The 62,785-nt window shown below is 45.3% G+C and overlaps 2 protein-coding genes across 3 annotated transcripts; one reads left to right on the top strand and one right to left on the bottom strand.

The window, feature by feature from the left end:
- Window positions 1-4,311: 4,311 nt before the first annotated feature.
- On the top strand, window positions 4,312-57,811 carry ergic3 (ERGIC and golgi 3). Of its 2 annotated transcripts, XM_060836199.1 has the most exons (13): window positions 4,312-4,412; window positions 5,222-5,292; window positions 13,772-13,859; window positions 15,385-15,504; window positions 18,888-18,978; window positions 20,404-20,569; window positions 21,292-21,349; window positions 33,607-33,638; window positions 34,736-34,832; window positions 49,185-49,249; window positions 51,125-51,261; window positions 51,494-51,549; window positions 56,580-57,811. In XM_060836199.1, exons 1-13 carry the CDS (start codon window positions 4,325-4,327, stop codon window positions 56,657-56,659), a joined length of 1,149 nt encoding a protein of 382 aa, XP_060692182.1. In that variant the 5' UTR covers window positions 4,312-4,324; the 3' UTR covers window positions 56,660-57,811. The 2 variants fall into 2 exon arrangements, with proteins under 2 accessions (XP_060692182.1, XP_060692183.1); XM_060836200.1 differs by lacking the exons at window positions 5,222-5,292; window positions 13,772-13,859.
- romo1 (reactive oxygen species modulator 1) lies at window positions 35,347-42,182 on the bottom strand. Its single transcript, XM_060836198.1, has 3 exons — window positions 42,097-42,182; window positions 37,625-37,755; window positions 35,347-36,546 (listed from the first exon to the last, which is right to left on the bottom strand). Exons 2-3 carry the CDS (start codon window positions 37,753-37,755, stop codon window positions 36,438-36,440), a joined length of 240 nt encoding a protein of 79 aa, XP_060692181.1. The 5' UTR covers window positions 42,097-42,182; the 3' UTR covers window positions 35,347-36,437.
- Window positions 57,812-62,785: the final 4,974 nt, after the last annotated feature.

Below are 62,785 nucleotides of genomic sequence, written 5' to 3'. Positions count from 1 at the left end.
GTGTAACTTTGAATGAATTTGCCCTTCATTTTCCTCAGTTCTCCCCTATTCATCCGAGCCATTCATGCAGCTGGTAAATAGCTGAGGCTTAGTAATTGCAACAGTCACAGTCTGCTTTATGCTCTGATTTATACCTCTGCTTTGGGTTAATTATCCAATCCTTTAACCGTGCTAATACATTACCTCCAACTCCATGAGCCTTGACCATCTTTAGTAACTTTGTGTCACACCTCATCGAAAGGTATTTGAAAGTTCAGGTACATGATGTTGCTGGTGTCCATTATCTGCCCGACCAGTTTACATCATGAAAACTCAAGTTTTCTTTCATGATTTTCTAAGCACCTTCAGACTTCTTGCAAGGTATCTATCACTCTGCATTAAGTCATGTTACTTTGCTAAATTCTAGTCTGTAAGCACCATTGTAGAATCTGTGGGATTTTATGAAGTTGAGAATCAGTACATCCACTAACTGCAGCAGTATTTGAAAAAACCTTAGAGTGGAGGCTATCAGGTCATGGAAATTCCACTTCATCCTGACTGAGGATGAAACAGTTATTTCACCTAGCTGTAGTTATACAGGGGAGATTTTATTTTTTTCCCCCTCAATTTGACAGTAGGCTCAATCCCCTTCATAAATCCATGCTGTCTCTGTCCTATCCTGTTACTACTATCCAGATGTATCGTAATTTCATCCATTATAATAGACTCCAGCATCTTTCCCACCACTGAGGTCAGACTAACTGGTCTATAATTTCCTGCTTTCTCTCTCCCACCTTTCTTAAAGAGTCGTACAACATTAGTCACCCTCCAATCCGCAGGAACTGACCCCGAATCTATCGAACTCTGGAAAATAATCACCAACACATCCACGATTTCCCGAGCCACCTCCTTCAGTACCCTGGGATGTAGCCCATCAGGCCCCGGGGACTAATCAAATTCAAACCTAACAGTCTTTCCAACACCAATTCCTGGCAAATATAAATTATTTGAAGTTCAGGTCCATCAGCCACTGTCACCTCAGGGAGATTGCTTGTGTCTTCCCCACTGAACACAGATCTGAAGTACCAATTCAATTCTTCTGCCATTTCTTTGTTCCCTGTAATATATTCCCCTGTTTCTGTCTTCAAGGGCCCAATTTTAGTCTTAACCATTTTTTTGCCTTGCACATACCTAAAAAAAAGCTTTTACTATCCTTTATATTTTTGGCCAGTTTACCTTCGTACCTCATTTTTTTTCTCTGCGTATTTCCTTCTTAGTAATCCTCTGTTGTTCTTTAAAAGCTTCCCAGTGCTCCGTTTTCCCACTTATCTTTGTTATGTTATACTTTTTCTCTTAACTTTATATGTTTCTTAACTTCCCTCGTCAGCCACGGCCGCCCATGCCTCCTCCTAGGATCTTGCTTCCTTTTTGGAATGAACTGATCCTGCACCTTCTGCATTATACATGAAATATCCGCCATTGTTCCTCCACTGTCATCGCTGCTAAGGTATTGCACCATCGAACTTTGGCCAGCTCCTCCCTCATAGCTCCATAGTTCCGTATATTTAACGGAAATTTTGTCACTTCCGATTTGACCCCCGCCCCCCCTCCTCAAATTGCAGATTGAAGCTTATTGTATTATGGTCACTACTTCCCAATGGCTCCTTCACTTCGAGGTTCCTGCTCAATTCTGGTTCATTGCACAATACCAGATCCAGAATTGCCTTCTCCCTGGTCGGCTCCAGCACCAGCTGTTCTAAGAATCCATCTCAGAGGCACTCCACAAAGTCTCTCTCTTGAGGTCCAATACCATCATGATTCTCCCAGTCTACCTGCATGTTGAAATTCCCCCATAACAACTGTAGTAACATCTTTGCGACAGGCCAATTTTAGCTCCTGCTTCAACTTATATCTGACATCCAGACTACTGTTTGGGGGTCTGTAGATAACTCCCCAGAGGGTCTTTTTACCCTTAGTATGGATAGAGCTGAGAAATTCTGACTCTACGTCCCCGATTCTAGAACCCCCCATGCAAGGGACTGAATACCATCCTTTACCAACACGGCCACCCCACCCCCTCTGCCCGTCAGTCTATCCTTACGATAGCACGTGTAGCCTTGAATATTCATTTCCCAGGCCCTGTCCACTTGAAGCCACAAGTTTGATGTTTCAGGAAGAACAGAGAAGATGGTAAAAGAGGGGGTGGTGTGGCATTATTAGTCAAGGACACGATTACAGCTGAAGAAAGGACATTGAGGCCTTGTCAACTGAGGTAGTAATGGGCTGAGATTAGAAACAGGAAAGAAGAGGTCACCCTGTTGGGAGTTTTCTATAGGCCTCCACATAGTTCCAGAGATGTAGAGGAAAGGATAGCGAGGATGATTCTTGATAGGAGCAAGAGTGACAGGGTATATTGAGAAAATTTGTAGCTCAGGTTGAGCTTTTGGATGTAGGTTTGCTCGCTGAGCTGAAAGATTCATTTCCAGACGTTTTGTTACCATACTGGGTAACATCATCAGTGGACCTCATGCAAAGCAATGCTGAAAATTCCTGCTTTCCATTTATATGTTTGGGTTTCTTCGGGTTGGTGATGTTATTTCCTGTGGTGAAGTCATTTCATGTTCCTTTTCTCAAGGGGTGGTAGATAGGGTCTAACTCTGTGTTTATTGATAGATTTCCAGTTGGGATGCCATGCTTGTAAGAATTTTCATGCGTGTTTTTATTTGGCTTGTCCTAGGACGGATGTATTGTCCCAGCCGAAGTGATGTCCTTCCTCATCTGTATGTGAGGATACTAGTGAGAGAGAGTCATATCTTTTTTTGTGGCCAGTTGATGTTCATGTATCCTGGTGGCTAGTTTTCTTCCTGTTTGTCAATGTAGTGTTTGTTACAGTTCTTGCAAGGTATTTTGTAAATGACATTAATTTTGCTTGTTGTCTGTGTAGGGTCTTTCAAGTTCATTAGCTGGTGTTTTAGCGTGTTGGTGAGTTTGTGGGCTACCATGATGCCAAGGGGTCTGAGTAGTCTGCCAGTCATTTCTGAGATGTCTTTAATGTAGGGGAGAGTGGCTAGGGTTTCTGGACGTATTTTGGCTGCTTGTTTGGGTTTGTTGCTGAGAAATCGGCAGACTGTTCATTGGGTACCCATTCTTTTTGAGTATTGGGTGTAGTTTTGGTCACCACGTTATAGGAAGGATGTGGAAGCTTTGGAAAGGGTTTAAAGGAGCTTTACTAGGATGTTGCCTGGTATGGAGGGAAAGGGAAAGTCTTACAAGGAAAGGTTGTGGGACTTGAGGTTGTTTTCGTTAGAGAGAAGGTGGTTGAGAGGTGACTTAAATGAGACATATAAGATCATCAGAGGGTTAGATTGGGTGGACAGTGAGATCTATTTTCCTCCGATGGTAAGGGCTAGCACAAGGGGACATAGATTTAAACTGAGGAGTAAGAGATATAGGACAGATGGCAGAAGCAGTTTCTTTACTCAGTAATAGGGGCATGGGACACTGCCTGTAACAGGAGCAGACTCGCCAACTTTAAGGACATTTAAATGGTCATTGGATAAACATTTAGATGATAATGAAATAGTGTAGGTTAGACGGGCTTCAGGTTGATTTCACAGGTTGGTGCAGCATTGAGGGCCGAAGGGCCTGAACTGCGCTGGAATGTTCTATACTCTGCTTCAGAAACAAAAAGGACAACCACTGCATCAACCGCACTACTGTTATTATGGTGAAACCCCCTCAGCACCGACCCTCCGACAGTGCGGCACTCCCTCAGCACCGACCCTCCGACAGTGCGGCACTCCCTCAGCGCCGACCCTCCGACAGGGCGGCACTCCCTCAGCGCCGACCCTCCGACAGGGCGGCACTCCCTCAGCGCTGACCCTCCGACAGTGCGGCGCTCCCTCAGCACTGACCCTCCGACAGGGCGGCGCTCCCTCAGCGCCGACCCTCCGACAGTGCGGCGCTCCCTCAGCACCGACCCTCCGACAGGGCGGCGCTCCCTCAGCACTGACCCTCCGACAGGGCGGCGCTCCCTCAGCGCCGACCCTCCGACAGTGCGGCGCTCCCTCAGCGCCGACCCTCCGACAGTGCGGCGCTCCCTCAGCGCCGACCCTCCGACAGTGCGGCGCTCCCTCAGCTCCGACAGTGCGGCACTCCCTCAGCGCCGACCCTCCGACAGTGCGGCACTCCCTCAGCGCTGACATTGATGACAAACGGCTGTTGACCTCTGACCCGCTGTTGCCGGCCCCTGCCTCCTCCCCACGGGAACCCTGTCGCGGTGTGGCAGCCAATGGGAGGCGGTGCCGGTTCCCCCGGAAGTGCAGGTTCCGTTTCCGGGTCCAGGATGGAGGCGCTCCGGAGGCTGCGGCGGTTCGATGCTTATCCCAAAACCCTGGAGGACTTCCGGGTGAAAACCTGCGGAGGGGCCCTGGGTAAGGGGGAGGGAGACCCCGGGGTGAGCGGGGAGCCCGGGGTAAGGGGGGAGCCCGGAGCCCGGAGCCCGGAGCCCGGAGCCCGGGGTAAGGGGTAAGGGGGAAGGGGGGAGGGAGGAGCCCGGGGTGAGGGGGGAGCCCGGAGCCCGGAGCCCGGAGCCCGGAGCCCGGAGCCCGGGGTAAGGGGGAAGGGGGGAGGGAGGAGCCCGGGGTAAGGGGGGGAGCCAAGGGGAAGGGGGGGAGCCAGGGGGGAGCCAAGGGGGAGGGGGGAGCCCGGGGTAAGGAGGGAGACCCCGGGGAAAGGGGGAGGGAGAGAGACAGAGAGTCCCAGGCCCACGGTGGCGTTGGAGGGGGGGGGTGGGGAGAAGGGTGAAAAAGGGAGAGAGAGACCCCATCCCCCGGGGGATGAGAGAGAGAGAGAGAGAGAGAGAGACCCCAGCCTTGGGAGTGGGAAGAGACCCCTGCCCCGGGGGTGGGGTGGGGTGGGGAAGGGGTGCTGGGGGGGGGGGGGGGGGGGGAACAGAGAGAGACCCCAGCTGCCGGGGAGCGGGGGGTAGATTCAGGCCGGGGAACTGGTGGTGGGGAGGCGGCTGGGGTGGAGGGAAGAGAGAGAAAAGCTGGGGAGGGGGAGAGACAGGAGCAAAGATAGAATGGGGCAGAGGGGAGGTGGGGTTGGACAGTGGGGGGGAATGGGACATAGGGGGAGGGAGACTGTGGATGGGAATTGATCTGTCAGAGTTCTGATGGTGGTGGTCATTGGAGTGTCCCTGGCTGCAGCCTCTTGACCGTTTGCCTTTCCTGCTCCACAGTGACATTGGTCAGCAGTCTTATCATGTTGCTTCTGTTTTTCTCTGAGCTCCAGTATTACCTCACAAAGGAGGTGAGTGTCTCCTGTGAACATCTTCCCCAAATCAGCTACCTGCCTCTGTCTGATATTATCACCTTTAGTTACTGGATTCCTGAGTAGTGTTATTTTCAGAAATTTATTAATGATAAAAATATGATTTGGATATTTTCCATGGAAGTTCGATTTGAACCTGGGTCATTCTGTTAATTGTGGAGCTTCGCATGGAATGGTATCCAGTACCTGGTGAATCTGCTCCCAGGCTTGGGAGATGCTGAGATAGTGGCCCCTTTGATTACTGTTTTTGCAAGTTCGAGAAACATTTGGCTTTTAATCCTCCATATTTCACACCCTATTAGAGGTGTAAGGTCAATCCTTGTGGTACTTGAATGTGATTATACCAATGGTTTTCAGAAGAGACAGCAATGACTTGTTGGATTTTAAAGATTCTCGACCACAGTCACTTAATGTGGACAGTCGATCATTCATCAGGAGCTTTCGGATAGTTTGAAGAAAAGTAGTTTAGATATGATATGTCGGTTAATTAGACTGAAAAGTAAACAACCTGTGACAGATTGAAGTGGTGGAGGCAGCATTCTAGTCTTCATGTGAAGGACTTCTTGAGTTGTCTCCCTTTCTCCTGCCTCATTTTCACCTGAAGGAAGCAGCTGATGACTGGTCGATATCCCCTATTTCTAGGGGCTGGTAGAGTCATAGAGATGTTCAGCATGGACATCAGTCCAACTCGTCCATGCAAACCAGATATCCTAAAACCTTCACAAACCTTGCAAAAAAGATATCCTAAATTAATCTAGTCCCATTTGCCAACATTTGGCCCATGTCCCTCTAAACCCTCCTATTCGTATGTATAATGATGCCTTTGAAATGTTGTAATTGTACCAGTCCCCACCATTTCCTCTGGTAGCTCATTCTATACACGCACCACCCTCTGTGAAAAAGTTGCTCCTTAGCTATCTTTTAAATCTTTCCTCTCTCACCTTAAACCTATGCCCTCTAGTTTTCGACTTTTCTACCCTGGGGGAAAAGACCTTGCCTCTTCACCCTGTCTATGCCCCTCATGTTTTTAAAACTTTCTCTAAGGTTATCCCTCACCTGGTAATGCTCCAGGGAAAATAGCCCCAGCCTATTCAGCCTCTCCGTTTAGCTCAACCAGGCAACATCCTTCTAAATCTTTTTTGAACTCTTCTAAGTTTGACAATATCATTCCTATAGCAGGGAGACCAGAAGTGAATGCAGTATTCCAAAAGTGGCCTAACCAATATCCTGTACAACTGAAACATGACCTCTCGACTCCTATACTCAGTGCACTGACCAATAAAGGCAAGCATACCAAATGCCTCCTTCACTATCCTATCTACCTGTGACTCCACTTTCAAAAAACTATGAACCTGCACTCCAAGGTCTCTCATTTTGCCAACCTTCCTGAGGACCTTGCCATTAATTGTAGAAGTCCTGCTTTGATTTGCCTTTCCAAAATGCAGCGTTTTGCATTTATCTAAATTAAATTCCATCTGCCACTTCTTGGTCCATTGCCCATCTGATCAAGATCCCATTGTAATCTGAGGTAACCTTCTTTGTTGCCCACTACACCTCCGATTTTAGTGTCCTCTGCAAATTTACTAACCATGCCTCTTATGTTCACATCCAGATCATTTATATAAATAACAAGAATGCTTAAGACTTTCAATTTTCTCCCAAACTCTGCATCTACTCAGCTGATATGTTAATGCTCAAAGTATGATTAGAGAAGGATTGTACTTGAAACGTTGACTTCTCCACCTGCTGCTGCTTGCTGCGTTCCTCCAGCCTCCTGCTTACCTAACAATTCTGATTACAGCTGTTATAAACTGCAGTGAGTGTGGAAGTTGGGAAGGCAGGTCAACAAGGTCAACGTGAAACTCCAGTGCCCATTTGGTATTGGCAGGGTCAAAACTCAACAATTAACTTCCATGGAGAAAATGAGGACTGCAGATGTTGGAGAGTCAGAGTCAAAAAGGGTGGTGCTGGAAAAGCTCAGCAGGTCAGACAGCATCCAAGGAGCAGGAGTGTTGACGTTTCGGGCATAAGCCCCTCATCAGGACTGGCATTCCTGATGAAGGGCTTATGACCGAAAAGTCAACTGTCCTGCTCCTCGGATGCTGCCTGAACTGCTGTGCTTTTCCAGCACCATCTTTTTCGAATCCCAATTAGCTTCCATGCTTTTGTTCATGCTACCAGCTAACTGCCCCCTGAAACGACCAGGAACTGACAACTGGTCAATAGCAGCAGCGAAGATTTAGGTAATAGGTGATGCATTGCTTTCCCATTGTCTTTAAGTGGCAGGAAAACCACAACGGCTTCCCTGCGTAATTTGTAACAGGACCCGATAATGTCACAAATCCCAATTATCATTGTTAGGACAGGACCATGCCAATTAGATGCCCTTGTATTCTGCTTAGAACAGCTGATTAAAACTGAAGATGTAAGTACAGGGAAGAGGCACAGGATTGAACCTAAATGTCACAGGACTGAATTATTGGTAACAATGAGAAGAAATTGGATATTTCAAAAGTCTTGTATAAACATATAATAATAAATATTGCAGAAGAGTAGGATCTAGACCACTACTCCAAATTAAATTAAAATGGAAAGGCAAGGCACAAATTCAAATTGTGACATATAAAGTTATCAGAAAATTATGTATCGTATGAGTAATGAGCAGCAGGGTAATATTCGTTCCAAAAAGATTCATCTGTCTTGATAGGATTGTAGATTGTTTTTGGACAAGTGAACCAAGTTAGGCTAAATGACTATCTTAGGATCTGTACAAAATAAAGCCATTATTTTATCAGCTCATATGCTTTTTGCAAGACCAACTCCTCCTTATACTGTATTTTCTAAATGGCTTTTAACTTTATACTGTACTTCAGTACCATTACTACAAATCCAGTGTGTTGACACTGCCACTGTACCACATAAACTGAAGCAGTGTTAAATAGGGACTTGCATTCTCCTGCCCACCCTTGATTTGATTTTCAAAGAAGTTAATTGATTTTTGTCATAATTTAAAGTTTGACATATCAGACAGCCCGGGACATACACCTGAAAGATGAAGGCAACCGAGTATACAATCTGCTAGTCTCATCTAAAACAAAGCAAAATCAGTGAAGCGATGTACCTCCACACTAAAGGTTGGGATTTTAGCTGAGAGATATTGGAATACATTACTTTCTTATATCCAGAGTATTGTTATTTATAAAATTGACTACGAAGCAGTAGTAATAGTTTTTAGATGCAAGGGGATGGAAAATTCAGATAAACGTGGAAATTTTGAAAAGTAACAAAAGTATGCTAAGTCAGTTGCTGAAGTCTGCTATGCACAAAAACCAAGTTGAGTAGAGTAAGGATAAGAAGTGGGCCAGGGTTATGCCTTCGTTCCTTTTTCACGTGTAGTTGGAATATCATGCTTATAGTTTGTGCTTTTGGAGTGCCATGAGTGTGTCAACATTTACTTCATATCTTGTTTTTTTCTACCCTGAAGTGCTGTTACACATAACTGAGGGACCTTCCCACAACCAAAATCACTGCGACCTTTTTTGCTATTTTTTCCAACTCATAAACACCCAAACTAAAAAACTACCCATGTAGCCAATTCAATATTTACATGCAAAGGCAACAAGAGTGAGGGGGGAGATAGGTTGTCTTAATTTTTAATTTTTATGAAGAAGTAATCTATTTTCTAATCAACCTGTTCAGATGTGTTATTACAGACCTCTGGAGCATAGAGCATTATAATGCAGTGCAGGCCCTTTAGCCCTCGATGGTTCCATAGGTCAGCACAACAGTCTGAAGCTCTTCTAACCTACAGTATTCCATTCTTGTTCATATGTCTATTCAATAACCATTTAAATGCCCTTAAAGTTGGTGAGGCTACTACTGTTGCAGGCAGTGTGTTCCATGCCCCGACTACTCCCTGAGTAAAGAAGCTACCTCTAACATCTGTCCTATATCTATTACCCCTCAATTCAAAGCTATGTCCCTTCGTGCTCGCCATCGCCATCCGAGGAAAAAAGCTCTCCCTGTCCACCCTATCTAACCCTCCGATTATCTTGTATGTCTCAACTAGGTCACCTATCAACCTTCTTCTCTCTAACGAAAACAGCCTCAAGTCCCTCAGCCTTTCCTCATAAGACCTTCCCTTCATACAAGGCAACATACAAGTAAATCTCCTCTGAACCTTTTCCAAAGCTTCCACATCCTTCCTATAATGCGATGACCAGAACTGTACGCAATACACCAAGTGCGACCGCACCAGAGTTTTGTACAGCTGCAGCATGACCTCATGGCTCTGAAACTTCATTCCTGATGAAGGGCCCTGGCCCGAAACGTTGAATTTCCTGTTCCTTGGATGCTGCCTGACCTGCTGTGCTTTAACCAGCAACACATTTTCAGCTCTGATCTCCAGCATCTGCAGACCTCACTTTTTACTCTGAAACTCAATCCCTCTACCAATTAAAGTGAATACACCGTATACCTTCTTTACAACCCTTTCAACCTGGGTGACAACTTTCAGGGATATATGTACCTGGACACCGAAATCTCTTTGCACATTTATACTTCCAAGAATCTTGCCATTAGCCCAGTACTCTGTATTCCTGTTACTCCTTCCAAACTGAATCACCTCACACTTTTCCACATTAAACTCCCATTTGCCACGTCACAGCCCAGCTCTGCAGCTTATCTACGTCTCTCTGAAACCTACAATATCCTTCATCACTATCCACAACTCTACTGACCTTAGTGTCGTTCGCAAGTTTACTAAGCCATCCTTCTATGCTCTCATCCGGATCATTTATAAAAATGACAAACAACAGTGGACCCAGAACAGATCCTTGTGATACTCCACTAGTAACTGAACTCCAGGATGAATATTTCCTATCAACCACCACCTTCTGTCTTCTTTCAGCTAGCCAATTTCTGATCCAAACTGCTAAATCACCCTCAATCCCATACCTCTGTATTTTGTACAATAGCCTACTGTGGGGAACCTTATCAAATCCCTTACTGAAATCCATATACACCACATCAACCACTTTAACCTCATCCACCTGTTTGGTCACCTTCTCAAAGAACTCAATAAAGTTTGTGAGGTACAACCTATCCTTCTCAAAACCGTGTTGACTATCCCTAAGCAATTCATTCCTTCCTTGATAATTATAAATCCTATCTCTTATAACCTTTTCCAACACTTTGTAAGTAAGGCTTACAGGTCTCTAATTATCAGGGTTGTGTCTACTCCCCTTCTTTAACAAGGGAACAACATTTGCTATTCTCCAGTCTTTGAGCAGTTGGACTTGAACATGGGCTTCCCAATCCAGGGGTAAGGACACTGCCATTGTGCCACAAGGCCCCTATATCTTGTATTCCTTTTCCTTGAGAAAGTGTAGCATCCCATTGATAGCGAGGAAACACTGGCCCAAGGTTGCTGAAAGTAGGGGGACAACATTGGAAAACCTTGAATTTCATTGTTAATGGCAAATTGAACAGAAAACTGTCTTTAGAAAAAGGGCTACATAGCAACTCAGGCATTCCACCCTCCCATCCCCTCAATGATCATCTGCCCTACCTAGGACAGACACTGTAGGTCATGCATTTGACTCTTTAGTCACCTGAGAACTAATTGTGATGTGAAAGCAAATCATCCTCAAACTCGAGGACCTGCCTAACAAGGAGAAGGAAGAAATATCATCGAGGACATCATAGGAAAGGCATTCCCTTGCTCTGAAGAACCTCGTGGGATTTTATACCCCCCTGAACGGAGCCTTGGTTGAACATCTCATTCAAGAGACAGCACCTATGAAAGTAACACTCCATCAGAATTGTATCACAGAAGTCCTTTGGTCTTGAGCATGTAACCTTCTGACTAAGACACAAGAATTGCTACCAAACAATTCTGAACAAAGTAAGGAATGTTGCACATGTCTACCGCCAGCTACACAACTCATGAAAGTAATTGATTTATCGTGTCAGGGCCCTTCTTGGGTAATGTGTTTAGTGGTGGTTTTTTTAAAGACTAGCATGTAAATTGGTTGCTAATTTCATTGATAACCTTATTTATCACTGAAAAGTCCCAATAAGTGGACTGTTCTTTTAAGGAACAAACCTTCTTGATGTCCAGTTTGTATTTTGGAAATTTCAAATATCTCTTCTACAATGGAATTTTTTACTCAAAACCTGGAGCTGTCACAATCCTCCACCTACAGAGCAAAACTTTATGTTGTCTATGAAGTCTGAAGAGCCATAGAGTCTTACAGCACAGAGACAGACCCTTCGCTTCAACCAGTCCATGCCAACCATAATCCTAAACTAAACTAGTCCCAGCTGCCTGCTCCAGGCCCGTAGCCCTCCAAACATTTTATTCATGTACTTTTCTGAATGTCTTTTAAACATTGTAACTGTACCCTTACCCACGACGACATTTTACACACGAACCACAGTGTTTTAAAAAAAAATGCCCAACATCCTTTTGTAGATCTTTCTCCTCTGATTTTAAAATCAATGCCCCCCTAGTCTTGAACTCCCCATCCTATGGAAAAGACACCTGCTATATACCTTATCCATACTTCTCATGATTTACAAACCTGTATACTGTCACCTCCTATGCTTCAGTGAAAATAGTCCCAGACTACCTCTCCCTGTAACTCAAACCATCCATTCCTGGCAACATCCTAGTAAATCTCTTCTGAACTCTCCAGTTTCATAATCTCCTTAGCTTACACTGTGACAATCAGCCGTTTGTATCCCAGCCAATGGACATGGGACAACTGCTCGTGACAGCAGGATAACCACTGACCTTTTTCCTCCCTCACCTGAAGGTTCGGTCTCATTCCATTTGGGAACAAAACAATATTTTCATAAACTCTGCACTGATGATCGAACTGTCTGACATATACACTCTTTGACCTCTCATTATGGAATATTTTGGCCTGTTTGCCTTTGTCATTTTATTCTTGTTTACTAGAAATTATTTATGTTTTGGGAAAGGAAGTAGCACTATAACAGTCATTCCACGTAGTGGGTAAAATTGCAAGTAATCTCAAGATAGACACTAAAAGGTTCTTTAAATATACAGAAAGGAAGAGTGAATCTAAAGTGAGCATTGGTCACTTGTAGAAAGAGGCTGGGAAATGACAGAGGAGTTGAATAAATACTTTCCATCAATCTTCACAGGAGAGGACATTAATAACATAGTCATTGAGATGTATAGTACAGAAACAGACCCTTCAGTTCCACTGTCCATGCCAGCCAAATATCCTATATAAATCTAGTCCCATTTGCCAGCCCTTGGCCCATATTCCTCTAAACCTTTCCTATTCGCATACCCATCCAGATGTTTAAATGTTGTAATTGTACCAGCCTCCATCACTTCCTCTGGTAGCTCATTCCATACCCGTACCACCCTCTGTGTGGAGAAGGTTGGCCCTTAGGTTCATATTAACTCTTTTTCCTCTCACCATAAAGCCACACCCCTCTAGTTGTGGACTCTCCCACCCCAGCATCCCAAAATTGTCTCCTAACTATCCCTAAACATTCAAGGGGCAAAATGAGAAGAGGAAATAAATACAATAACAGTCACGAGGAAGAAAGTGCTCGGGAAACTAATAGAGCTAAGATCAATGCTTCTCCTGGACCTGATGGGACACACCCTTGGATAGTAAAAGAAGGTGGTAGCTGCAGAGACAGTGGATGCACAATCTTCCAGGAATCCTTCGATTCTGGAAACATCCTGAAGGAGTGGAAAACTATCAAACGAGCACCTTTACTTAAAAAGGGAAGGAGACAAAACATAGGTAGCTATTGGCCAGTTAGCTTCACATCTGTTATTGAGAAAGTCTTAGACACAGTTATAAAAGATGTAATAGGACAGCATTTAGAAACACATGAAACGTTCAAACACGCTCCACATGTAATTTATTGCCACATATACAGTTACAAAAAAACATTGAAAAGTGTTGGATAGTAACTCTCTGATGCCAACTTAAAACACAGAAAAATAAACCAAAGCATAGAATATTAAGGCAAAAGAATGAAGAAATAAATAAAAATAAAAGCATGGCATTGTGAAGGGGAATCATGCCTGGCACATTTACTAGCCCCCTTTAAGGCAGTAGCGAGCAGAATGGATAAAGGGCAAACTGTACATGTAATACATTTGGGATTTCAGAAGGTACTCAATAAGATGCCACACATTTGGCTGTTTAATAAGCTAAGAGCTCAAGGTGTTGTCAGTATACCAGGAATCCTTTCTCCTAAAACCTTGGGACCAACTGGTTTTCAAATAGTGTATTTTCGGTTTTTGAATACACTTACCATTGTGGTCAATTTTTTTTTCACCTTTCACTGTACAGAAATCAAACGCAGGTAATCTTGTTAAAAGGTGATGTATAATTTCCTTTTTCTGATTTTTTTCTCTCTCTCTCTCATGATGATGCTGACATTTTCCTTCCCTCTCCAGGTTCATCCAGAGCTCTATGTCGATACGTCACGAGGTGAAAAGCTAAAAATCAATATTGACACTATTTTCCCACACATGCCCTGTGCTTGTGAGTACTAATGCAACTTCTCAAATATGCTTTCTTTTCCTTGTCTTCTCTCTCACTGTCATTCAATCCCAATTCCCCCTGCTGTCTCCACTGTAAACTTTTTGATTTCACAGCTTTCCCTTGTGAAAATTAGTCCCATCCTTTTTGAATTATAGATTCCCTACAGTGTGGAAGCAGGTCATTTGTCACATCAAGTCCACATTCTTTATTGGTCAGAGTATTGAGTACAGGAGTTGGGAGGTCATGTTGCAGCTGTACAGGACATTGGTTAGGCCACTGTTGGAATATTGTGTTGAATCCTGGTCTCCTTCCTATCAGAAAGATGTTGTGAAACTTGATAGGGTTCAGAAAAGATTTACAAGGATGTTGCCAGGGTTGGAGGATTTGAGCTATGGGGAGAGGCTGAACAGGCTGGGGCTGTTTTCCCTGGAGCTTCAGAGGCTGAGGGATAATCTTAGAGGTTTACAAAATCATGAGGGGCATGGAAATGGTAAATAGGCAAAGTCTTTTTCCTGGGGTCGGGGAGTCCAGAACTAGAGGGCAGAGGTTTAGGGTGAGAGGGGAAAGATATAAAAGAGACCTAAGGGGCAGCTTTTTCACACAGAGGGTGGCACGTGTATGGAATGAGCTGCCAGAGGATGTGGTGGAGGCTGGTACAATTGCAACATTTAAAAGGCATCTGGATGGGTATATGAATAGGAAGGGTTTGGAGGGATATGGGCCGGGTGCTGGCAGGTGGGACTAGATTGGGTTGGGATATCTGGTCGGCATGGATGGGTTGGACTGAAGGGTCTGTTTCCGTGCTTTACATCTCTATGACCTACCCTCTAAATAGCATTCCATCCAGACCCAATCTACTGCTCTTGTCCTGTTCCTGAAACCCTGCATTTCACAAGGCCCACCCACCTAATCTGCACATCCCTGGACACGATGGGACAATTTAACATGGCCAGCCCACCTAATTTGCACATCTTTGGACTGTGGGAGGAAAACAAGCACCTGGACAAAAAACAGGCAGACAGTGCAAAGATGCAAACTCCACGTCGTTGCCTGAGGGTGGGGTTGAACCTGGATCCCTGCTCTGTGATGCAGCAGTGCGAACTGCTGAGCACAATGTCACTCTAAAATCCTTAATGTGGGTTCCTGTGCTTTCATCAGCTTTGGGTTCCTTCCTAAATCCCTGGCATGCCTGCAAGCTTTTGTCACTATCCCTCCCTCTCCTCTCTTTCTCTGGCTGCTGGTAGATCTGCTTTTGTGTTCCTTTGGGATCTTTCTGGAAACACTGAATTCAGCTGTTGTTCTGAGTTTGCTTTCTAATGTGTGATGGCAGCAGGCTGTATTGAGTCACAGCTAACTCCAGAAGTAATCTGTCATCTATTCCCCACCCCCCAACCCGCGACCAAAGACAGATTCCAACCTTGAGACGCATAAAAAAAGTCAAAATGAAAGAAAGATCCCTTAATGATGCTTGTGCTTTTGTGTGTATGTTTCAATGTTAATGATAAAGCTCCATGTTCACTGACAGATCTCAGTATCGATGCAATGGATGTGGCTGGGGAGCAGCAGCTTGATGTAGAGCACAATCTGTTCAAAAAGAGACTGGACCTGGTGGGCAATGCCGTCAGTCCAGAGGTGGAGAAGCACGGTAAGCAAAGACTGACAGGGAGCAGAGATGACCAACTCCTGTACACACAGCTTTTTAAACTGGAATTACAATGTAACTGTTCACGGGGACAGAATGGAACATAGAGATCGAACGTTAATCTCTGTTAAGGATTTGTGTAAATGTTGATGTCACTGGACAGCGTTCTAAAATAGGTTGTACTTTGAGAACAAAACTGCAGGTTTTTCTATCCATTTCCCACGGTCCAAGGTGCTTCCATGGGAGTCAGTGATGCACTGACTTCACATCAATGTTCCTTAAGAGAAACCAAACTTTGATTTTCCTCCAAATGATTTCTCTGCATTTGTGAAGCCTGTATATAATCCATCAGCTATTCATTGAAGTTTAAGGATAGCATTTGAGCCCAGTACTTTCTTCAGTTTGTGCTGATACACACTCCATAGAGGTATTGACTATTTTGGGGCTGGGTCCAATTTATAATTATAGATAATAGACAATAGGTGCAGGAGTAGGCCATTCTGCCCTTCGAGCCTGCACCACCATTCATAATGATCATGGCTGATCATCCTTAATCAGTATCCTGTTCCTGCCTTATCTCCATAACCCTTGATTCCAATATCCTTGAGAGCTCTATCCAACTTTTTCTTAAACGAATCCAGAGACTGGGCCTCCACTGCCCTCTGGGGCAGAGCATTCCACACACCCACCACACTCTGGGTGAAGAAATTTCTCCTCATCTCTGTCCTAAATGGCCTACCCCTTATTTTTAAGCTGTGTTCTCTGGTTCGGGACTCACCCATCAGTGGAAACATGTTTCCTGCCTCCAGAGTGTCCAATCCATTACTAATCTTATGCGTCTCAATCAGATCCTCTCTCAGTCTTCTAAACTCAAGGGTATACAAGCCCAGTCGCTCCAATCTTTCAACATAAGATAGTCCTTCCATTCCAGGAATTGACCTCGTGAACCTACGCTGCACTCTCTCAATAACCAGAATGTCTTTCCTCAAATTTGGAGACCAGAACTGCACACATATATTCCAGGTGTGGTCTCACCAGGGCCCTGTACAGCTGCAGAAGCACCTCTTTGCTTCTATATTCAATCCCTCTTGTTACGAAGGCCAGCATGCTATTAGCTTTCTTCCCTACCAGCTGTACCTGCATGTTTGCCTTCATTGACTGGTGCACAAGAACACCCAGATCTCTTTGTACTGCCCCTTTACCTAACTTGATTCCATTTAGGTAGTAATCTGCCTTCCTGTTCTTGCCATCAAAGTAGATAACCATACATTTATCCACATTAAACTGCATCTGCCATGCATCTGACCACTCACCTAACCTGTCCAGGTCGCCCTGTAATCTCCTAACATCCTCCTCACATTTCACCCTGCCACCCAGCTTTGCATCATCAGCAAATTTGCTAATGTTACTATTAATACCATCTTCTATATCATTAATATATATTGTAAAAAGCTGTGGTCCCAGCACTGATCCCTGCGGTACCCCACTGGTCACTTCCTGCCATTCCTAAAGGGAGCCATTTATCACTACTCTTTGTTTCCTGTCAGCCAACAAATTTTCAATCCAAGTCAGTACTTTACCCCAATACCATGCACCCTAATTTTGCTCACTATCTCCTATGTGGGACTTTATCAAAGGCTTTCTGAAGGTCAAGGTACACTACATCCACTGGATCTCACTTGTCCATCTTCAGAGTTACATCCTCAAAATATTCCAGAAGATTAGTCAAGCACGATTTCCCCTTCATAAATCCATGCTGACTCTGACCTATCATGTTCCTACTATCCAGATGTGACGTAATTTCATCCTTTATAATTGACTCCAGCATCTTTTCCACCACTGAGGTCAGACTAACTGGTCTATAATTTCCTGCTTTCTCTCTCGTTCCTTTCTTGAAAATTGGTACAACATTAGCCACCCTCCAATCTGCAGGAACTGATCCTGAATCTATCGAACTCTGGAAAATAATCACCAACGCATCCGTGATTTCTAGAGCCACCTCCTTCAGTACCCTGGGATGTAGACCATCAGGCCCCAGGGACTTATCAGCCTTCAGTCCTGACAGTCTCTCCAACACCAATTCCTGGCAAATATAAATTCCCTTCACTTCAGGTCCTTCAGCCACTGTTACCTCTGGGAGATTGCTTGATCCACTATTGCCCTGACTCTGGCCAATTAACTGAACTATGTATGAGCATGAATCAAAACTAGAGTCTACCTAAGGATAATTTGGCAATTACTCACTGAGCCACTGGAATCCAGGGTCAGTCTCCACCTTTTTCAAATTTTGGTAGAGTTCTGGTTCTAATCCATAGATTTCTGATTAATTTTCCGTGATGGCTGTCAGTGGTTAATCTGGGTGGGTCATTTTGCTTTGTTGACCAGTGGCACATCTCTGTATCATTCTGTTGTCTTCTCCGAGTGTTTCTCCTACTTGGTCCATGTCTCGTGTACTACTTTAGTATATTCAAGTCACAGACTGATATTGGATAGAAAGGAAGCAGGCGATAGGTGGACACGATCAAATAGAATAATTCAGATGGAAGATTTTATTGAATAGCAGATTAAGCCACTGGCCAGTTGCTGCTTCTATTTCTGATTCTGTTTGGGTCTGTTCCATGTGCTATTTCTTGTAGAATCATTTGGCCCTATTGGATTGATGCTGACTCCCCATAAAACAATCCAGTCAGGCTCCTTCCCATAACCTCTGCAAGTTAATTTCTCTCAAGTGCATATTCATTTTACTTTTGAAACCATCAAAGATCTTGGGTTCCATGCAGTGAATTCCAGATTATTACCCGTTGTTGTGTAAAAGTGCTGTTTCTCCCATTCCCTTCCCAGCATCTCTAGACCAAAACTTTAAATCTGTATTTCCTGGTTCTTGTACAATCAACCAATGGAACTCATTTTTCTTTGCCTATCTAGTCAGTTAAATCTCTCCTTAATATTCTTTGCTCCATGGAGAACAGTCCCCACTTCTCCAATGAATCCTATCATTAAAATTCTACTTCCCTGGAATCATTCTGGTAAATCTTCCAAGTACTTTTGACGATCTTCCCATTCTTCCTAAAGTGCTGTGACCAGAGTAGGATGTAGCATTTGTTGGCCTAACCAAACTTTGTGTAAGTTCAGTTTCTGTCTTTGAATGTGTGTACTTACTCTCTCTCTCTACATTCCATATTGCTGTTTCTCGCTCTCTGGCCCCAGTTCCATATGTTATTTCTCTCTCTCAGTATGTACTTCATGTGCTGTTCCTCTGTCTCTTCTCTCTGGATCTGGGTCCGTTTTCTATGTGTTGTTTCTCTCTCCAGACCCGTGTTTTGTGTTTTGCTTTCCCCTTCTTCTCGCTTTCTGAGAATTCCTTGTGTTGTTTCTATTTGTTTCAGAGTTGGGAAAACAGGAGGAGGTATTCAATTCAACAAAGCTGGACCCAGACCGATGTGAGAGCTGTTATGGGGCAGAATCTGAGGACATGAAGTGAGTGTCTCTGATCAGTTCTTGGCAGTTGAGATAATCAGAATGAAAGGAAACCTTCTTTGAGCTGAAGACCAGGAGGATCACGGCTCCAGATCCTGGGTCCAAGGGGAGTTAGAGCACATCCAGATTGGGAAGGAGCATTAACAGGTTAACTAACCCCTCTCAGTTACCATCCTGCAATCCCCAGTAGCAGATAGTAGAGGTGCTTTGCTGTGTTTCCTTCAGTTGGTGCTCACCAACTTCACCCATCAGTGCTGTGACAGTCTTCAATTAGACTCACTCCACTGCTCTTTCTCCTTTGCTTTGCATCTGTTTCTTTGTCCAATTCCTGTTTGGAAGTTCTTGAATCTCTTTTTGCCATATTCTAAGGTGGTGATTTTAAGATTGATTTCCTTTTATTTTGCTAATTACTTAGCCATATCCTTTGGCTACTGACATTCCAATCAGTAAAAACAGTGTCTTCCTTCATATCAACACCCCTCAGTTTTGAACACTTTTATGAAATCTCCATTAATCTTCTTCACTCTGAGAAAAAATAGCCTCAAGCTTTTTAGTCTCTCTCTGTAACTCCAGTCTTCATTTCCTGGGACTGTTTTGATAAGTCTTATACCCTGAATACCCAAGACCAGCTTTTAATGTATATTAAGAAGAGCATTTGTCACAACATTGAGGTTTAGGGACACTGCTTTCCCCCAGTCTATAAAGCAACCTTTTACTCGAATGCTCAAATATGAACAATAACTCTTAACTTCACGCTGCACTTTCTCTCCCCTGACCAAGTTGGTATTTGTCATTGCCACTGCTGTTTCAGTTTGACAACAAGTCTAATATGTTGCATATTTTTCAAAAGGCTCACGAAGAGCCATTAGTTGGTTTATTGCCCATCCCTAATGTCCTGGAGAATGTGGTGGTGAGTTACTTTCATGAGCCACTGCAGTCCACATTCTGTCTTGTCCACTAACAATGAAATTTTGTTCCAGAGTCCAATATTTTATATAGCTAGTAAAACAACAGTCATAATATTGATTTGTGAACTGTGCCTGTCCCCCAGTCAGAACAATATTTGTTCACCGCAACTGTCTATTCCCTTAGCCAATCCTGTTCCAAGTTAACATCATCCATTTAGTCCTGTGCTTTAGTGTGAGTAAGTCTGTATGTATTGCTTTATTAAACCCATTCTGAAAGTCCATATCCACCTCTCACCCAGCAGCAACCCCCATCCTTCAGGAAGACAGATGCAGTGATCTTCCCCAACATGATGCTCTGGAATGTGCCCAAAGAGGATTGGCGAGAGAAGTTGTCCCTCTCCAGCTGGAACTGCTGATCTGCAGACTCTCGCTGCTGAGAGCTCATGTCATTACAGCTGAATAATACTTCCCTGTGCAGCAAGTACCTACAGTAACACGTGCTAATTTGTCCACACAGATGCTGCAACACGTGTGCTGATGTACGTGAAGCCTACAGACGGAAAGGCTGGGCGTTCAAAAATGCAGACACCATTGAGCAATGCATGAGGGAAGGATTCACACAGAAGCTGCAGGAGCAGAAGAATGAGGGCTGCCAGGTGTATGGATTCCTCGAGGTCAATAAAGTGAGTCTGCGAGGAGAAGTTGGGATAATAATTGTGGTTAGACATTGGTTATCAGGGACAATTGTTCCGGTGTTTGTGGTTAGCTGTTGTTTATTATGGACGGGAGGGCTCTGTGGTCAGCTGTTGGTTTGTGGCAGGAGGGTTCTGCAGTTGACTGTTGGTTATTGGGGACGGGAGGGTGGTATGGTCAGCTGTTGGTTTTTGGGGACAGGAGGGTGGTATGGTCAGCTGTTGGTTATTGGGGACGGGAGGGTTCTGTGATTAGTTGTTGGTTATTGGGGACGGGAGGGTGGTGTGGTCAGCTGTTGGTTATTAGGGAAGGGAGGGTGGTATGGTCAGCTGTTGGTTATTGGGGATGGGAGGGTGGTATGGTCAGCTGTTGGTTATTGGGGACAGGAGGTGGTGTGGTCAGCTGTTGGTTATTGGGGATGGGAGGGTGGTATGGTCAGCTGTTGGTTATTGGGGATGGGAGGGTGGTATGGTCAGCTGTTGGTTATTGGGGATGGGAGGGTGGTATGGTCAGCTGTTGGTTATTGGGGACAGGAGGGTGGTGTGGTCAGCTGTTGGTTATTGGGAACGGGAGGGTGGTGTGGTCAGCTGTTGGTTATTGGGGATGGAAGAGCTCTGTGGTCAGCTGTTGGTTACTGAGAACACAAGGGTTCTGTGGTTTAATATAAATTACATTTTTTTAAACTATCTCCTATCTTTTTATTTCTTGTTAGGTGGCAGGGAATTTCCATTTTGCTCCTGGGAAAAGTTTTCAGCAGTCACATGTCCATGGTAAGAGAGTACTGAATCCCCCTAAAGAGATTTTAGGTCGGGAATGTGAGTGGATGTGTTTGCTATCGTTTGGGGGCTGGGGTAATGTTTGGAAAGGGGTTTGAAGGAATTATTTATAGAAGGACAAGTTACGTTTATTGACAGCTTCACAAAGGTCTTTACCGCATTGGGTCACCTGAAGCACAAGAGCCAAAGTATCAAAAGATTTTATAACCCAGTGCAAGGATTAGCAAGAGAACTTCAGAGCCCAAGGCCATAAGGCTAGTAGTATGTCTGTCAATGAATAGCAATTAAAATTGCTAAAACCAATAGGCTGGAATTGGAGGAACACAAAATGTTATTGGTTCAGTGGACAGTAGAGAGATAAGGAGGGCAGGCACGATAGATGTGTTTGAACACATTGTGTCATCATTGGTTTGTGTTTTTGTTGATCATTGAGCATGGCGAAATGAGACAGCAGGACTGTAAGGGCTAGAATATGAGCATGAATGAGTGTCAGGAGATGAACTGAGGCAGGTAGGGATGGACATATTGCAGAGATTGAATTTTGATGATGGACTGCTTATGGATTTGGATTCTGCTTGGGATCAGTTAGATTGCATTGTCTAGTTCAGCGTCAGACAGTACCAGATTGAGGGGTAGAGTCAGTGTCTGGTGAACAGACTTTGTGCTGGAGACCGAAGACTATGACTTTCTCAGCACGTAATTTGGAAATGTTGTCTGATCCAGTGTATGTCAGATGAGCAGAATGAGAAATGAGACCGAGAAGGGAGGTCATGCTGAGTTCCAGCTGCCTGATACACATGGAGTCTGGTGTGCTTTTGGTGGAGATCAGGAGAAGTATCTTCACCCAGAGAGTGGGGGAGCCTGTGGGATTCTCTGTCACAGAAAGTGGTTGAGGCCAAAATATGGAGTGTTTTCAAGAAGGAGATAATGTAGTTCTTCGGTATAAAGGATTCAAATGGTATGGGGCAAAAAAGATCAGCCATGATCATACTGAATGTGGAATGGGATCGATAGACTGAGTGGCCCACTCCTATTTTCTATGTTTCTCTATAGCTGACTGGCAATACGTCAATGAGGATTAGCTGGGACCAAGAGTTTGTCTTGGAGGATAGCAGCTGTAACTGGGGGAAACCATAGCAAGGCATTTTCAGGCGGCATTGAAAGACAAGCAGGACCAGCTGATAGCAGTCCCACCGAGCTGAATGGGACAGGAGAGGGTTGCAGACAGGATGAGAAAGGGTAATTTTACATGGTGATGTAGCATTCTACTTGAGACTTTTGATCCTGTGTCAGGGACAGAATCAAGGGAGTTCAGGGAAACATGGATTTGTATTACTGAAATGACAACACAGTGAAAGACTGGAAATAGATGAGAAGGTGATGATGGAGTGGTAGTTTGCAAGGATAGAAAGTTGTTCATGGATATTTGAAGAGACAGATGGTAATAGCAGAATATTTCAGAAGGGCACAGTATTTGGGGGAAGAGAGCTGTTGACAATATCCATTAACATGGCAGTAGGAGGGGAAGTTGAGTGGTCACCTGTTTGATCAGATCAAAGGAGCAGGAGGTGGAACTCATGGATAAGGTGACTTTGCAGTGGGGATAAAGGGAGATGGAAGAGAAACCTAAGAGTTTCAGGGCTAGGACAGGGAAGTTTTGGGGAACATTTGTTCCTATGGGTTAGTGGAAGGGAGGGACCAACAGGAAGCTGAACTAATGGTCTTTATGTTTGTAACTAAGGAGCTGAAGATTTCATTGTAATGGATAGTAGATGGTGAAGGAGTGGCAGGTTTACAAAGACAACCTACAGTGAAGTGGGGCAAGTCATTGTCATTGCATTCCAAACTGATCCTGAAGCAGTGAACGGTTTTAGCAGAACCAAAATGTTACATGTTGTCCAATCAACTCGGATAGGGAACGGCCAGCTAACCACCTTCCTTCCAAATCTGTGTTCCCTCAGACTTTAGGGAGTGGAGATGGTAGCAGAGGAATAAACCAATTTAATAACAAATATTTCACTGGGGCTGAGCATCAGGTAAGGGTGTGATTGAACTTATCGACAGCCACAAGTAATGCTTCAAATAGTGAGCTAAAGGCTGAGGACAGAGAGTATTTTCCTCAGATTGCACACGTGAGGAACTGAGTTGGAAAGGGGAAACTGACAAGTGATTCATGGGTAGGGGTGACCTTATCTGTGATACAGATTAATTGTGGACTTAGCAAAAGCTCCAAGCTCTGTCTGATTCTGTACGTTCCCAGTATTTTACACCTGTGTGATTCTACCTGCATTCTCCAAGATACAGTCAGATTTTCTGTGTGATTGCCCAATGATGCTTCGCTACTTTTAAAAATTGTTTCTTTTCTTCCTTGCAGTCCATGCTGTTGAGAGTAAGTGACTAATTCTCGATTCTGTTCCCTCTACATGCCTTTAATAGTTCTCCCCATCTTATAAAACCTGATTTGCTGGAATGCCTGTTAAACACTGCCTTTTGCTGAAGCCCATTTGCTCTGTCTAGTTCCTGGCCATGCTTTGTATTAATCATGATCATGTTGCATGAATCTGTAGAGTGAGCTGACAATTCAGTCGACCAACTGGGCAGGTGGATGGATTTTCACTGTGTCACTGACCTGAAAATCACCATCGTGTTTCTGTCCTGTAAACCAAAAAGATGATTAATTCTGTAACACTATAATTCTGGATACACGTCTGCTAACATATAACACTGGGGTACAGTACTGGTGGGGACAGGTCTGTCACTGTATAACACTGGGGCAGTACTGGGGTGGGGACAGGTCTGTCACTGTATAACACTGGGGTACAGTACTGGTGGGGACAGGTCTGTCACTGTATAACACTGGGGCAGTACTGGGGTGGGGACAGGTCTGTCACTGTATAACACTGGGGCAGTACTGGGGTGGGGACAGGTCTGTCACTAACACTGGGTTCAGTAGTGGAGGGACGGGTCTATTACTAAGGCATAGGTATGAGACTGGTGGGTATCAGTCTGACACTGTATCTAAGGAAAGTCATGATTTGGAGATGCCGGTGTTGGATTGGAGTGTAAATAGTTAAAAATCTCACAATACTAAGTTATAGTCCAACAGGTTTAATTGGAAGCACTAGCTTTCGGAAGCTGATGAAGGAGCGTCACTCCGAAAGCTAGTGCTTCCAATTAACTCTGTTGCACTATAACCTGGTGTTGTGTGATTTTTAACTATTTAAGGAAAGATGTGCTAGCCTTGGAATGGGTCCATAAAAGGGTTACAAGAATGATCCTGGGGGTGAAGGGCTTTCTCGTATGAGGGAAGAGTATGAGAACTCTGGGTCTGTATTCGATATAGTTCAGAAGGACGAGAGGGGAATCTGATTTTAAGTTACAGAATACAGAGAAGCCTGGATAGAATGGACATGGGGAAGATGCTTCCATTAGTAAGAGAGATTAGGACCCGAGGGCACAACCTCAGAGTGAAGGGATGATCCTTTAGAACGGAGATGAGGGATTTTTTTCAGCCAGAGACTCTGTGACCCTCAGAGGGCTGTGGTGTCCATGTCATTGAGTGTCTTTAAGACAGAAATAGGTAGGTTCTTGCTTGGAAGGAGGATCAAGGGTTGTGGGGAGAAGGAAGGAGAATGGCTTTGAGAAATGTATTAGCCATGATATGGTGGAGCAGACTCACTGAGCTGAATGGCCTCATTTTGCCCCCATATCTTATGGCCTTTTAACACAGGTACAGTGCTGATGGTTACAGGGCTGTTGTGTATCACACTGGGATCCAGTACTGGTAGGTAGATTGGGAATGGCATTAGTGTAAGATGCTAAATTAAGGGCAAATGTATATTTTTCATTCAAGTGATGTGTGTGTCACTGGCTGGACAGTATTTATTGTCTGTTTCCAGCTGTCCTTGAGAAGGTGGTGATGAGCTGTCGTCTTGAACTATTGAAGTCCATTTGATACAAGTACACCCACAATGCTGCTGGAAGTTCGAGGATTTTGACCCAGCAACAGTGAAAAGAAGGTGATATATTGTCAGGTCAGATGGAGTGTGGTTTGGACAGGAGCCTGCAGGGGGCGGTGTTCCCATTTATCAGCTGCCCTTGTCCTTCTGGATTGAATGGGTCATGGGTTTAGAAGGTGCTCAGTCATGAGCCTTTAGAAATTTATGCAGGCCATCTTGTGGATAGTACACACTGCTGCTACTGTGTGTAAACAATGGAGTGGATGTGGTGTCAGTCGAGCAGACTTCTTCGTCCTAGATTGTGTCAAACTACTTGAGTGTTGTTGGAGCTGCCCCCATCCAGGCAGGTGGGGAGTATTCCATCACACTCTTGTACCTTGCAGATGGTAGAGCAGCTTTGGGAAGTTGGGAGCCATTTCAGGATTCCTAACCTCTGACCTGCTCTTGTAGCTACAATGTTTGTATTATTGTGCTAAGCCATTGACCATTAGTGTCACAACGACTACTGTATCTGAGAGAGAATGGGCGCAATATCTTTAATTTTGATTTTAAAAGCCTGCTTTGCAGTGTTGTTACTAATGCTTGTGGCTTTTACTGCTGATGCCTATTTCAGGGATATTTATCCATAAATTAACTGATATTAACAGCAGAGATAAATGGATATTAAATAACTCGGAATGGCTGCAAAGAAATAACAAGCTTGCTTATGTACAATAATTAAACAGATTCTTTTCCAGTCGAAATGAAATGCTTCCCATTGGTTATTGGACACTTCACCAAGTTGACAGCAAATATCTCTCTCCTTAAACAAAACTAAGCAAAGAACTGTGGATGCTGGAAATCAGAAGCAAAGAGAGAAATTGCTGGGAAAACTCTGCAGGTCTGGCAGCCTCTGTGGAGAGAACGCAGTTAACGTTTCACATCCAGTGACCCTTGTTCAAAATTCTTCTGAAGGAGGGTCACTGGATTGGAAATAGTAACTCTGTTCTCTCCACAGATTATGCCAGACCTGCTGTTTGTAACTGTTTGAATATTAACACCTGGGAATGCAGATGGACAACCAGAACCTGATTAACTACAGAAGATTTTAATTACAGTCCTTGTGTTTTATAGAATATTATCTTTTATTTTTAGTCATTCACATTTTGTATCCGATGGGGTCTGGGTGTCACGAGCTAGGCCAGCATTTATTACCCATCCCTAATCGTTCTGAGGTGGTGTGGTAAACTGCCTTCCTGAACCACTGCAGTTGATGTGATTTGGAGATGCCGGTGTTGGATGGGGATGTACAAGATTAAGATCACACAGCACCAGGTTATAATCCAACAGGTTTATTTCGAAGCACTAGCTTTCAGAGCGCTGCTCCTTCATCAGGTGGTTGTGGAATATAAGATCGTAAGACACAGAATTTATAACAAAAGTTTACAGTGTGCATGTAACTGAAATTATATATTGATAAAGACCTGGATTGTTTGTTAAGTCTCTCATCTTTTAGAATGACCATGTTGGTTTCAGTTCTTTCATATGTAAATTTCAGAGCATTTTTAAAGTTACATTCTCAAGTGAACTTTAACAATAGATGCCATGTTAGCCCAGATAATGCATTGAAGGTGTGAGGTGCCCTGTGTGAGGCTGTCTGTGCCCCAATGTTCAGACTGATTCTCATCTAAAAAAGGGATTTATAGACTCTCACATGGATTCATGCAGGTTTGAGCAAGATGAAATGCAAGTATAAATTCACTCCACAAACTTGTGTGTGTGTGTGTTTGGGGTGGGAGGGTATTAGTGTCTGTCAGAGAGTGTGTGTATGTGTGAGAGTGTAAAGGGGTATAGGTCTGTGAGAGGGTGCGTGTGTGAGACTATGAGAGAAGGTCTGCATGAGTGAGTCTTTAGAAGTGTGTGGGTTTCTGTAGGAGTGTCTGTGTCTCTCCACCTATTTGTGTGTAGTGCAACAGTGCAGTGGGGTCACCTGTGGTGTGACATGAACCCAAAATCCCGGTTGAGGCCATCCCTATGGGTAGCGCATTTGGCTATCAGCCTCCGCTTGGCCTCTTTGTGTTGCTGCCTGTCCCAAAGTCTGCCTCGGAGGATGGTCACCCGAAGCTCTGAGGTGGAATGTCCCGGACTAATGAAGTGCTCTCTGACTGGGAGGGAACACCCCTGTCTGTTAATTGTTGTGTGGTCCCCATTCATTCGTTGCCATAGCCTTTGCTCGGTCTCGCCAATGTACTATACCTCAGGGTATCCTTGCCTACAGTGTATAAGATAGACAACATTGGCTGAATTGCATGAGCACCTGCCACATACATGGTGGGTGGTGTCCCCACGTGTCATGGTGGTACCATGTCGACGTTCTGACATGTCTTGCAGCATCTACCATGACAGAGTTGTATGGAAAACAACGCAGGGTGGCCGAGCAGAAGCTGATAACCAAGTTCGGTACCCATAGGAATGGCCTCAACTGGACCCTGGGTTCATGTCACACTACAGGTGACCCCATTGTACTAAACACCCACACCCACACATCCACCCCCACACATCCACCCCCACACACTCTCCTACACATGCACACACTCACGCAGACTATCTCTCATATGCTCACGCATACAGTCCCACGATCTCACGCACACATACCCCCTCTCACAGACTTATACCCCTTCACACTCTCACTCATATACATCATACACATACACACACTGTCTCACAGACACTCATATCTCCCCTGCACATACACACCTACATGCGCGCGTGCGCACGCACACACACATATCTATATAAAAGCTTGTGGGGTGAATATTTCTTGAAGAATTACATGTTAGTTTGCTTAAAACCTGCATGAATCCATGTAAGATTCTGTAATTCCCTTTTTTAGATTAGAATCAGTCTGAACATTGGGGCACAGGCAGCCTCACACAGGTCACCTCACACCTTCAATGCATTATCTGGGCCATCATGGCACCAATTAGACAATAGGTGCAGGAGTAGGCTATTCTGCCCTTCGAGCCTGCACCACCATTCATTATGATCATGGCTGATCATCCTCAATCAGCATCCTGTTCCTGCCTTATCTCCATAACCCTTGATTCCACTATCCTTGAGAGCTCTATCCAACTCTTTCTTAAATGAATCCAGAGACTGGGCCTCCACTGCCCTCTGGGTGAAGAAGCATTCCACACAGCCACCAATCTCTGGGTGAAGAAGTTTCTCCTCATCTCTGTCCTAAATGGCCTACCCCTTATTTTTAAGCTGTGTCCTCTGGTTCGGGACCCACCCATCAGCAGAAACATGTTTCCTGCCTCCAGAGTGTCCAATCCTTTAATAATCTTATACGTCTCAGATCCCCCCCTCAGTCTTCTAAACTCAAGGCTATACAAGCCCAGTCGCTCCAATCTTTCAACATAAGATAGTCCTGCCATTCCAGGAATTGACCTCGTGAACCTACGCTGCACTCCCTCAATAGCCAGAATGTCTTCCCTCAAATTTGGAGACCAGAACTGCACACAATATTATAGGTGCAGTCTCACCAGGGCCCTGTACAGCTGCAGAAGAACCTCTTTGCTTCTATACTCAATCCCTCTTGTTCTGAAGGCCAGCATGCTATTAGCCTTCTTCACTACCTGCTGTACCTGCATGCTTACCTTCATTGACTGGTGTACAAGAACACCCAGATCTTTCTGTACTGCCCCTTTACCTAACTTGACTCCATTTAGGTAGTAATCTGCCTTCCTGTTCTTGCCACCAAAGTGAATAACCATACATTTATCCACATTAAACTGCATCTGCCTTGCATCTGTTCATTCACCTAACCTGTCCAGGTCACTCTGTAATCTCCTAGCATCCTAGTAATTATTGTACATAAGCAAGCTTGTTATTTCTTTGCAGCCATTCTGAGTTATTTAATATCCATTTATCTCTGCTGTTAATATCAGTTAATTTATGTATAAATATCCCTGAAATAGGCATCACATTTCACCCTGCCACCCAGCTTTGTATCATCAGCAAATTTGCTAATGTTATTACTAATACCATCTTCTATATCATTAATATATATTGTAAAAAGCTGCAGTCCCAGCACTGATGCCTGCAGTATTGTTAAAGTTTATTTGAGAATGTAACTTTTAAAAAGTTCTGGGATTTACATATGAAAGAACTGGAACCAACATGGTCATTCTAAAAGATGACAGACTTAACAAACAATCCAGGTCTTTATCAATATATAATTTCAGTAACATCACACTGTAAACTTTTGCTATAAATTCTGTGTCTTACAATCTTATATTCCACAACCACCTGATGAAGGAGCGTCGCTCTGAAAGCTAGTGCTTCCAAATAAACTTGTTGGACTATAACCTGGTGTTGTGATTTTTTGACGCAGTTGACGTGGCTTAGGTACACCCACAATATGGTTAGGTGTTGACTTCCAGGATTTTGACCCAGCAGCTTTTGGCAACGTCGCCCTTTGTGCTGGATTTGTCTTCAGCCAGTGGAAAGTTTTCCCTCAGTGACTTCAGTTTCGCTGGATTCCTCAATGCCACACTCTTGCCTCTGGAATTCTGTGTTTTCCTCCATGTTTGGATTGAACAAGGCTGTAATGAGGTCTGGAGTTAAGTATTTGCAGCAAAACCCACTGAATATCACTGAATGGGCTGTTATTAAGTTCTGCTTGATTCCTCTGACAGCAGCCCCTTTTCATTACTGATCACAATTAACTATAGATTTTAAAAGGCATCTGGACGACCATATAAATAGGAAGGGTTTAAAGGGATATGGGCCAACTGCTATCAAACAGGACTAGATTAATTTCGGATATCTGATTAGCATGGAGGGGCTGGACCAAAGGCTCTGTTTCCATGCTGTTCATTTCTGTGCTGTACTGGAACAGGTTGACTAGGAGCACAGCTAATTCGTGGTCACTAGTCCTCAAATATAGCTGGGATATTGGTAGGGCCCTTAGCCATTTCCTGCTATCATACGGATTAAATAGAATTTGGTGGAAATTGACTTGATGGTGTACAGCTCGGGGAGAGATCAAGATGTATTTTCATCTCAACGGATGATATAATATTTGTAATTGTTATCACCCTGTCTTTTTACACTAGCTTGCTGACAGCCCATTGAGAATGAGGATGTTGTATTGAACCTTGGTTGATTCCCCCAACTTAATGGTGATGTGAGGAATATGCGTAGTCCAATATTCTGTTGTGCTGATCGCCTATAGTGTCTCATGGATGTGCAGTTTGAACAGTTAGATCTGTTCTGAATCTATCCTATTTAACACCGTGGCATATAACGGAAGGTACCCTCACTGTGACAATGTGATTTCACGCCCTTATTTTCTGATTCTGTAGTTTGACTAGTCATGGGACAGTCCTCCCGAATTTGACAATCCTCCCAAATTTGACTCGTGAGGTTTACTTGGAAGTACAAGCTTTTGGAGGGCTGCTCCTTCAGGTAACTATGGAACAGGATTTATAGCAAAAGATTTACAGCATCATGCAGCTGAAATGATACTTTGATCAAACCTAGATTGCTGTTAAGTCTTTCACCTTTTGGAATGGGTTGCAAGTTTTGTTTCATTAATATGTAAATCCCAGAACTTCTTTTAAGCCACATTCTCAAGATAATTTAAGGTTTTATAAAAAACCTTAACTCAGACAATGCTTTAAGGTGTGTGGTTAGAGTCTGTCTGTATCCCAATCTTGAGTCAGACTGGTTCTATTTCTAAAATAGGAATATATAGAACATTACATTGATTGACTGTTCTGCAGATTGTGCTCTTTTGGATCAAAATAGAATGTATCTGCAAATGCAAATTCACCTCATAAACTTATGTGGGTGTGCATGCATGAGAGAGAGTGAGTGTGCTTGCATGTGCGTGTGCATGTGCTTGGTAGTGTGTGCATGACTGTGACAGAGTATAAGCCTGAGAGGGTTTTGCGTGGGAGGGGGTATGTGTCTGTATAAGAGAGGGTCTGTGTGAGTGTGTATAGTGTGTGTGATAAGATCGTATAGTGTAGTGGTCATCTGTAATGTGACATGAACCTGAAGGTCCCAGTTGAGGCCATTCTCATGGGTACTGAGCGTGGTTATCAGCTTCTGCTCGGCCACTCTGCATTGTTGTGTATCCTTAAGTCCACCTTGGAGGACAGTCACCCGAAGGTCTGATGTCGAATGTCCCGGACCATTGAAATATTCTCTGACTGGGAGGGAACAACCCTGTCTGGCGATTGTTGCGCAGTGTCCATTTATCTGTTGTCGTAGTGTCTATTTGATCTTGCCAATGTACCATGCTTCAGGGCTTCCTTGCCTTCAGTGTACGAAATAGACAATGTTGGCCAAGTCACACGAGTACCTCCCACATACATGGTGGGCAGTGTTCCCATGTGTAATGGTAGTATGCATGTCGACACTTTGACACATCTTGCAGTGGTTGCCATGACAGGGTTGTACGGGAGTGGAAAAATGACACCATGTTCTTCACAGCCTGTAACACATTATCGATGAGGATGAGCATCTCGCCAAGACCTTCCCCACACCTCCATTTCTTGCCTTAAACAACCACCAAACCTTAAACAGATCATTGTTCGCAGCAAATTGCCCAGCTTTCATTAAAACATCAACCACAACACCGTACAACCCTGTCATGAGAAGACGTGTCAGTGTCAACATGGATACCACCATCATGCATGGGGACACTACCCACTGTGTATATGGCAGGTATTCATGTGGCTCAGCCAGTGTTGTCTATCTCATACGCTGCAGGCAAGGATGCCCTGAGGTATGTACATTGGTGAGACGTAGCAGATGTCGTGCCAATGGATGAATGGACACTGCACAACAATCACCATATGGAGATGTTCCCTCCCAGTCGGGGAACGCTTCAGTGGTCAGAGACATTCGGCCTCAGATGAGGGCGGCACGCTGGCAACAGTGGTTAGCACTGCTGCCTCACAGCGCTTGAGAGCCGGGTTCAATTCCCTACTCAGGCGACTGACTGGAGTTTGCACGTTCTCCCCGTGTCTGCGTGGGTTTCCTCCGGGTGCTCTGGTTTCCTCCCACAGTCCAAAGATGTGCGGGTTAGGTGAATTGGCCATGCTAAATTGTCCGTAGTGTTAGGTAAAAGGGTAAATGTAGGGGTATGGGTGGGTTGCGCTTCGGTGGGTTGGTGTGGACTTGTTGGACCGAAGGGCCTGTTTCCACACTGTAAGTAATCTAATCTAATCTTCGGGTGACCATCCTCCAAGACAGACTTCAGGATATGCAACAATGCAGGGTGGCCGAGCAAAAGCTGATAACCATGCTCAGTACCTATGAGGATGGCCTCAACTGGGACCTTGTATTCATGTCATACTACAGATGACCCAGACACTGTATTTTTTCTCTCCCTCTCTCATGCACACACCCACACATAAAGTCTATGGGGTGAATCTGTATGTGCAGTATTGTATTTGAAGAAACATTCTAATTTGCTCAAAAAGCACACAATCTGCAGTCAGTCAGTCCACGTAACATATTATAAATTCCTACTTCGGAAATAGAACCCGTCTGACTCAACATTGGGATACAGACAGACTCTAACCTCACACTTTTAATGCATTGTCTGAGCTGAAATGTCACACTTTTTTTTATAATACCTTAAGTTATCTCAAGAAAGTGACTTAAAAGTTAAGTTCTGGGATTTACGTATTGATTAACCAAAATCTGCGACCCATTCTAAAATATGAAAGATTTAAAACAGTCCAGATTTGTTCAATATACTGTTTCAGTTGCATGACACTGTGATCTTTTGCTCTAAATTCTCTGCCTTATGATTCTGCTCCACAGCTATCTGATGACACTTCGAAAGCTCGTACTTCCTAGTAGATCTGTTGGACTATAATCTGGTGTTGTGTCATTGTTAACTTCATTCTTCTCGATTGTAATCGTAGTTTGGTACAACTGAATGACAGAGGCAATTAAAGGTCATGTTTCTGTGGGTCTGGCATCATGTGTAGACACTATCTGGTAAGGACATCAGATTTTTATCCATGAAAGGATTTGCTGAAGTAGAACAGTTGCGATGTGGTCACCATTATTTACACTACATTTCTAATCTGAATTTATTCAATTAACTGAATTTAAAGTCCCCAGCTCCCATAGTGGAATTTGAACTCATGCCTAAATTGTTACTCCAAGCTGTTGATTTAGAGTTGAATAAGAGAACCACTATGCAATGTTCCTACTGTAAATTGTTTTTAAAAAGTCATGTTGTTAAATATTATTTCTAATTTTTTTCTCCCCTTTTTCAATCAGTTCATGACCTGCAAACCTTTGGATTGGACAATGTAGGTATTGCTGCAGTCTCATGGAATGCTTTTTATTAACCTATTAAATACTGATTTATGTTTCACCTTGAACATTAAATCTCAACTCATTAGACAAGTACAATATTTTCTTTTGCTATGTGATGAAATTAAAAACATTTAAAAAGGTTTATACTGTCTCTACAAGTAGCACAGATGGAAGCAGAAAATTGCAAAGGGACACAGATGAGTTTTAAACATGGGAAAGTGAGAGATCATCCACTTTGGATCAAAAATGAGGAAATGAAGTCAAGGTGCAGATGGTCTGGGATTGTCATCAGGTTAGCTTTTGGAATGATGGAGTCCCTCATACATCAAGCTCTCGGTTTTTACTGAATGTCTCAAACCCAATACCATCCTGTAAAGGGCGACACAGTGGCTCAGTGGTTAGCACTGCTGCCTCACAGCGCTTGGCACTCAGGTTTGATCCCCCTCAGGCGACTGTCTGTATGGAGTTTGCACATTCTCCCCATGTCTGCATGGGTTTCCTCCCACAGTCCAAAGATGTGCAGGCCAAGTGGATTAGCCATGGTCAATGCAAGTTTACATGGATAGGATAGGGGGATGGGTCTGGTTGCGATGCTGTTTGGAGGATCAGTGTGAACTCTGGGCCAAATGGTCTATTTTCACACTGTAAGGATTCTATAATTTGGCTTTTGAAAGTTCTTTCCAAATTCTGAGTATACAACTGATGATCTGGAATGAAGAATCGCTGCTTGTGATTAACTTTACACCTTTATAACATTGGTTCAATACTGGAATTTACTCAATTTCCATGAACAGCAACTTGCATCTAAGTACCACGAAACATTCCAAGATGTTTCACAGGAGGTGTTTGTTGAACAGAATTGATACCAAACCACATGATATTAAGCAGGATTCCAAAAAAGCTGAAGTGGTAGGTTTGAGGGAGAATTCCAGAGCTGAGGGCCTAAGCACGTAAAGTCAAGTCCACAGTTGATGGAGTGATGACATGGATCATTCAGTTTATGGGGCTGTTCACTGGGACATATCTAGAAAAGCATCCTGTTGTGAAATACATTTTTTGAGCAATGTGTTCTCCTTCTCTTCCCCTTCAGATAAACATGACTCACTATATCAGACACCTCTCCTTTGGGAGTGATTACCCAGGAATTGTGAATCCGCTGGATGGAAGTAATATCACAGCACAACAAGGTAAGTGGGAGAGCCCGACAGGGAAACTCAAGGTTGAGTTGAAAGAATATCATTTGCAAGCTTAAGACTCTTGTCTCCAGTGACAAAACCTATGGTGTAATATACCTTATTATATAACTGACAATTCAGTTTAGTGAAGGTTAAATAGATAGCATGATTTTGATTGGATATTGTTACCCCACTCAGCTTGGAAGTTGCTGATTCCTTCACCAGGAACAAATCATCAGTAGATGTGTTTCCCACTGAATCGCTAAAGCAGTTATCATGTCTTACACTGAATAAACAACTGTGGATGGCCCCATACCCACTAAGAACCAGTGAAGAATGGTCAGAAACACATAATTAGCCAATTCTTTCTCACCTCAGTCCATACTCACCTGATTAACTGCCCCAACATAAAAGTGAAGTTAGAACAATTTTTCTGTTGGATGTTGCAAGTTTTTTTTTACCTCCGACAGCTGCTTATTGTAAATCACTGGTTCTGAGGCCAAAAACACTACAATCACAACAGAGCTTGGGTGCAACATAGAATCAACATTTAATAGGTTATTAAAACAGAAGTGGAACTGGTACAAGTCCGATTTCCTGAGAATCATACGGCAGAGAAAAACTTTAAGCCAGTACCAGTTCCCCATATTCCTTTTTGAATCGGTTTTCACTGTTCTGTCAAACAGCATATTTTAGATCACAACCCAGTTTGTCATCAACCTTCCTACTGCTGCAAGGTTTCTTAGTTACTTGATCAAATTCCTTTGTTGTGAAACACTATTATTATTATTATCATCATCATCATCCTTGTTCCAAAGACAGGAACCCAGCTGTAAATTTCCCCCATGTGCACACAATGAGGTTGTGATGTTGCACAGAATTGAATGCCTTGAATCAGATATGGCCGAAGCACCTTTTCTAAAGCGTCATCATAACTCCCCTGCTTTTGTTTGTTTTTCTTTTATAAAGCCAAAGATTTGATGCATTTTTAAAACAGTATTCTCAACTTTTCCTCCCAGATCCAAAGATTTCTGTCCATGCCATTTATTTTGGACTGCCTCTAACGTTCCCATTAAAATGCACTGCTTCACACATTTTTATTTTAGGAGGATGGTGGCAGACTGCCCAAAGTGGATGGACACATATAAGAAACAAAATGATGTGTGGATGCTGGAAGAACTTAAGAAGTCTGGCAGCATCAGAACCAGAGTTATAACTACGAGACTATGTTTCTGTCTCTGCAGATGCTGCAGGACTGACTCGAGTTCTCCACCATTTATACTTTGTTTTTTCATGTTCTCCTAAAGCCTGTTCTATCTTCATCAAATATCATGCAGCAAAAGCTTCCCCTCCCAGATATATTTCATTTGTATTTTGCTATTGACCTCTGGTCCTGTTTGTGGTATTTTTGTCACCCTCTTTGCTACTGTTAGTGACCTTTTTAAAAGTTCATCTACTGCTGGAGAAATACCTCAGTCCATTTCCAAAACTTGAAGCAACAGTAAATCATACACTTTAATTTCCATTATTATACAGCTTGTAATCAGGGGGCAGAGCCAGTTGATACATTATCTGCAATATTTGAAATTTCAGCAGAAAGGAAAAAAAACAATTTTGTTAACATCTGATTCCCATTCCAATTGCCATGAAGGTTCCAAAGGTGCCTCCACTCTGCATCATGGTCTTCCCGACACCACCCAACAGCTCTCGGCCTCTCAGTCCCAACCTGGAAACCAAATAGTGGGACAGTTACACTGTTGTAGCTGCTAAATGGATAGTAAAATCAAAATTCTTGATCTCTCATTTTCTAATTCAATGAGGCTCAGCTATTCAAACAATATACAGCTCGTTCTGTTATAAAGCAGGTTTCATTAACGCAAACTTAGTGTAACTTGATTGATGAACTGGGGACACTTTCTAAAGTGCAAACCTTTAAAACATGTTGACTGTAACACGATCACAGAGCCAACAGGCGCTGTTTCTATCCTGCAACTTTTGTATAAAGTGGAGTTGCACGACACAATCATCGTATTATAGAAGAACAGACCAGGTCAAACTGAATCTCTAGCTGCAAACAAGACATTGGCTCCATTGTTTTGCTGTGCAAATGCTGACAAACTTAAGTTTGGTTCTTTCTGATCAGTGAGATTGTAGACTTCAGTTTAGCTGGACCCTTTAATGCTGTATTGGTGGTCTTTCTTGTCAATATGACATTAAACTAAGGATGACTCCATACTGAAAAGAACATGGTTATAACAGGATCTTCACATGAAATGATAAATAGGAGCTGGAGTCCCATTGAGTCTGCTTTACCACCTACTATGGGAAATCTACCTCAAGTTAGCCTTTCACAGATAACAGCAGTGGATTATACCTGTCCTGGATACAATCAGAGGCTAAATAATACTGAAAATCTGTGACCACTTATACAAACACAATTACTGATCCCTACTGAAGGCTTTGTTGAATACTTTTTGAACTCTCACGATGGAATGTTTATCATGAATGTATTAACAATCAGTGGTTTAGAAAGCATCGCTTGATTAGTATTTCATTCCAACTGTGATATCTCTTAGCAGCAAATAACCAGGATGGTGCCTTTACAGTTCTCAAATTCCTAAGTTCGAGTAATATTGTCCAGATTCTCATAGATATATCTGAGCTGGTCATAGTGTCTGTGCAGGTGCACACTGACATATCATGGGAGCATCTACATTAACTCATCTTTGACATTTGGGAAACACATCCGATTATATTTGTGTTTCCTTTTAGCAAAAGTGGAACAGTGAAGCGTTTATACTAACCTGAGGCATGAGAAACTGCCAAAAAGTGCACCAGCTGCCATGCCAACTGCACAGCCCATCATGAAGCCCATTTTAACCCTGTCAAAGCAGCTGGGCTGTGACTGCCCATACGGTCCCACAGTGACTGGCATCTAGAGAGAGAAAGGCAGTGATTAGAGAACATCATGACTGATTACTAACCCACGCTTCTTCCCCCAGTGCCCTATGTTATAGAATCATATAGCACGAAACACACCCTTCAGACCAACAAGTCCACAATGACCATGTTCCTAAACTAAACAAGTTCCACTTGCCTGTACTTGGCCCACATCCCACTAAACTTTCCTATTTGCGTACTTATCCAAATGTATTTTAAATGTTGTAACTGTACCTGCATCCAACACTTCCCCTGGCAGTTCACTCCACACACTAACCACGGTCCTTTTTAAAACTTTCTCTTCTCACCTTAAAAATATGCCCCCTAGTTTTGAACTCCCCCATCCTAGGGAAAAGACCCTTGCTATTTGCCTTATGTATGCCTGTCATGATTTTATAAACCTCTAAGGCCACCCCTTAACCTCATTCAGCCACAGACACTAATTCTGGATTTAAAAAAATTGGGTCTGGAACTGACACGGGTTTTTTGCAAATCGTTGTCCACAATACCTTCTTTGGTTGGCCTTTTCTGATATCTAACAGTTCCTCAACTAGGGCAAATAAGTAACTGTTTAGGAGATTCTCCTTTTTTGTTGCAATTTCAGTTATTAGTTTGATTCTAATTTATTCAGCCATCTTTATTTTGACTACTGTTCTTAAGACCTAATATCAAGCATAATATCTAGAATTTTGGACTGATATCAAATGATCTTTGTTAACCTACAGTAGATAGTAACCAGGTCTCTTATATCCCTCCAACTCATTCCCACAAATATGGAGATGTTGATGGGAATGTAACTATTAGTAATCCAGAGGTTAAAATTCTGGTGACCCAGGGATTAAAAATCTCTCAATGGCACAAATTTGATCAATAAAATCCTCTAATTGAAAACTAACCTCAGGAATGGTAAACATGAAACACTTTTAAAGTGGATCGCAAGAAAAGGAATTTGTGGAATGTCTATGAGATGGCTTTTTGGAGCAGTTTGTGGTGGAACCCACTAGGGAACAGGCAATTCTGGATTTAGTGTTGTGCAATGAGGCAGACTTGGTAAGGGAGTTTAAGGTGAAGGAACCCTTCGGAGGCAGTGATCATAATATCGTTGAATTTACTCTGCAATTTGCGAGCGAGAAGGTGGAATCAGAGGAAATGGTATTACCTGATTGAATAAAGACATCTACAGAAGCAAGAGGAAGGAGCTGGGGAGAACTGACTGGGAGAGGAGCCGAGCAGAGCAGGAAAGACAACCTAATAGCAATGGCAGGAGTTTCTGGGAGTAATTTGAGAGACAGAGATTCATCTCAAACAAAAAGCAGCACAGTACAGGGAGGATGAGACAACAAGGAAAGTCGGGAACAGTATAAAAGCAAAAGAGAAAGCACATAATGTGGCAAAGGGCAGTGGGAAACCAGGGGATTGGAAAGTTTACAAAGTGGTAAGGAGGGAGAAGATTATATGAGGGTAAGCTAGTTGGTAATTTAAAAAGATTGCAAGAGTTTCTTTGGATATGTAAAGAGCAAAAGAGGCAAAACTTTAGTCATTGGTAAGATTTTGGAGTTCATTGAGAAGGCTGAGATTTCTACACTTGGAAGTGCATGATAAAATAGGACAAAGTCAGCATGGTTTCATGAAAGGGAGGTTATGCCTGACAAATCTGTTAGAATTCTTTAAGCAGTTAATGAGTAGGTTAGATCAAGGAGAGCCAATGGATGTTATCTACCTGGCCTTCAAGAAGGCCTTTGACAAGGTGCCACACAGGAGGCTACTGAGTAAAGTAAGGGCCCATGGTGTTAGAAGCCAGGTGCTAGCAATGGATAGAAACTTGGCTGTCTGGCAGAAGATGGAGAGTGATGATACAAGGGTCCTCCTCAGGATGGCAGCCAGTGACGAGTGGTGTTGTGCAAAGGTCAGATCAGACCACATTTAGAATATTGAGAGCAATTTTGGGTTCCATAATCTTAGGAAGTGGCAGGGTGGCTCAGTGGTTAGCACTGCTGCCTCACAGTGCCCGTGGACCAGAGTTCAATTCCAGCCTTGGCCCATTGTCTGTGTGGAGTTTGCACATTCTCCCAGTGTCTGCGTGGGTTTCCTCTGGTTTCCTCCCAAAGTCCAAAGCTGTGGGGGTTAGGTGAATTGTTTATGCTAAATTTAGGAGTTAGGTGCATTAGTTAAGGGGAATGGGTCTGGGTGAGTTGCTCTTCGGAGGGTTGGTGTGGATTAGTTGGGCCGAAGGGCCTGTTTCCACACTGTAGGGAATCTAATCTAATGTACTAGCCCTGGAGTGCATCCAGAGGAGGATCACAGGAATGATCCCAGGAATGAAAGTCTTAACGTATGAGGAATATTTGAGGACTCGGTCTATGGTTGATGGAGGTTAGAAGGAATCTAACTGAAAATTATAGAACACTGAAAAGCCTGGACAAAGTGGATGTTGGGAAAATGTTTCCATTAGCAGGCACCCGAAGGAACAGCTTTAGAGTAAAGGAAAGACCCTATAGAATGGAGATGAGAATCATCTCCAGCCAGGGTGGTCTATCTTTGGAAATCATTGCCACAGAAGACCAGGTCATTGAGTATAGTTAAGGCTGAGATCAATAGGTTGTTGATTGGTAAGGGGATCCAAAGATTACAGGGAGAAGGTGGGAGATTGGCAGAGCAGATATGATGGACCAAATGGCCTGATGTCTGCTCCTGTGTCTTACACGTGTGGCTGGGTTGGGCCAGCATTCATTATCAATCCAAATTGCCCTGGAAAAGGTGGCAATGAGCTGCCCACTCGAACAGTTGCAGTTCTCGAGTTATAGGTACACCCACGGTGCACTGAAGATGGGATTTGCAAAATTTCAACATGGCAACACTGAAGGAACAGCAATATATTTTCAAGTCCCAAGTGGAGTGGATCTTGGAGCTGCTGGTGCACCCACTTATCTGCTGCCCTTGCCCTGGATGGGCGAGATCATGGGTTTGGCAGATGCTAAGAAGCTACAACACCAGCTACAACACTGCATCTTCTAGACATACACTGCTGCCCGTGTGCATTGGTGGTGAAGGGTGTGATTGTTGAAGGTGGTGGATGGGATGCCAATCGAGTGGGCCACTTTGTCCTGAGTGGCATTCATCCAGGCAAGTGGAAAGTTTTACATTGCACTTCTGACTCGTGTCTTGCAGATGATGGTAGGAGTTCAGGACATGAGTTATTTGCCAGAATTCCTAGCCTCTGACCTGCTCCTGCAGCCAATATTTGCACAGCTGATCCGGTTCAGTTTCTGGTCGTTGTTTACGTCTCAGGATGTTGATGGAAATGCCATTGAACATAAAGGGGTGATAGTTAGATTATCTTGTTGAAGATGGTCATTGGTGTGAATGTTACTTCCCAATTATCGATTCCAAATGTGATGATCTTGTAGTAGTTGAACATGGACTGCTTCAGTATCTGAAGAATCATGAATTGTGCTGAATATTATGCAGTCATCAGTAAACATGCCCACTTCTGACCTTCGGATAAAGCTGCTGAAGATAACTGGGCCTGAGACACCATTCCGAGGAACCAGGGATCCGGTGGTAGCGATAGTGTCTGTAACTGAGGGCTAGAAGTCCCAGGTTCAAATCCCACCTGTTCCAGGGGGGGAAAACCTGAAGAACTTTGACGTGATATACTAGGGCAGAGACAGCAGGCCTCCAACCACAGCCACCTTCCTTTCTTCTTGCTATGACTCCAACCCATGAGTTTTTCAACCAATTCCCATTGACTGCAGTTTAATTGGCAGTTTAATACCATACTTGGTCACATGTAGCCTTGTTGTCAAGGTCAGTCACTTATCATGCCTCTGGAATTCAACTTTTTTAAAAAGAAATGTGGACAAATTGTAATGAGGTCCGGAGCCTAATGGACTGGGTCGAAGATTCCCTCTTTGTGAGTGCTGCTTTAGCAGCAGAGGAGGCGGATAGGGCAAGCCCTGTGATTGTGTAGAGGGTCCCCCCTGGGCAATTCCCCACATGGGCAGCTACATGGCAGTGATGACCACAACCTGGACAGATCCGTCTCATTACAATGAACCTCCCCAGAGCAGGGACTCCCAGCCCCGCACCCCCGCTCACCGCCCCCCCGCACCGCCGCACCCCGCACAGCCCCCCCCCCCACCCACCCTGCTCAGCCCCCCCGCCCCCGCTCAGCCCCCCCGCCCCCCGCACCCCGCACCCCCACTCAGCCCCCCCCAGCCCCCCTACCCCAGCCCCCCCGCCCCCCGCTCAGCCCTCCCCGCCCCCCGCTCAGCCCCCCCCCGCCCCCCGCTCAGCCCCCCCCGCCCCCCGCTCAGCCCCCCCGCCCCCCGCTCACCGTAAAGTCGGTCTCAGAGCCTCAGATAACCATCTCACCCCCACCGGAAGTGGCGTCTGTGCAGAGGCCGGATGTGCGTTAAGAGCAATGACTGCCCGGGCGCCTGCGTGACGTCAGGTGACTGGGTGAAAGGTCAGAGTTGATGAGTCAGCTCCAGCCCTGGGCTGGGTGAGTGTGTGTGCTGACACACTCAGCAACAATCATCACTGCAACAAGTGGGCAAGCTCCATACTCACACAGCCAGCAGCTGGGGCTACACCAGCCTCACAACCACCATCACAGCTCACCAGACACTGCCCAAACATCACCCCACAGGGTTATACAGGGACACACCTGTCCCCACCCCAGGGTTATACAGGGACACACCTGTCCCCACCCCAGGGTTATACAGGGACACACCTGTCCCCACCCCAGGGTTATACAGTGACAGACCCGTCCCCACCAGTACTGTACCCCAGTGTTATACAGGAACAGACCTGTCCCCACCCAGTACTGTACCCCAGTGTTATACAGGGACTGACCTGTCCCCACCCAGTACTGTACCCCAGTGTTATACAGAGACAGACCTGTCCCCACCCAGTACTGTACCCCAGGGTTATACAGTGACAGACCTGTCCCCACCCAGTACTGTACCCCAGTGTTATACAGTGACAGACCTGTCCCCACCCAGTACTGTACCCCAGGGTTATACAGTGACAGACCTGTCCCCACCCAGTACTGTACCCCAGTGTTATACAGAGACAGACCTGTCCCCACCCAGTACTGTACCCCAGTGTTATACAGTGACAGACCTGTCCCCACCCAGTACTGTACCCCAGTGTTATACTGGGACAGGCCTGTCCCCACCAGTACTGTACCCCAGTGTTATACAGGGACACACCTGTCCCCACCCAGTACTGTACCCCAGTGTTATACAGTGACAGACCTGTCCCCACCAGTACTGTACCCCAGTGTTATACAGTGACAGACCTGTCCCCACCCAGTACTGTACCCCAGTGTTATACAGTGACAGACCTGTCCCCACCCAGTACTGTACCCCAGTGTTATACTGGGACAGGCCTGTCCCCACCAGTACTGTACCCCAGTGTTATACAGGGACACACCTGTCCCCACCCAGTACTGTACCCCAGTGTTATACTGGGACAGGCCTGTCCCCACCCAGTACTGTACCCCAGTGTTATACAGGGACACACCTGTCCCCACCAGTACTGTACCCCAGTGTTATACAGTGACAGACCTGTCCCCACCAGTACTGTACCCCAGTGTTATACAGGGACACACCTGTCCCCACCAGTACTGTACCCCAGTGTTATACAGGGACACACCTGTCCCCACCCAGTACTGTACCCCAGTGTTATACTGGGACAGGCCTGTCCCCACCCAGTACTGTACCCCAGTGTTATACTGGGACAGGCCTGTCCCCACCAGTACTGTACCACAGTGTTATACAGGGACACACCTGTCCCCACCCAGTACTGTACCCCAGTGTTATACTGGGACAGGCCTGTCCCCACCCAGTACTGTACCCCAGTGTTATACAGGGACACACCTGTCCCCACCAGTACTGTACCCCACTGTTATACAGGGACACACCTGTCCCCACCAGTACTGTACCCCAGTGTTATACAGGGACAGACCTGTCCCCACCAGTACTGTACCCCAGTGTTATACAGGGACAGACCTGTCCCCACCAGTACTGTACCCCAGTGTTATACAGGGACAGACCTGTCCCCACCAGTACTGTACCCCAGTGTTATACAGGGACACACCTGTCCCCACCAGTACTGTACCCCAGTGTTATACAGGGACACACCTGTCCCCACCAGTACTGTACCCCAGTGTTATACAGGGACAGACCTGTCCCCACCAGTACTGTACCCCAGTGTTATACAGGGACACACCTGTCCCCACCAGTACTGTACCCCAGTGTTATACAGGGACACACCTGTCCCCACCAGTACTGTACCCCAGTGTTATACAGGGACAGACCTGTCCCCACCAGTACTGTACCCCAGTGTTATACAGGGACACACCTGTCCCCACCAGTACTATTAACCCAGTGTTATACAGGGACACACCTGTCCCCACCAGTACTGTACCCCAGTGTTATACAGGGACACACCTGTCCCCACCAGTACTGTACCCCAGTGTTATACAGGGACACACCTGTCCCCACCAGTACTATTAACCCAGTGTTATACAGGGACACACCTGTCCCCACCAGTACTGTACCCCAGTGTTATACAGGGACACACCTGTCCTCACCAGTACTGTACCCCAGTGTTATACAGGGACACACCTGTCCCCACCAGTACTGTACCCCAGTGTTATACAGGGACACACCTGTCCCCACCAGTACTGTACCCCAGTGTTATACAGGGACACACCTGTCCCCACCAGTACTGTACCCCAGTGTTATACAGGGACACACCTGTCCCCACCAGTACTATTAACCCAGTGTTATACAGGGACACACCTGTCCCCACCAGTACTGTACCCCAGTGTTATACAGGGACACACCTGTCCCCACCAGTACTGTACCCCAGTGTTATACAGGGACACACCTGTCCCCACCAGTACTATTAACCCAGTGTTATACAGGGACACACCTGTCCCCACCAGTACTGTACCCCAGTGTTATACAGGGACACACCTGTCCCCACCAGTACTGTACCCCGGTGTTATACAGTGACACACCTGTCCCCACCAGTACTGTACCCCAGTGTTATACAGGGACACACCTGTCCCCACCAGTACTGTACCCCAGTGTTATACAGGGACACACCTGTCCCCACCCAATACTGTACCCCAGTGTTATACAGGGACAGACCTGTCCCCACCCAGTACTGTACCCCAGTGTTATACAGGGACAGACCTGTCCCCACCCAGTACTGTACCCCAGTGTTAGACAGGGACACACCTGTCCCCACCAGTACTGTACCCCAGTGTTATACAGGGACACACCTGTCCCCACCAGTACTGTACCCCAGGGTTATACAGGGACACACCTGTCCCCACCCAGTACTGTACCCCAGGGTTATACAGGGACACACCTGTCCCCATCAGTACTGTACCCCAGTGTTATACAGGGACAGACCTGTCCCCACCAGTACTGTACCCCAGTGTTATACAGGGACACACCTGTCCCCACCAGTACTGTACCCCAGGGTTATACAGTGACAGACCAGTCCCCACCCAGTACTGTACCCCAGGGTTATACAGGGACACACCTGTCCCCATCAGTACTGTACCCCAGTGGTATACAGTGACACACCTGTCCCCACCCAGTACTGTACCCCAGTGTTATACAGGGACACAGCTGTCCCCACCAGTACTGTACCCCAGGGTTATACAGTGACAGACCTGTCCCCACTCAGTACTGTACCCCAGGGTTATACAGGGACACACCTGTCCCCATCAGTACTGTACCCCAGGGGTATACAGGGACACACCTGTCCCCACCCAGTACTGTACCCCAGTGGTATACAGTGACACACCTGTCCCCACCCAGTACTGTACCCCAGTGTTATACAGGGACACACCTGTCCCCCCCAGTACTGTACCCCAGTGTTATACAGAGACAGACCTGTCCCCACCAGTACTGTACCCCAGTGTTATACAGGGACACACCTGTCCCCACCAGTACTGTACCCCAGTGTTATACAGGGACAGACCTGTACCCACCAGTACTGTACCCCAGTGTTATACAGGGACACACCTGTCCCCACCAGTACTGTACCCCAGTGTTATATACCGACAGACCTGTCCCCACCAGTACTGTACCCCAGTGTTATATACTGACAGACCTGTCCCCACCAGTACTGTACCCCAGTGTTATACAGTGACAGACCTGTCCCCACCAGTACTGTACCCCAGTGTTATACAGTGACAGACCTGTCCCCACCAGTACTGTACCCCAGTGTTATACAGGGACAGACCTGTCCCTACCAGTACTGTACCCCAGTGTTATATAGGGACAGATCTGTCCCAACCAGTACTGTACCCCGGTGTTATACAGGGACAGACCTGTCCCCACCAGTACTGTACCCCACTGTTATACAGTGACAGACCTGTCCCCATCAGTACTGTACCCCAGTGTTATACAGTGACACACCTGTCCCCACCAGTAATGTACCCCAGTGTTATACAGTGATACACCTGTCCCCACCAGTACTGTACCCCAGTGTTATATAGTGACAGACCTGTCCCCACCAGTACTGTACCCCAGCGTTATACAGTGACACACCTGTCCCCACCAGTACTGTACCCCAGTGTTATACAGTGACACACCTGTCCCCACCAGTCCTGTACCCCAGTGTTATACAGTGATACACCTGCCCCCACCAGTACTGTACCCCAGTGTTATACAGTGACAGACCAGACCCCACCAGTACTGTACCACAGTGTTATTCAGGGACAGACCAGACCCCACCAGTACTGTACCCCAGTGTTATACAGGGACAGACCCGTCCACACCAGTACTGTACCCCAGTGTTATACAGCGACCGACCTGTCCCCCCAGTCTGTACCCCAGTGTTATACAGTGACAGACCTGTCCCCACCAATACTGTACCCCAGTGTTGTACAGCGACAGACTCGTCCCCACCAGTACTGTATCCCAGTGTTATTCAGTGACAGACCTGTCCCCACCAGTACTATACCCCAGTGTTACACCGTGACAGACCTGTCCCCACCAGTACTGTACCCCAGTGTTACACAGTGACAGAACTGTCCCCACCAGTACTGTATCCCAGTGTTATACCGTGACAGACCTGTCCCCCACCAGTACTGTGCCCCAGTGTTATACAGTGACAGACCTGTCCCCAGTAGTACTGTACCCCAATGTTGCACAGTGACAGACCTGTCCCCACCAGTACTGCACCCCAGGGTTGTAGAGTGACAGACACATCCCCACCAGTACCTGTCCCCACCAGTACTGTACCCCAGTGTTATACAGCAACAGACCTGTCCCCACTGTACCCCAGTTTTATGCAGTGACAGACCTGTCCCCACCAATACTGTGACAAAGAGAGCATTGTTCTTTCTGTGTAGACCTGTCATGATATTTCAGTCTTTTGTCAAATGTCCCCTTGGCCTTATTCTCTTCGAGGAGTACAATCCCAACCTCTATTCTGTCCCGCTGTTTGAAATGACCCATGTTTGGATTCAAGATTAGAGTGGTGCTGGAAAAGCACAGCATGTCAGGCAGCATTCGCGAAGCAGGAAAATCAATGTTTCGGGCAAAAGCCCTTCATCAGGAATTCCTAATGAAGGCCTTTTGCCCGAACATTGATGTTCCTGCTCCTCGGATGCTGCCTGACCTGCTGTGCTTTTCCAGTACCACACTAATCTTGACCCTAATCTGCAGTATCCACCTCCGCCTGTCCCATGCTTAGGACTATTTCCATAAATCTCTTCTGCACTGTCTCCAATGCATTCACCTAATTCCTAAAGTGTGACAACACTCCAGTTGAGATTTGAGAGGTTCTCCAGTACCACCTCCTAATTAATTTTAAACCCTTTTCATGACTGAAATATTGCCACTGTCACTATGACCGGGCAGCATCTGCCTCATGGGTAAAAGCCGATGCAAAGTATCCATATAACACCTGAGTTATGCTTTTTTTCCTCCAAGTCCCAGTTTTAGTGCCTATTTCTCTATTTGCTGTCCTTTTACTGTTAATGTGCTTACAGAAAACTTTGTGATTCTGTTTTATGCTAGCTTCCAGGTTTTTTTTTCATAATTCCTTTTTGCTTTTATTTGCTTTTCACCTGGCTTCTGAACCTTGTTTCCTTTTGGTTCTCAATTTTATTTACTACTAGGTACCTGTCAGAAACACACCTTTTCTTCTTTTTCTTTTTCAGTCTCATCCTTCACCGAAATAAATCCTAAATTATTTGACCTACCTATCCCTTTTGACTGTGCTGAACAGTCTCCTCATTGAAGGTAGCCCATTGTTAGCCACGGTCTTTCCTGCTAACCTCTGATTCCTGTCTCTCCATTCCAGCTCTGTGCTTGTTCCATTGAAGTCAGCTCTCCGCTAGTTAATTAATTTTTCTTTGAGTTGACCAATGTCATTTTCCACTCAACCCTCTGCTACATTACAGCAACAACCTGTCCCCACCAGAGAAAGTGAGGACCGCAGATGCTGGAGATCAGAGTCAAGAGTATGGTGCTGGAAAAGCGCAGCAGGTCAGGCAGCATCCGAGGAGCGGGAGAATCCATGTTTCGAGCAAATGCCGTTCATCAGGAGGTGGCATGCTGCCTCAGTGGTTAGCACTGCTGCCTCACAGCGCCAGGGACCTGGATTTGATTCCCGCCTCAGGCAACTGTTTGCACATTCTCCCTGTGTCTGCGTGAGTTTCCTCCGGGTGCTCCGGTTTCCTCCCACAGTCCAAAGACATGTAGGTCAGGTGAATTGGTCATGCTAAATTGCTCAGCATGTTAATCAGGGGTACATATAGGATAGGGGAATGGGTCTAGGTGGGTTACTCTTCAGAGGGTCGGGATGGACTTGTTGGGCCAAAGGGTCTGTTTCCAAACTGTAAGGAATCTAATCTAATCTAGTCAAACGTCGATTCTCCTATTCTTCGGATGCTTCCCGAGCTGCTGTGCTTCTCCTGTCTCCACCAGAATTTGAATCATCTTGACACTGTTGCTTTATTAAAGGTGCCGTGTAAGTACAATTTGTTATGAACCTGAGTATGAAGGTGGCAACACTAGATTCCTGACTTTTGATGTGAAACGTTGACAGTCAATTTTCAGTTTTCATGTTTTTCACTCTTCACTGAATTCTCTGACATCAGTTGCTGCAATGTGAGTATGTTAAGGTCAGTGCCAGTTACTGTGACCTTTCAGATGTTACTGTAGTGTGAGCAGTCAGGAATTGCCTAGACAGTATTCCCAGTTTTCCCTTTCTCATGAAATTCAGTGACGTTCCGCTCCATTCTCGTGTCCAATCATTTAAGGAAAGTTTGTAAGAAATTTATGTGACAATTATTTGTTGAATTTTCTTTTGGTCTGCCCTAGGATCAGAACAGTAAGTTGCTGATTGTAAAACAACATTTAATTTTGCTCCTTTTTTTAGCTTCCATGATGTTCCAGTACTTTGTGAAAATTGTCCCAACAATTTATGTGAAGTTGGATGGTGAGGTGAGTTCCAGCTTCTCCTCTGACTCTGTACTTTATATCAGATGGGGCATCAAATTCATATCTAATCCAAAATCCATAGCACTCTTTCAGAACTGACCCTCCGACAGTGCCCACTCCCTCAGCACTAATCCTCCAACAGGGCAGCACTCCCTCAGTACTGACCCTCCAACAGTGCAGTACTCTCTCTGCATCAACCCTCCAACAATGCGGTGCTCCCTCTGCACTGACCCTCCGACAGTGTGGTACTCCCTCAGTACTGACCCTCCGACAGTATGATGCTCCCTCTGCACTGACCCTCTGACAGTGTGGTGCTCCATCTGCACTGACCCTCTGACGGTGCGGCGCTCCCTCTGCACTGACCCTCTGGTTAGGGAGGGAAGCAAATAACAGGTAACTATCGGCTGATAAGTGTAAAGCCTAACATATCTTGTTGGAAAAGCATTGGAATCAATTTTTAAGAAATAATAGCAGAACATTTGGAAAATCATAATCCAGCATGGCCTCATGAAGGTGACATCATGCCTAACTAATTTGTTAAAGTTTATTAACCCGAGTGGACACAGGGGAACCAGTAGATGTGTTGTATTGGACTTTCAGAAGGCACATGATGAGGTATCTCACAAGAGATTAAGTCATAAGATAAGAGTCCATATGGAGGTAGTATATTGACATGGATAGAGATTTCCTGCTTATTGGCAGGAAACCGCATTAGGGGATATGGGGCTCTTTTTCAATTTGGCAACCCCTACCATTGGGGTTCCATAGGGATCTGTAAAATGTAATGACTTGGATGAATTTAATGAATTTGCAGATGACACAAAACAGGTGGAAAGACAGTTAGTGAGAGGGATAGGAACTATTGGTTGGATAAGTAAGTGGGCAAAAAATCAACAAGTGGAGTATAATGTGGAAAAATGTCAAGTTGTTCATTTTGGAAGGGAGAACAAAAGACCAGAATATTATTTAAGTGGAGAGAAACTGCAGAAAGCTGTAACACTAAGGGACTTGGGGGAACTTGAGCACAAAACATGAAAGGCCACAGGGTGCAGCAGGTAATTAGAAGGCTAATGAAATGTTACTCCTTATTTCAAGGGGGTTGGGAGTATAAGAGTAGGGAAGCCTTACTGCAACTATACAAGCTGCTGGGGGGACCACAGCTGGAGTACTGAGAGCAGTTCTGGTGCCTTTATATAAGGAAAGTAATCACTTCATTGGAGGCAGTTCAGAAAAGGTTCACAAGGATGGAGGGATTGTCCTATGAGAAAGATTAAACTGGTTCAAACTCTCAGGGTTTGGGGACAGAGGCATTATGTATATTCAAGGCAGAGACAGGTAGATTCATGGTCAGTTGTAAAATCAAGAGTTACAAGAAAAGTGGATGTGAGAAATGTCAGATTCACCACCATCCAATGAATGGTGGAGCAGGCTTAAGGGGCCAAATGGCCTGCCCCTATTTGTTATAGTCTGTGACGGAGCTGCATTCCCACTGTACTGATCCTTATTTACTCAAATGTTTGGCTTTGTGTCTCATTTTCAAGTGTATTTTATTTTGAGAGCTCCATCTGTGTTCTCAGTCCCATTCTTCCATCCCTGATTCCTTGTCTCTCATGATAGTCACTCTCACACAGCATGCTGCCACATTTTCTCCAGTCACTACAATGTGTAATGGGTTGACTTTGATCCTGTGTGAGTTTGAACACGTGTTCCCAAGTCCAGAGGATCTTAGTCCGCACGATGTCATCCAGTGCCTATGCTGTCTTTGGGCTGGTTAGCCTGCAGCCTGCGAATTGATATTGGCTCTGATGTTCAGAGCTGCATTGATTCAGCCACCTCTTTAGCTGTCTGTCCTGACTGAGTCACTTTTCTGCATTCCAGGTGGTGAGGACAAATCAGTTTTCAGTCACACGGCATGAGAAAGTTGCAAATGGGCTGATCGGGGACCAGGGGCTCCCAGGCGTCTTTGTACTTTATGAGCTATCTCCAATGATGGTAAAATTTACAGAGAAACACAGGTATATAAAATCCACACCGTATTTGTTGTGTTGAGCTGCAGCCTTTGCAAATTGAGTATCAGGCATTCTTTTTTAATGTTGAGTAAATACTGAAAACATTTGATTTGGTCTTTGACTTGTTCAATGCTGACACATTCTGAGATGCAAGTGTAATACTGAACTTAATGCTGACATCCCCAATATTGCAATACTGAGCACAGCACTGAACCAGTTTGTGGTTGTTGTCTTACAGATCATTCACACACTTTCTCACTGGAGTCTGTGCCATCATCGGAGGAGTATTTACAGGTAATAACAGTGGGACTGTTTTTTAAGTTCAATACAGTTCTTGTGTGTGTGCTGTTTGTCCTTATATGGTCAGATGGTGAACAGCAGTCTGGAATCAGGTTTCTGTGTCTGAATACTCAGTGACTCAGTGGTTAGCACTGCTGCCTCACAGCGCCAGGGGACCGGGTTCGATTCCAATCTTGGGCGACTGACTGTGTGGAGTTTGCACGTTCTCCTCGTGTCTGCGTGGGTTTCCTCCAGGTGCTCCAGTTTCCTCCTGCAGTCCAAACATGTGCAGGTTAGGTGAATTGGCCATGCTAAATTACCCCATAGTGTTCAGGGATGTGTGGGTTAGGTGCATTAGTCAGGGGCAAATATAGGATCATTAGGTAGAGGAGCAGGTCTGGGTAGGTTACTCTTGGAAAGGTTGGTGTGGACCTCTTAGACCAAAGGGCCTGTTTCCGCACTGTAGGGAATCGATGACCCATCATGGGTTCTGATACTCTCATACAACAGTACTCTGTTAGCTCAGTGCAGCCCAAGGGCTGCTTCAGTCATGCATGAGCCACACCAAAGAGGTGCTGGGATGTAAGCACTAGACATGAATTCCCCTTTGTTAAGGTTTGAGGGAAAAATCAACAGGTCTGAAAACCATCTTAAAATGTTTTCACCAATTCTTCAATGAATTTTAATGACAATCACTGAACATTCAGAGCACTTAAAATGCCCAGACTGTCCCCTAGTTTGTGAGCTACTCAGTGTGAAAGATTCAGATCAGAGCTGTCCAGGTTTGCACAGCTTTAATGCCTGCCTGGTAAAGCTGCGAAAGTTGACCCAATCTGTCCTGCTGGTCTCAATCCAGGAACTCACAAGAAGAAAAGCCTCATTTGAATACAGCTGAAAATGTGTTGCTGGTTAAAGCGCAGCAGGTCAGGCAGCATCCAAGAAACAGGAAATTCATCAGGCTTGTGCCCGAAACGTCGAATTTCCTGTTCCTTGGATGCTGCCTGACCTGCTGCGCTTTAACCAGCAACACATTTTCAGCTCTGATCTCCAGCATCTGCAGACCTCACTTTTTATCCTCATTTGAATACAGGCTTGGCTATGATGCCAAAGACAGTTGGCACTGTCACATGCTCATTGGCACGAGGATATATTCAAACTTATTCAGAAAGATACAGATGCTCAAACTCTGACACACTCATGTTAATGTGCTCGCGTTCAATTACCTGTGCATATACACACCCTCACTCTTTCTCTCACACTGTCACATGTATTCTCTCTATCGTTTCTCTCGAGCAATTTGCCTCACACACTGTCTCTCTCACACACATTCACTTGCACAAAAGTTCACATATTCATACACACACTGTCTCGCGTGCGCACACTCACTGTCAATAACAATCCCTCCCCTTTGCGTGCTGCCTCTCCCCTTATTCACTCTCAAACGTTTGCTTGTGTGCTTTCTCTTGTTTATTCATTCACACCCTCTTGCTCTCTCAAGGGGGAGGGGAGACCAGCCAGAAGTCATGGTACACATCGGTATCAAAGACATAGGTAGAGAAAGGGAGGAGGATCTGAAAAGAGAATGTAGGGAGTTAGGTTGGAAGCTGGAAGGCAGGGCGAGCAGAGTAGTAATCTCAGGATTGTCACCAGTGCCACAGGCTAGTGAGGCGAGGAACAGAGACTGAGTGCTGATGAACATGTGGCTGCAGGGCTGGTGAAGGAGGGAGGGATTCAGATATGGGGATCATTGGGATACCTTCTGGGGAAGATGGGACCTGTACAAGAACGATGGGTTGCACCTGAACGGTAGGGGCACCAATATCCTGGTCGGGAGGTTTGCCCAAACTCTTCAGGAGGGTTCAAGCTAGATTGGTACGGGGGTGGGAACTGGAGCTATAGATCAGATGATGGAGTAGATAATGAACAGCCAGACACAGTGTGCAGAGAGCCTGTGAGGATGGATAGGTACTTGATAGGGCAAAAATGCAGTCAGTGTGATGGGTTGAAGTGTGTCAATTTTAATGCAAGAAATATCAGAAATAAGGATGATGAATTCGGAGCATGGATCAGTACTTGGAACTATGATGTTGTGGCCATTGCAGAGACTTGGATATCACAGGGGCAGGAATTGTTATTGGATGTTCCAGGGATTAGATGTTTCAAAAGAAAATAGGAGGGAAGGTAAAAGGGGTGGAGGAGAGGGATTGCTAATCAGGGATAGTATCACAGCAGCAGAAAGGGAGGTCATCGAGGAAGGTTTGTCGACAAAGTCAGAATGGGTTGAAATCCGAAACTGAAAAACAGCAGTCACTTTATTGGGAATTTTCTACAGAACCCCCAGTAGCAACAGAGACACAGAGGAGCAGATTGGAGACAGGTTTTGAAAAGGTGCAGACGTAACAGGGTTGTTGACATGGGTGACTTTAACTTCCCAAATATTGATTGGAATCTCCTTAGTTCAAATAGTTTGGATGGAGTAGCTTTGTCAGGTGTGTTGAGGAAGGGTTCCTGACTCAGGCTGATTAGAGGGGAGGCCACATTGGATTTGCTGCTTGGCAACGAGCCAGGTCATGTGTCAGATGGGAGAGCATTTCGGTGATAGAGATCACAACTTTGTGACCTCATGGAGAGGGTTGGGTGCAGACAGCATGCGAAAGCATTTAATTAAGGGGGAATTACAGTGCAACTGGACAGGATCGGGGGCACCTAAACTGGGAACAGATGTGCTCAGGGAAACGCACAACGGAAATGTGGAGGTTATTTCGGAAGCACCTGCTGCTGCTGGATAGGTTTGTCCCACCAAGGCAAGAAAGAATCTTGGGTGACGAGGGATGTGGAACTTCTAGTCAAGAGAATGAAGGAAGCTTACTTGGGGTTGAAGAGGTAAATATCAGACAGGGCTTTAGAGAGTTACAAGGCAGCCAGGAAGCAACTGAAAAATGGAGTGAGGAGAGCTACAAGGGGGCATGAGAAAGCTTTAGCAGGTAGGATAAAGGAAAACCCTAAAGCATTCTACACTTATGTGAGGAACAAAAGGATGGGCAGGGTGAGGTTAGGGGAGATCAGGGGCAGTAGAGATAACTTGCGCCTGGAGTTGGAGGAGGTTGGGGAGGTCCTTAATGAATACTTTGCGTCAGTATTCACTAGTGAGAGGGTTTTTGATGTTTCTGAGGACAGCGTGAAACAGACTGATCTGCTCAAACAGGTCAATGTGAGGAAGGAGGATGTGCTGAAACTTTTGAAAAATATAAGGATAGATAAATGCTCTGCTCCGGAGGGTATATACCCAAGGTTACTATAGGAAGCGAGGGAAGGCATTATTATACCTTTGGCAATGATCTTTGTGTCCTCACTGTCCACGGGAGTAGTACCAGATGATTGAAGGGTGGCAAATGTTATTCCCTTATTCGGGAAAGGGAATATGGCTTATTCTCGGAATTATAGACCACTCAGTCTTACGTCAATGGTGGGCAAATTATTGAAGAGAATTCTGAGAGACAGAATTTATGATTACATGGAAAACCATAGTTTGATTATAGATAGTGAGCATGGCTTTGTGAGGGGCAGGTCATGCCTCACAAACCTTATTGAATTCTTTGAGGATGTGACAAAACACGTTGATGAAAGTCGAGCAGTGGACGTGGTGTACATGGATTTTAGCAAAGCTTTTGATAAGGTTCCCCATGGTAGGCTCATTCAGAAAGTAAGGAGGCATTGGGTACAGGAAAATCTGGCTGTCTGGATACAGAATTGGCTGGCCCACAGAAGACAGATGGTGGTGTGAGATGTAAGGAATTCAGCCTAGAGCTCGGTGACCAGTGGAATTCCACAGGGATCAGTTCTGGGACTTCTACTATTTGTGAATTTTATAAATGACTTGGCTGAGGAAGTGGAAGGATGGGTTGGTAAGTTTGCCGATGACACAAAGATTGGTGGAGTGGTGAATAGTGTGGAGGAGAAAGTGAGGACTGCAGATGCTGGAGATCAGAGCTGAAAATGTGTTGCTGGAAAAGTGCAACAGGTCAGGCAGCATCCAAGGAGCAGGAAATTCGACGTTTCGGGCATAAGCCCTTCTTCAGGAATGAGGAAGGTGTGCCAGGCAGGCTAAGATAAAAAGTAGGGAAGTGGGACTTGGGAGAGGGGCGTTGGGAATACGATGGGTGGAAGGAGGTTAAGGTGAGGGTGATAGGCCGGAGAGGGGGTGGGGGCGAAGAGGTCAGGAAGAAGGCAGTGCTGAGTCTGAGGGTTGGGACTGAGATAAGTGGGGGGAGGGGAAATGAGGAAGCTGGAGAAATCTGCATTCATCCTGTGTGGTCGGAGGGTTCCGAGGCGGAAGATGAGGCGCTCTACTCCTTCACACTGTCTCACTTTCTCTTCCACTCCCTCTCGCCCTCGTGCTCTCTCACCCTCTTGCACTCTCACACCCCCTTTTGCTCACTTTCACATGCACACACATAGGGTGTCTGCTTACGCCTCATTTACTTGTATACATTCATGCTCACGCAGTATTACAGGCCAAGACAGCATGGTGCTCAAGTTACTGCACTAGTAATCAAGCACCTGCACTGACACTGCAAACACGTGTTCAAATCTCACATTGGAATTTGAATAATTAATTACATCTGGAAATAAGAGCTGGTCTCTGTAATAGTGACCATTAAACTAATTTAAATAAACCAATTCAATTTAGTAATGTCATTTAACAACAGAGACCTTCCAACTTTACCTATATGTGCCTTCAAGTTGCAATGTAATTGGACCCTCTGAGATGGTCAAGCAAGCCACAGACTACTCATCACCACCTCGTTCAGGGAATGAGGGATTGGCACTAAATGCTATCCTTGTTTACAGAACCTCCTGTGTACACTGAATATACACACAGGTATATGAGCACATGGGCAGCATTAACATTCCTTCAAAGATTGTTTAATTCCAGGTACGCAGTACTACCCTCCCGATAACTGCTGTCTGTCCTGATAACTCCCTCCCGATAACTGCTGTCTGTCCTGATAACTCCCTCCCGATAACTGCTGTCTCTCTTGCAGTGGCAAGTCTGATTGATTCGTTGATCTATCACTCTGCCCGTGCTATACAGAAGAAGATCGAGCTGGGAAAAGCTGCATAGCGCAAGGGGCTAGTAGCGAGTGACTGAGTGCACACGCTGACTCTGGATATCTCCGTATCAGAAGGATCATTCGTGCAAAGCGTCGGATAACCTGGGCGAGGTTTCATTGAGGCCGTTACAGTTAGTTTGTTTACACTGAAATAATGCCTGGCATATACATGATTCTGAAGCTGGATGTTTGTAAGGGAATTTAATTTATAAAATGTGGTGAGCAGGTTTTTATGTGTTTGTGATCTTGATCTCTGAAGGTGAATCCTCACAATCTTCCTCCCTAAATCCTCTTGCTTCCTGGCCCACTCTCCCAACACTTCCCCTCCCTTAATTTTCATCTAAAACCAATCCGAGTCCTCATTTGCAAGAAGCATTGATTGAGATTGGGCAGCTCTCTCTCCTCCCTGTGACAGGAGCTTCCCTGTTCAGACACAGCTGCTTATGGGCTCATTCCCCTCAGCTATAGTCTTCTCCTGTGTTGGTGACTGTAGAGACAGAAACAGACCAATTGTCCCACCTCAGTGCCCCCCTACTGCACCTTAACCACAGCTTTCCTTCCAACCAGGGTCAGCTCCTGATGTGAACCATTTTACTTGCTTTAAGATCTATTCTGGAGTTTTCGTTGGGACAGTGTAGAGGGAGCTTTACTCTGTATCTAATGCCGTGCTGTCCCTGTCCTGGGAGCGTTTGATGTGGACATTGGTCAGTTGAACAGCACCTTCTCTGATTACAATTTCTGAAGTTGAGCTAAAAGAATAATTTTAAATAAAATCTCCATTATTTCCAATTGTTAAAATTTGACAATATTATTAACACTGGTATTTTTGTTTGATGAAAATTCTGTGTTGAAGCCTTTCCTGTTGAATGTTTGTTTATTAAAGTGAACAGGTTTCTCTTTGTGATTACCCAGAAGCAGTCACAACATTCTCCCTCCAGTTCAGGCAGTTGTTCTGTTTCAAGGACTAAATCCTAAATATCGTGGAAGTTTGTGCCTGATTGGAAGCTCTTTATGGATTTGGGATCTCTCCGGGTGGGGATCTTGACGTCGTCATTACTGTTTGTGAAAAGATTTGTAACTCGGGTGCTCGTTGTTGTGGTTCTGTTCGCCGAGCTGGGAATTTGTGTTGCAGACGTTTCGTCCCCTGTCTAGGTGACATCCTCAGTGCTTGGGAGCCTCCTGTGAAGCGCTTCTGTGATCTTTCCTCCGGCATTTATAGTGATTTGTACCTGCCACTTCTGGTTGTCAGTTCTAGCTGTCTGCTGCAGTGGCCGGTATATTGGGTCCAGGTCGATGTGTTTGTTGATTGAATCTGTGGATGAGTGCCATGCCTCTAGGAATTCCCTGGCTGTTCTCTGTTTGGCTTGTCCTATAATAGTAGTGTTGTCCCAGTCGAATTCATGTTGCTTGTCATCTGAGTGTGTAGCTACTAAAGATAGCTGGTCGTGTCGTTTCGTGGCTAGTTGGTGTTCATGGATGTGGGTTGTTAGCTGTCTTCCTGTTTGTCCTATGTAGTGTTTTGTGCAGTCCTTACATGGGATTTTGTACACTACATTGGTTTTGCTCATGCTGGGTATCGGGCCCTTCGTTCTAGTGAGTTGTTGTCTGAGAGTGGTGTTGGTTTGTGTGCTGTTATGAGTCCTAGTGGTCGCAGTAGTCTGGCCGTCAGTTCGGAACTGCTCTTGATGTATGGTAGTGTGGCTAGTCTGACAGCCAGACTACTGTTACCACTAGGACTCATAACAGCACACAAACCAACAGCCACTCTCAGACAACAACTCACCAGGACAAAGGACCCGATACCCAGCATAAGCAAAACCAGTGTAATGTACAAAATCTCATGCAAGGACTGCACAAACACTACATAGGACAAACAGGAAGACAGCTAACGATCAGTATCCATGAACACCAACTAGCCATGAAACGACACGACCAGCTATCCTTAATAGCCACACAAGCAGATGACAAGCAACATGAGTCCGACTGGGACAACAGTACTATTATAGGACAAGCCAAACAGAGAACAGCCAGGAAATTCCTAGAGGCATGGCACTCATCCACAGATTCAATCAATAAGCACATCGACCTGGACCCAAAATACTGGCCACTGCAGCGGACAGCTGGAACTGACAACCAGAAGCGGCAGATTCAAACCACTACAAATGCCGGAGGAAGGATCACAGAAGTGCTTCACAGGAGGCTCCCAAGCACTGAGGATGTCACCTAGACAGGGGACGAAACGTCTGCAACACAAATTCTCAGCTCGGCGAACAGTCGTCATTAATCTAAGACTGTTCAGTTTGAGAGGACATTGCATTACTCAATGTGCATAACTGGAGGTGAGAATGAGATGTTGAGAGTGGATAATAGAATTGGTTTTACTCAAGGTGTGAGATTTAGATTTCTGGGTTTAGACTTTACATTTTCAGTCCCCCTCCAAACATTTTGCCTTTGTAAGTCTGAGACCTGAGGTACTCCTTGTAGAAGTCCCCACGAAGGAGGGTCTGGGGAGGAGGACAGTCCCCGAGATGGAGGGTCTGGGGAGGGGGACAGTCCCCACGATGGAGGGTCTGGGGAGGGGGACAGTCCCCGCGATGGAGGGTCTGGGGAGGGGGACAGTCCCCGCGATGGAGGGTCTATGCAGGGGGACAGTCCCCGCAATGGAGGGTCTATGCAGGGGGACAGTCCCCGCGATGGAGGGTCTATGCAGGGGGACAGTCCCCGCGATGGAGGGTCTGGGGAGGAGGACAGTCCCCGCGATGGAGGGTCTGGGGAGGAGGACAGTCCCCGCGATGGAGGGTCTGGGGAGGGGGACAGTCCCCGCGATGGAGGGTCTGGGGAGGAGGACAATCCCCGAGATGGAGGGTCTGGGGAGGGGGACAATCCCCGAGATGGAGGGTCTGGGGAGGGGGACAGTCCCCACGATGGAGGGTCTGGGGAGGGGGACAGTCCCCGCGATGGAGGCTCTGGGAGGGGGACAGTCCCCACGATGGAGGGTCTGGGGAGGGGGACAGTCCCCGCGATGGAGGCTCTGGGAGGGGGACAGTCCCCGCGATGGAGGGTCTGGGGAGGGGGACAGTCCCCGCGATGGAGGCTCTGGGAGGGGGACAGTCCCCGCGATGGAGGCTCTGGGAGGGGGACAGTCCCCGCGATGGAGGGTCTGGGGAGGGGGACAGTCCCCGCGATGGAGGCTCTGGGAGGGGGACAGTCCCCGCGATGGAGGCTCTGGGAGGGGGACAGTCCCCGCGATGGAGGCTCTGGGGAGGGGGACAGTCATCGCGATGGAGGCTCTGGGAGGGGGACAGTCCCTGTGATGGTACCCAGCCTGTCCCCATCTCCTTCCCATTCATGATGTTAAAGTGAAGATAACAAGGATTGTCTTTGTGGGAAAATTAAATCAAACTAAAAAATCAGGTTTAATTTTCAGTTTTGTTTGTTTCGAAATTGTTGACTCAATAAAAATTGCAAGTAAGAATAAGATAATATTTTGAAAGAGTTGGTTCTCCAAGTTTCCAAAGATGATGTGAGTAATGAAGATGGGGAGGCCACCATTATACCTTTGATTGAAATGAGAGGAGCTGGGAGTAGGAGATAGACAAGGGAGGAGCTCCGTGAGTAACTAACAGCCATTGACTTGGATAAACTGTTTGCTTTCATGCATAAATGTCAGTAAAAGTTTGGGATCTTGGTTGATGGAATTGGAACGATGACTGGGAATGCTTGTTTAAAATGATGCCAAGAATCCAATTTATTGCTCCAGTGCTCTGAGCTGGTATTACCCAGCTGTGCAGTCAAGCCATTGAAAATATAACCTTTGTCATGTTGATCAAGAACCCTGGACAGCAGGAGGAGCACACAGATCCCACCTACTTGGTGATACGATGCTTGGATATTCTTGGGCATGCTGTCAAACTTAACATTGTGCAGTCATCAGGACAGGATTTCAAGAATGTCAAACCTCAAAGGGCACAGCAGTTAACACTGCATGAGAAGAGGGTACTGATTGGTTAGGCAGTAGCCCTGATTGGTTGGGGTGTTGATATGCAGAATATACAGGGAATAGGTAACTGCCAAACCTTTATTTAAATACAGCCAGGCAAGTCAATTGTGAGTGGACAAAGTATTACCATAGGAGATGTCTCAGGGAATGGTGGTCTCCAAACTCTTGTCCATTTGAAGAGAATGTGATGTGTGGTCATGTTCTTTCTGTTTACAAATGACAGCAAATGTGTTAATATTTGTAAGTGAACCATACTGCAAGTCCAACCAATAATCTTAATTTGGTTGTTAGTGCAATTCTTTTCACTGTCTGGATTGTTTAGTAAATGTCCAATTATAGAATCACATCTAATGTTGGGTGCTGTTATCTGAGTTTTGCTAGCACCGCTTGGTTAAGTACAGTCAGTACTCTGCCTGTTGCATGCTGTTTGATTGAATACACCAGTCATTGGGACATACGGCCAACATAACAGGTATCACACCAGCACTGACATTCCGATACCATGTTGTGAAAGGCAGAATAGCTTTCGGGTTTGGTGGGAGCATCCTGTTAGTGGTGAGCACCATTCAAGCTACTGGTGCAGGGTAACAGCATGAAGCAGCAAGCTTCTCTCATTGCTCAAACCTTTGAGATACCTTCCCTTCTGGGGTGATCTGAAATAGACAGGACACTGCTCAGTGCTTAAATTTGACCGCTTTAGGCCCAAATTGTTTTTGAAATTATCTGATCAGGGTAGCCACTATCCTGCAGAATAGCTTTGATGTCTGTCCCCAGGTCCACATCAAGCTTGCACAGTGAACAAATGTATCTGATTGCTCCTGAGGCCATTCCTGCAGCACATGGAGCTGCAGGAATCTCAATGCAGATATTGACCAGTGAAGGAGGGTTTGCAACCAATCACAGTGGAGAGCAATCAGCACCATTTACACCCAACATGTCAGGATAGGAAGCTGCTTTGACTGCTTCACTTTGAAGGTGAGCATAGGGTGCAGTTCACAACTGCAGATTCCAAAAAGCAAAGGTATCATCCACATTTTGGGAATATGAATATGAGATATGGGGAGTCATACCATTTGTAATATGTGTCATGGACTAGGCCAGACCATTCAAAACATTCTTAAGCAGACAGCCCAGACCATAACTTTGCAATTTGTTTTGGTAAGTGTACAGTGACAATTACCCGCAATAAGTTAGCTAGGTTGACTACCAGGTTTCAAAACAGACAAAAATGTATTCACAAAATTACACAATGAAATAAAAAGAACAGAATAAAGAACAAAGTTTGTGAGAAGATTTGTAACTCGGGTGCTCATTGTTGTGGTTCTGTTCGCCAAGCTTGGGAGTTTTTGTTGCAAACGTTTCGTCCCCTTTTCTAGGTGACATCCTCAGTGCTTGGGAGCCTCCTGTGAAGCGCTTCTGTGATCTTTCCTCCGGCATTTATACTGATTTGTATCTGCCGCTTCCGGTTGTCAGTTCCAGCTGTCCGCTGCAGTGGCCGGTATATTGGGTCTAGGTCGATGTGTTTGTTGATGGAATCTGTGGATGAGTGCCATGCCTCTAGGAATTCCCTGGCTGTTCTCTGTTTGGCTTGTCCTATAATAGTAGTGTTGCCCCAATCGAATTCATGTTGTTTGTCATCTGAGTGTGTGGCTACTAAGGATTGCTGTTCGTGTCGTTTCGTGGCTAGTTGGTATTCATGGATGCGGGTTGTTAGCTGTCTTCCTGTTTGTCCTATGTAGTGTTTTGTGCAGTCCTTGCATGGGATTTTGTACACTACGTTGGTTTTGCTCATGCTGGGTATCGGGTCCTACGTCCTGGTGAGTTGTTGTCTGAGAGTGGCTGTTGGTTTGTGTGCTGTTATGAGTCCTAGTGGTCGCAGCAGTCTGGCTGTCAGTTCAGAAACGCTCCTGATGTATGGGAGTGTGGCCAGTCCTTTGGGTTGTGGCATGTCCTCATTCCGTTGTCTTTCCCTTAGGCACCTGTTGATGAAATTGCACAGGTATCCATTTTTGGTGAATACCTTGTATAGGTGTTCTTCTTCCTCTTTTCGCAGTTCTGGTGTACTGCAGTGTGTTGTGGCCCTTTTGAATAGTGTCCTGATGCAACTTCGTTTGTGTGTGTTGAGGTGGTTGCTTTC

Source organism: Hemiscyllium ocellatum, chromosome 15 (genome assembly GCF_020745735.1).
Source record: "Hemiscyllium ocellatum isolate sHemOce1 chromosome 15, sHemOce1.pat.X.cur, whole genome shotgun sequence".
NCBI classification, from domain to species: Eukaryota; Metazoa; Chordata; class Chondrichthyes; order Orectolobiformes; family Hemiscylliidae; genus Hemiscyllium; species Hemiscyllium ocellatum.
The sequence above is the reverse complement of the archived record's forward strand: the minus strand, read 5'-3'. Positions and strand labels throughout refer to the sequence as shown.

Bases quoted from the DNA above. Each gene is read 5' to 3' on its own strand.
- ergic3 (XM_060836199.1), top strand. From the start codon at position 4,325: ATGGAGGCGCTCCGGAGGCTGCGGCGGTTCGATGCTTATCCCAAAACC. The intron at 21,350-33,606 runs GTAAGAGAGTAC...TTTTTCAATCAG, and splicing joins TCAGCAGTCACATGTCCATG to TTCATGACCTGCAAACCTTT. The intron at 51,262-51,493 runs GTATATAAAATC...GTTGTCTTACAG, and splicing joins AAATTTACAGAGAAACACAG to ATCATTCACACACTTTCTCA.
- romo1 (XM_060836198.1), bottom strand. From the start codon at position 37,755: ATGCCAGTCACTGTGGGACCGTATGGGCAGTCACAGCCCAGCTGCTTT. The intron at 36,547-37,624 runs GTTAGTATAAAC...TTTGGTTTCCAG, and splicing joins GGCAGTTTCTCATGCCTCAG to GTTGGGACTGAGAGGCCGAG.